The sequence below is a fragment of the Esox lucius genome, chromosome 11 (genome assembly GCF_011004845.1).
Source record: "Esox lucius isolate fEsoLuc1 chromosome 11, fEsoLuc1.pri, whole genome shotgun sequence".
NCBI classification, from domain to species: Eukaryota; Metazoa; Chordata; class Actinopteri; order Esociformes; family Esocidae; genus Esox; species Esox lucius.
Window position 1 is genome coordinate 231,296 of NC_047579.1, and position 72,089 is coordinate 303,384.

The 72,089-nt window shown below is 41.2% G+C and overlaps 1 protein-coding gene and 1 pseudogene across 2 annotated transcripts; one reads left to right on the plus strand and one right to left on the minus strand.

The window, feature by feature from the left end:
- The window catches only part of LOC114832484, an 8,292-nt pseudogene extending 7,696 nt beyond the window's left edge, over nt 1-596 (plus strand).
- A 14,684-nt stretch (nt 597-15,280) lies between these two features.
- LOC105008984 (tryptase) lies at nt 15,281-56,751 on the minus strand. 2 transcript variants are annotated; one of them, XM_034295016.1, is made up of 7 exons: nt 56,638-56,751; nt 55,851-55,928; nt 47,152-47,172; nt 46,895-47,057; nt 30,304-30,572; nt 21,969-22,117; nt 15,281-15,872 (listed from the first exon to the last, which is right to left on the minus strand). In XM_034295016.1, the coding sequence occupies exons 1-7, from the start codon at nt 56,711-56,713 to the stop codon at nt 15,564-15,566; spliced, it is 1,065 nt and encodes a 354-aa protein (XP_034150907.1). In that variant the 5' UTR covers nt 56,714-56,751; the 3' UTR covers nt 15,281-15,563. The 2 variants fall into 2 exon arrangements, with proteins under 2 accessions (XP_034150907.1, XP_034150908.1); XM_034295017.1 differs by lacking the exon at nt 55,851-55,928 and having other exon boundaries at nt 56,638-56,749.
- Between the last annotated feature and the right edge of the window lie 15,338 nt (nt 56,752-72,089).

The window sequence follows — 72,089 nt, forward strand, 5'->3', positions numbered from 1 at the left end:
AATTGGATATGGCCAACCCCGGATCCCACTCAGATTGGGTGGTGATTTTACAAAAACTGACGTATCTCGTAGGTGTATTAGATAAGAACTTTATGGATACAGTTAGGCTCACATATATTTCGGATTCAAGACCTTTACAAAAGACTGATCAGTCACCTGTTTATTTACAGTTTGCAGAGTGATTATTTATAGAATAATAAAAAAAACAAATTTTAACATTTGCTTTAACTTTTTACTGACCCCTAGTCTTTAACCTGGTGAAATAAACATATGTTAATATATCCGTACAGGGAGACTCCGGGGGGCCAATGGTGTGTAAACAGGGCCAGGTCTGGATTCAGGCTGGTGTTGTGAGTTTTGGAGCAGACTGTGGCCAAGCAAACGCACCAGGAGTGTACATCAGAGTGTCCCAATACCAGCACTGGATCAACAGTCAGATCAACACTTACAAGCCAGGATTCATCATCTTCTCCTCCATTGGGACTGACTCTGATCTCAATGTCACCTGTGGTGCACGGTCCAGTGGAACAACACTCTCACTCTTCCTCACTCTCTCCCTCATCTCTCTCTCTCTCTTCCTGTAGAAAATTAGCATGCCCCGCCAACCCGAGGATCTGTAGTTCAGAAACATCCAAATTCTTCCCAAACTCCTGGTTGGACATATTATGAATGAAAAGGATGGTGAATTTTGGAATCAACCATTCAAGATTTAAAAAAGAAATTTGCCAAGTTTACTGAACCCTAATCTACTCTTTTTAGTAAGGATTTATAGTAGAAATTATTACACATAACATGCACAGAAATTAAAGAAAATTCCAAAATGCAACACTGACTGATATTATCTCTGATCTCTGAAACAATGTAAAATGTGTATATATACACATTTGTATAATCTAGAGCCAAGCATTCTGATTTTAAATTGCATGGATAGGCTTCTCTTGACCTACTTTAGATTATGGAAGAGAACTAGACAACAAGGGTAATGGAAGTCCTTGGTGCTTTATTGCACAGACTTAAATGGTCTTCAGCACAGGGGCTCCCAAGATTAAGGGGCTTCTGAAATGACTATATTAGGGATGTCAAAGTTAACGTATCAATACATGCAATCAATTTAAAAGGATGAATGCGGTTTTATTGCCATTAACACATTTTTCTTTTTTGAGCCTTCCGAACCATCTATAGTCTGTGCATGAATTAAGCTAGAACATGGGAGCTGCAATTATGTTTTTTTTTGCATCAGCCTGCCAGCAGCTTTACAAGCACTTGACTTGTTTTGGAGCTGTCCAGATGTACCTTTTTCAATATATTTATGGAGAGTATACATTCATTTCGTGAATCATGTTTACTCTGGAGTTTATAAATCCTGGCTAACAATGCGTTAGTGGGACACACATCCATTAGTACAATATGATGCACTGTTCCATGTTGTTGGAAATTGGAATATCTCTCTTTACATCCCACACCTAATTCTCCCTCTAAAAAACATTGAACAGGAAGAACAGTGGTGCCTCCGTTAACTCTGACCCTGTTTTACAATTGATCCTGAGACCCTGTATGTATACAGATCCAACTGCCAGCACCAAACACATTCTAATAGCGGATTTAAGAAACACATTTCAGTGTCTAAATTACTGTTAACAGGCCCCCAACTGAACCACTTTATAACCACATTTCAGCCTAATTATCTAAGGACAATACATGGGCAAGCTTAGGTGTAATTCAATGTTGGATCGAATACCAGCACACCCTACAGCTCTTCAGATAAGCTGAGAAAATGCAAATAGACATGACATTCCCAATGGAAGTCTCATTACGATTTTTATTATTTTACATACTATATGTAAATCACATACTTGTGATTAATATTTTACTTATATGAATTACTATGTTTTATACAGTAACCTACAATGGCTATAAAAAGTCTACACATCCCTGTTAAAATGCCTGGTTTTTAGATGTAAAAGAATGAGACAAAGATAAGTCATGTCAGAACCTTTTCCACCTTTAATGTGACCTACAGTGGGGAGAACAACTATTTGATACACTGCCGATTTTGCAGGTTTTCCAACTTACAAAGCATGTATAAGTCTTTAATATTTATCATAGGTACTCTTCAACTGTGAGTGACAGAATCTAAAACAAAAATTATGATTTTAAGTAATTAATTGGCATTTTATTGCATGACATAAGTATTTGATACATCAGAAAAGCAGAACTTAATATTTGCTACAGAAACCTTTGCAATTACAGAGATCATACGTTTCCTGTAGTTCTTGACCAGGTTTGTACACACTGCAGCAGGGATTTTGGCCCACTCCTCCATACAGAGCTTCTCCAGATCCTTCAGGTATCGAGGCTGTCGCTGGGCAATACGGACTTTCAGCTCCCTCCAAAGATTTTCTCTTGGGTTCAGGTCTGGAGACTGGCTAGGCCACTCCAGGATCTTGAGATGCTTCTTACGGAGCCACTCCTTAGTTGCCCTGGCTGTGTGTTTCGGGTCGTTGTCATGCTGGAAGACCCAGCCACGACCCATCTTCAATGCTCTTACTGAGGGAAGGAGGTTGTTGGCCAAGATCTTGCGATACATGGCCCCATCTATCCTCCCCTCAATATGGTGCAGTCGTCCTGAAGAAAAGCATCCCCAAAAAATGTATCCCCAAAGAATGATGTTTCCACCTTCATGCTTCACGGTTTGGATGGTGTTCTTGGGGTTGTACTCATCCTTCTTCCTCCAAACACGGCGAGTGGAGTTTAGACCAAAAAGCCCTATTCTTGTCTCATCAGACCACATGACCTTCTCCCATTCCTCCCCTGGATCATCCAGATGGTCATTGGCAAACTTCAGACGGGCCTGGACATGCGCTAGCTTGAGCAGGGGGACCTATTGTGCGCTGCAGGACTTTAATCCATGACGGCGTAGTGTGTTACAAAGGGTTTTCTTTGAGACTGAGATCTTGAACTTTCTAATTGCGCCAACAGTTGTTGCCTTCTCACCAAGCTGCTTGCCTATTATTCTGTAGCCCATCCCAGCCTTGTGCAGGACTACAATTTTATCCCTGATGTCCTTACACAGCTTTCTGGTCATTGTGGAGAGGTTGGAGTCTGTTTGATTGAGTGTGTGGACAGGTGTCTTTTATACAGTTAACAAGTTCAAACAGGTGCAGTTAATACAGGTAATGAGTGGAGAACAGGAGGGCTTCTTAAAGAAAAACGAACAGGTCTGTGAAAGACGAATTCTTACTGGTTGGTAGGTGATCAAATACTTAAGTCATGCAATAAAACGCAAATTCATTATTTAAAAATCATACAATGTGATTTTCTGGATTTTTGTTTTAGATTCCTTCTCTCACAGTTGAAGTGTACCTATGATAAAACAGACCTCTACATGCTTTGTAAGTCGGAAAACCTGCAGTGTATCAAATACTTGTTCTCCCCATTGTATAACGTGAACAATTCTATTGAAAAACAAACTGAAATCTTTGAGGGGGAAAAATAATTAACCAATCACAATCAAACTCATGTTAAATAGGAGTCATTACACACCTGCAATAATTTAGTGACTGATTAACCACAAATAAAGTTCAGCTGCTCTAGTAAGATTTTCCTGACATTTTAACAGGGGTGTGTAGACTTATGTCCACTGTAAGTTGAAGTTTTTGAATGCCGTGCCTTGTTCAAGAGATGGTTGAAATATAGGATCATAGACCAGCAAATTTGTGTTTAGATTTACATGGGCTACATATAGAGGTTATTGTGCCAGTTATTGTGGTTAGTTCGTGGTTGACTGACTGAGAAAAGGACAACTTTTATCCAAATTCTAAGCACTGTCCACAGTTTTGATATTATATGGCAGGTGTGTCCAAACTATTCCATGGAGTGCTGTGTGTCTGCAGGTTTTTGCTCTCTCCTTGTACTTGATTGACATATTAGGTTACTAATTGGTTATTTTCTACCCTCACCTGGTTGTGTAGGTGTGAACTGGGAACCAATTTATAGGAAAAACCAAAAACCCACAGACACACAGTTTGGACACCCCTGTTATATGGTAAACCTCCAAAATAACAAAACTTGTGTCAGTATCCAATTATTTCCGGATCTAACTCTATATGTAACAACTGAAAAATGCAGTGCAGTGGCAAACAGTGGAAATGAAGGGAAATTAAAGGTGCCAGGTGGGATGTGCAACTGAAATGCAGGAATAATAGTTCCCAAGGTAGACACGTAGCTGTAACAAAGGAAAACTTCCTTATCAGTCTTTGCAAGGCAGTGTCAGAGTCCAGTAGTTCAAAGGTTGGGTATAGTGATGGGTCACAGAGTTCAGCAGGGTTGCAGTAGATGGAAAGAAATTGTTCCTGAGCCTGCTGGTGCGGGAACAAAGACACATGTATCGCCTGCCTGATGTAAGGAGGGCCAACAGTTTGTGATATGGAGGTGAAGGGTCCCTGATGAGGCCGTGCGCCCTTTGCAGACACCGCTTGAGCTGGAGGTCTACGATGGCTGGGAGCTGGGTACCAGTAATGTGCTGGCCAGTTTTTGCCACACATTGCAGGGCCTTCCGGTCGGCTGCGGAGCAACCGCTAAACCATACCATAGCGCAGTTAGTCAGAAACATAACCTGTCATAAATACATCACAGCAGGCCTGATTATAGAAACTATTTAGATGTATGTGTTAGCATTAAATACAACTGTCATATGTGGTTGGTTTTGACATTGGCCATCATGAGTCCATTATAATTGTGTCAAGAATATTTTCCTTGACCTCAACTAGTGGTACAATTTGGACTTTATGTTTGTCAAATGCTGTCATAAAGATGTAATTAAATAGCTTAACAAAAGCAAAAGATTTCCTTTATTGAAATAATTTTTGCACAACAAATATTTACTACAGAAAGAAACCAACATTTTCAACAATCCTACTTTTGTAACACTTTCGATAAGGGTATATAAAGAACTATTAATGAATGCAGTAGTTAACATGAAAGAATGATGAACAAAGAAATGGTTCCTGATGATACTTTATTAATGATTTACAAATGCATTACCTAACAGAGTGTAGTGTCATTTTTTCATGTTGACACAACATTAACTCATGTCATTTTTTGCAAGAACACAGTTTGTACTGGAATTTGTTAATGTTCATACAGGGGTCATTCTCTAATTTAGGGTACATTTCAAGTCAGCATAAAAGCACAAGAGCACTGTCCTTTTTCAGTGGAACATAAAGTGTCTCAATATAGTATATTAATTCAGTGTTACATATCTGTTATCTGCAGAGCTTAAACATGAACTGTTTTTAATTTTTTTTTAAATTAAAAACATGTTTTAACTTCAGAGTTTGTCAACTATGTTACGGACAAACAGGGTGTTATAAAAACCATTCAATTCAGTCTTGCACTTGAAGTGAAATGCAATTTAGAAGGCTCTTGAGTCTATTTCTGCCACACATACAATTGTTATTTAAAATGATTTTCATAATCAACCTTTTTTTAAAGATGAACATACAATGCATTTATAGTTGTCCTTATGGACAAGGATGTTTTCATCATAAATCTCCATTAAAGTAATTTTTGATCATTCAAAAAGCTATTTTAACTTTTAAAATCTAAGTGTAACCTAGGTGACAATGAAAAACACACAGTTGACACTAGGTCACCTTCTGCTAGTATAGCAAACTCCTGCCCTTTGCCATCAGGACACACGTTGTACATGCAGTCCTTTGATTTTGTATTGCAGCTTATGGATGTCATCATATCCTCCATGTCTACACCCTTAATTAATTTAAGCATGTGAAGCTTTTCGGCAAGAAATGAAAGATTCTCATGGACCTTGCAAAGACAGGTTTCTCTGTCTGCGATTTTTGGATGAACTACCCAGAATGGACGTAGACGGCAAAACAAGGAGTAGGAAAGGCTGGAATGAGGATGGTCAATGAGAAATTTCCTGTGGAGGTTTCTCAAGGTGTCATTTAAAAACCTCTTCTGTTTTTTCTTCTTCCCTCTCGTGATTGTTTGAGCTTTGCCTGCCGTCAAACGGCTGTTTTCATCCCTTCGTGAATATTTTCGTGCAATCAATATCTGCCACAGTCTTCACCTTTCCTTGTGACCTGAGCCTGTGCCTCTCTCTGCTTCTCCAAATATGCTGGCCATTTTTCAGGATCTGCATAACGCCGAGCCCTGTATCTCCGCTGTCTCTCAGATGAGGAGACCTATTTAAATGTATACTTTTTTAAAGTAAAATAACACACACACACACACACACACACACACACACACACTCCATATAAATAACATAGAAACAATTAATGATAATCATATGCCATAGAGCACTGATGTAACTTAGTTGAAAGATAGTTGAGCACTGGTGTTACTTAGTGGAAAGATAGTTGACCGTTACTTAGTTGACAATTTCCATGTTTCTTCCCCATAACAGAAATGGTGGACCTAGCCTAGCTAACAACATGTCATTTCCGTGACGTCGCCCGGTATGGCGCAGCCGGGGCCCCACCCTGGAGCCAGGCCCGGGGTTGGGGCTCGCACGCGAGCGCCTGGTGGCCGGGCCTTTCCCCATGGGGCCCGGCCGGGCATAGCCCGAAGGAGCGACGTGGGGCCGCCTTCCCGTGGGCTCACCACCCACAGGAGGGACCATAAGGGGTCGGTGCGTAGAGGATCGGGCGGCAGTCGAAGGCAGGGGCCTAGGCAACCCGATCCCTGGACACGGAAACTAGCTCTAGGGACGTGGAACGTCACCTCGCTGGCAGGGAAGGAGCCTGAGATAGTGCGTGAGGTTGAGAGGTTCCGACTGGAGGTAGTCGGGATCACCTCTACGCACGGCTTGGGCTCTGGAACCACACTCCTTGAGAGAGGATGGACTCTTCACCACTCTGGAGTTGCCCATGGTGAGAGGCGGCGGGCTGGTGTGGGTTTGCTTATAGCTCCCCAGCTCTGCCGCCATGTGTTGGAGTTTACCCCGGTGAACAAGAGGGTCGTTTCCCTGCGCCTTCGGGTCGGGGATAGGTCTCTCACTGTTGTTTGTGCCTATGGGCCGAACGGCAGTGCAGAGTACCCAACCTTCTTGGAGTCTCTGGGAGGGGTGCTGGAAAGTGCACCAACTGGGGACTCTATCGTTCTACTGGGGGACTTCAACGCCCACGTGGGCAACGACAGTGACACCTGGAGGGGTGTGATTGGGAGGAACGGCCCCCCTGATCTGAACCCGAGTGGTGTTCAGTTATTGGACTTCTGTGCTAGTCACAGTTTGTCCATAACGAACACTATGTTCAAGCATAAGGGTGTCCATCAGTGCACATGGCACCAGGACACCCTAGGCCGCAGGTCGATGATCGACTTTGTTGTCGTTTCATCTGACCTGCGGCCACATGTCTTGGACACTCGGGTGAAGAGAGGGGCGGAGCTGTCAACTGATCACCACCTGGTGGTGAGTTGGATCCGATGGCGGGGGAGGAAGCTGGACAGACTCGGCAGGCCCAAGCGTACGGTAAGGGTCTGCTGGGAACGTCTGGCCAAGTCTCCTGTCAGAGAGATCTTTAACTCCCACCTCCGACAGAGCTTCGACTGGATCCCGAGGGAGGCTGGAGATATTGAGTCCGAGTGGACCATGTTCTCCACCGCCATTGTCGAAGCGGCCGTTCGGAGCTGTGGACGTAAGGTCTCCGGTGCCTGTCGAGGCGGCAATCCCCGAACCCGGTGGTGGACACCGGAAGTAAGGGATGCTGTCAAGCTGAAGAAGGAGTCCTATCAGGCCTGGTTGGCTTGTGGGACTCCTGAGGCAGCTGACGGGTACCGACAGGCCAAGCGGACTGCAGCCCGGGTGGTTGTGGAGGCAAAAACTCGGGCCTGGGAGGAGTTCGGTGAGGCCATGGAGAAGGACTATCGGCTGGCCTCGAAGAGATTCTGGCAAACCGTCCGGCGCCTCAGGAGAGGGAAACAGTGCCCTACTAACGCTGTTTACAGTAGAGGTGGGCAGCTGTTGACCTCAACTGGGGATGTCGTCGGGCGGTGGAAGGAGTACTTCGAGGATCTCCTCAATCCCGCCGTCACATCTTCCATTGAGGAAGCAGAGGATGAGGGCTCAGAGGTGGACTCGTCCATCACCCGGGCTGAAGTCACTGAGGTGGTCAAGAAACTCCTCGGTGGCAAGGCACCGGGGGTGGATGAGATCCGCCCTGAGTACCTCAAGTCTCTGGATGTTGTGGGGCTGTCTTGGTTGACACGCCTGTGCAACATCGCGTGGCGGTCGGGGACAGTGCCTTTGGGATGGCAGACCGGGGTGGTGGTCCCTCTTTTTAAGAAGGGGGACCGGAAGGTGTGTTCCAACTATAGGGGGATCACACTTTTCAGCCTCCCCGGGAAAGTCTATGCCAGGGTTCTGGAGAGGAGAATACGGCCGATAGTAGAACCTCGGATTCAGGAGGAACAGTCTGGTTTTCGTCCGGGCCGTGGAACACTGGACCAGCTCTATACCCTCTACGGGGTGTTGGAGGGTTCATGGGAGTTTGCCCAACCAATCCACATGTGTTTTGTGGATTTGGAGAAGGCATTCGACTGTGTCCCTCGCGGCATCCTGTGGAGAGTGCTTCGGGAATATGGGGTCCTGGGTCCTTTGCTAAGGGCTGTCAGGTCCCTATACGACCGAAGCAGGAGCTTGGTCTGCATTGCCGGCAGTAAGTCAGACTTGTACCCAGTGCATGTTGGACTCCGGCAGGGCTGCCCTTTGTCGCCAGTTCTGTTTGTAATTTTTATGGACATAATTTCTAGGCGCAGCCAGGGGCCGGAGGGTGTCATGTTTGGGGACCACACGATTTCGTCTCTGCTCTTTGCGGATGATGTTGTCGTGTTGGCCCCTTCAAGCCAGGACCTTCAGCATGCACTGGGACGGTTTGCAGCAGAGTGTGAAGCGGTGGGGATGAAAATCAGTACCTCCAAATCCGAGGCCATGGTCCTCAGTCGGAAAAGGGTGGCTTGCCCACTTCAGGTTGGTGGAGAGTGCCTGCCTCAAGTGGAGGAGTTTAAGTATCTAGGGGTCTTGTTCACGAGTGAGGGAAGGATGGAACGGGAGCTTGACAGACGGATCGGTGCAGCTTCTGCAGTAATGCGGTCAATGTATCGGTCTGTCGTGGTGAAGAAAGAGCTGAGCCGCAAGGCTAAGCTCTCGATTTACCGGTCAATCTACGTTCCTACTCTCACCTATGGTCATGAGCTTTGGGTCATGACCGAAAGGACAAGATCCCGGATACAGGCGGCCGAAATGAGCTTTCTCCGCAGGGTGGCTGGGCGATCCCTTAGAGATAGGGTGAGAAGCTCGGTCACCCGGGAGGAGCTCAGAGTAGAGCCGCTGCTCCTCCACATCGAGAGGGGTCAGCTGAGGTGGCTTGGGCATCTGTTTCGGATGCCTCCGGAAAGCCTTCCTGGGAAGGTGTTCCGGTCCCGTCCCACCGGGAGGAGACCCCGGGGAAGACCTAGGACACGCTGGAGGGACTATGTCTCCCAGCTTGCCTGGGAACGCCTCAGTGTCCCCCCGGAAGAGCTGGAGGAAGTGTATGGGGAGAGGGAAGACTAGGCATCTCTGCTTAGACTGCTGCCCCCGTGACCCAGCCCCGGATGAAGCGGAAGAAGATGTATGTATGTATGTATGTATGTATGTGTACCATAAGATGAAATGTATTTTGGTTATGTATATCTGTAAAATTTGTTTCAACACCTAAATGTGATATAATCGATACGACTAATTACATTTTATCTTTTTACTTTCACAGGATCTGAAAAATTATTTTTAATATGGGCTTCAAAATACATTTTGTAATGTATTTTCTATAGAAAATAATGGTATTGCCAACTTTACCTCAGTACGTTAGACTATATTTGTGACTAAGATTAAATGTATTTTGGTAATGTACACATCTATAAAACGTGTTTCAAAATCTAAATGGGATATAATCAATACGTCTGTAATTACATTTCATCTTTTTACTTTCACAGGACATGAAAAATGCATTTTAATATGGGCTTCAAAATACATTTTGTAATGTATTTTCAATAATACATTACTATTGTAATGAGAGCATTTTTGACAGTAAAATACATTTGGACAAAACTGAAATGTATATACTGACAGATATTGGGCATGAAAAGTAGTTGAATTAAGCTTGACACAATGTATGAGAGTACTAACTACCTCTACACGAAGGACACTAGGTAGGATGCCCCATTACTGAGGGTTCCCAAACACCCTGGCTATACCACCTGCTAGGAACTGTGTATGTGACTGTCATACGACTCTCTGAGTAGACCCTTGGGTCATAGGTACAGTGGGGAGAACAAGTATTTGATAAACTGCCGATTTTGCAGGTTTTCCTACTTACAAAGCATGTAGAGGTCTGTAATTTATATCATAGGTACCCTTCAACTGTGAGAGACGGAAACTAAAAAAAAAATCCAGAAAATCACATTGTATGATGTTTAAATAATTCATTTGCATTTTATTGCATGACATAAGTATTTGATCACCTACCAACCAGTGAGAATTCTGGCTCTCACAGACCTGTTAGTTTTTCTTTAAGAAGCCCCCCTATTCTCCACTCATTACCTGTATTAACTGCACCTGTTTGAACTTGTTACCTGTATAAAAGACAAATGTCCACACACTTTGGAGGAAGAAGAAGAAGGATGAGTAGGTCATGTGGTCTGATGAGACAAGAATAGGGCTTTTTGGTCTATACTCCACTCGCCGTGTTTGGAGGAAGAAGAAGCATGAGTACAACCCCAAGAACCAGAGGTGGGGGACTCCAGTCACAATTTTCAGGACTTGTGACTTGCTTGATTAAAGTATGAAAATGACTTGACTTGACTTTGAATTGAGAACAAGTTACTTGAGACTTGACTTGAAGTGGAAGACTCGACAATGACTTGAACTTATAATAAACAAACTGCAATATAATTATTTTATATGTTGTGACATCAGCACCACTAATGCCTTTAACGCTGCACAATTCAAACCGCGCCAAACATGGCAGACAGTAACGTTAGTCGAGCTCCACAAATAGTATCGTTTGGATACAAGGACTTTGAACTGGACCATGTGAATAAAAAAAGATTTGCCAGATGCAAAATATGCAACAACGTCAAATTTCATTCGTTATTTTAAGAACCACAAGGAAAGGTACGAAAGTAATCTCTTTATATTCAGTTTCACTAAGATCTATTACGATTAAGTTACTAATGTAATGAATTAATATTTTGTTTGTCATAATTTGGCCTTGGTTGCATATTATGTTTTATTTTTTTGTTGTTAGAAATGTGATCATTATCATTACTGAATACGTCTGGTAAATAGATGTAAGGGAATTTCACTATAACAGTATGTGGCATAGCCTGAATTTTAATGTTGATGGGCATCTTAAAATGAGCGGGCATGTATATTATTACACGTAGGCTATAATGTCTGTATTAATTGTGGGCATTTTCAAGTGTTTGTGGACTGCGTGTGGAAACTAAAAAGCATTGTGCTTACACCATAACAGTTAACTTTACTGCATGAAATTATAACATGGAGGCGCCGATGTGATTACTAGCACCTAAACATTTCGAAGAGTTATTTTTTACTCATACAGACAAGAATAATTACAGCGTAATTACATATTAGGCAGCTTTTAGTCACAATAATTAGTTTATAAGGTTGTTATTATTTGCCCTTATTACATGGATTGGCTGAATTCCAGTGCAGAATGCGTGTTATTTCTTGATAACCGACCGTTGCCATGAAAAACAGTGCGATGCTATGGACGCAGCAGGATTCTAACCAGAGACGGAACAGACTATTTTCTTTAGAGGAAGCAATACAATCGTTTTAAAATCAATAAATTCCTTTTGAAATCAATATTTTGTGTCAAATTATAGATTTATTTTGTAAATAGCCATGTAATAAGCGGGATACGGTATAGCGAGGCGGTTGTTAGAGTGAATACAACCCCTTCAGGCTGATTCAAGATCCCTTCGCTTCGTCCCCCCAAAATATTGTACCGCGGAGAAGAAAAATATTTGATTTTTAAATCGAGCTTCGCACCGAGCGCACGTCAGAAACAGAGGACAGTGTGTGTGTGTGTTCATCTCTTTAGTACTGTGACTTGACTTGAAACTTATTAGGACTCGACTTGACTTGCTTAGGGTGAACCCTTGACTTGACTTGACTTGCTTGATTTATCTGAACTTAAGACTTGATTCGAGACTTGATGGTTAAGACTTGAGACTTGCTTGGTCTTGACCATGTGTGACTTGTCCCCATCTCTACCTAGAACACCATCCCAACCGTGAAGCATGGAGGTGGAAACATCATTCTTTGGGGATGCATTTTTTGGGGATGCTTTTCTTCAGGATGACTGCACCGTATTGAGGAGAGGATAGATGGGGCCATGTATCGTGAGATCTTGGCCAACAACCTCCTTCCCTTAGTAAGAGTATTGAAGATGGGTCGTGGCTGGGTCTTCCAGCATGACAATGACCCGAAACACAGCCAGAAAAACTAAGGAGTTGCTCCCTGAGAAGCATCTCAAGGTCCTGGTGAGGCCTAGCCAGACCCTTCAAATTTCAGCCCGTTACATACAGGGTAGTTTCCAAATAACTACGTAGTAACAAGAATTTAAGTACATGGTAAGAATGGGTAGTTATGTAGAAACAATGTAGGTGTTACGTGTACTTGAATGAAGAACGATACTACTCCAAAACTACTTAGTAAACAGACAGGTGATGAAAACAGCAATTTTGTAAGTAATTGTCATTCTTATTCGTGCTTATGAATTCCATAAGCACTGTATTCAGAATACAGTTCAGGTATCAAAATGTATTTCAACTTTTACTCAGAAATGTATTTTAAAATGTAGAAATACATTTAACTTTATTCAAAATACATAACTTCTATCACTGATTTCCTTACACAGCTCTCTGGTCTTGGCCATTGTGGAGAGGTCGGAGTCTGTTTGATTGAGTTTGTGGTGTTAGGGAAATTTCTGTAACCTGATAAAATATATTCTGAGTAAAGGACTGAGTCCCAATGTTTAAATGCATAGAGGAGTGTGGGAGAGGGGATCTGGGTTTTGTCCTAGGGGGCATTCTTGTTTGGCCACGAGTAGTTTTAGGGTTAATCATCTACCTATCAGTAGGTTGCTCAGATGCTTTAATTCCCCCTTAAGGGTTGTGAAAGTTAACCACATGAGGGAAGACACCATGTCCCTTGTGTCAAGCCCAGGACATGTGATAGAACACAGGGTGTGTGTTTGGTTGACATGGGACAGAGGGGCAGCATCTTACCACACCCCTTTTCCCCTCCTTATATACTGATGCATTTCCTATACTGATTTAGAGATTATTCATTGTTACTTTGTAACCTGTGTATTCTCTCCTTGCAAGAATAAAACTGTTTATTGTGCATTTGAGTTTTCCTCTGTCTTACCTACCATTTTCGTAAATAGTTTGGACTTTAGAAATTGCCATCACAGTGGACAGGTGTCTTTTATACAGGTAACGAGTTCAAACAGGTGCTGTTAATACAGGTAATGAGTGGATAACAGGAGGGCTTCTTAAAGAAAAACTAACAGGTCTGTGAGAGCCGGAATTCTTACTGGTTGGTAGGTGATCAAATACTTATGTTATGCAATAAAATGCAAATTAATTATTAAAAAAATCGTACAATGTGATTTTCTGGATTTTCTGATTCCGTCTCTCACAGCTGAAGTCTAACTATGATTAAAAATTACAGACCTCTACATGCTTTGTAAGTAGGAAAACCTGCAAAATCGGCAGTGTATCAAATACTTGTTCTCCCCACTGTATAGTGAACAGAATACCATCCCCACTGTGAAGCATTGTGGTGGCTAACTGATGTTATTTGGTGTGTGTGAGCTTTAAAGGCACGGGGAATCTTGTGAAAATGTATGGCAAGACGAATGCAGCATGTTATCAGAAAATACTGGCAGGCAATTTGCATTCTCCGGCATGAATGCTGCGCCTGGGATGCTCTTGGACTTTTCAGCATAACAATGACGCTTGCACAAGGCCATGTTGACCCTCCAGTGGTTACAGCAGAAAAAGGTGAAGGTTCTGGAGTGGCCATCACAGTCTCGTGAATGTGAATCCCATAAGAAATAAAAGACATGTGCTTTTCCTGGTCACTCATGTTTTCTTTGCATACAGCGCTGGAAAAAATTAAGGGAGCACTCTAAAAAAGTTGAAAAGTAAAGTTTTGAGTGAGGAACAGAAGCGTTCTATTTGCAGTGGTCTCTTAATTTTAACTCTTCTGAAGACATCATACATACAATCTTTAGATGTTCTACACACTTTGTTACTGAAATAACCTTAATGCTGTTACATTTTTTTCCCTTTTTTCTAATTTGGCTTGATGGCTTGTAAGGTAAACCCTTGAGACATCTATGCTAGAAAGGGAGATGTTAAAAAAAAGTTACAGTTAAAACCTGTAAGACAATTAGCACATAAAATGTATGTAGCATGTACCACATACAATTTCACATAGATAGTCGTTACTTCACAAAGTTCTATCAATTTCATTGGTGGGGGGAGAGTAATATAATCAGATGGTGTTGCACTGCTCACCCTGAGTAAGAGAGTTGCGTGCATAGAGGGAGATTCCAATAAACATTTCAAGAACTGACAAACTAAACTTTTAAACAAAAAATAATATATATATTGTTCCATTTACTAATCAAATATTATGACTAAACAGAACAGTATTTACTGTAACTAGCAGTGGTCATCAGAATAGTTAAAACATGATGCAAAAAAGCATCCTGATCGACACCTTTTGACAATGGATGAAAATACTTAAAACATCTAGAATTAAAAACAACTCCATCCAACTGAATTATATAGAGTACTGTTCCGGGGGTGAAACCTCTGCCGGTGCCCCTCCCCTTGGGTGTTCCTGTTCTAGCGGTCGGGAGTCCCGCCTTGGGGGGGTACTCCAGGTATGCACTCTAGGCATCTTTATGTTTAGTTTTGTTGGTCCCCAATCAGAGGCAGCTACTCGGCATTGCCTCTAATTGGGTCTCCTATTTAAGTTGTCATTTTCTAGCCCATGGTGTGGATTATTGTTTGTGCTTAGTGCCTGGCTGTTCTCGTTGCAGCCACTCTTTTTTGTTGTTGTGTCAAGACAATTAAAAGGAATGTTTTCTCACAATCTCTCTGTGCCTCAGGTCCATGACAAGAACATACTGTAACTAGGATGGGCAAGTAATTAATAACTACTCACATTCTGTGGGAGTTGTAATACATTTATTGTATAATTTAAAAAAATTAGGCTCTTTTGCACAAATGTTCTTAATATGACCATTATTAAAATAAATATCAAAATTTCTCATTTGCATATACTATATTATAAATTATTAAAATCTGTGGTGATTTTTACACCCTAAATGCTGTGGGAGGATTCCGTAATTGTGGATTATTGTTATTATTCCAGGAATGGTGCCATTTAGATTTTAGGAAAATGTGCAATCCTAGGACAGATACTCAGGTTAGTTGGGCATGCTTGTTGCTACCTATGAAGAGAGATGAAGAGAGAGATAAAGAGGAAATATGGAGAAAAAGAAGGAGGAGAAGTGGAATGTGGTCCCCCGGGACAGTGCAGCACAGGTGACATTTAGGTCAGAGTCAGTCCCACTGGAGGAGAATGTGACGAAGCCAGGAGGGTTAGTACTAATCTGGCTGTTGATCCAGTCCTGGTATTGGGATACTCTGGCGTACACTCCTGGAAAATCTGCTTGGGCACAGCCTTGTCCGAAACTTACAACTCCAGCCTGAATCCACACCTGGCCTTGTTTGCTCACCATTGGCCCCCCGGAGTCTCCCTGTAAAGGGATAAAAGTAACATGTTTCACAAAATTAAATCAAAAGTTAATGGTCAACAACAATGTAATTACCAACAGAGTTTGTTCTGTGATTATCTGTACTTTATCTTTAAAATACACTGAACAAATACATGCACTGAAAAGTGTTCAGACCCATGACCAATTCTGTTGTTTTATTAATTTACACATTGAAATGTCCTGAAGATATTTCATTTTAAAACAATGAAACACAAAATCAATAATTGTGAGGTGACATTGGTTATCTTGGGAAATGTTTAAAGACCAATATATTGCTTAGGTATCTAACCCCCACATGAATATTTGGTACAGCCACTTTTCACTGCAATATCAGGTTTATTTTATGGAGCATGCACTGGCTTTGCACACAGTGGCCCATTCATCTTGAATTATATGCTCCAGGTTGTGCCACAGATTCTCAATGTTCCTTTGGCTTTGTGCTTTGGATCATTGTCGGACAAAATGCAGTAATTACAACAAACTTTGTAGGTCAGTTAGGAAATGTCTTGGTTTTGTCACAAAAACTGGTATAATTTAGCAGAATCTGGTTACATTGTGATCTGGGGGCATGTAGTTATGTGATTCACCAGACAGAACTTTCAATTCGGAGATAGGTGACTGAGATTCATATTATTATATTCCTTTTAATGAGATATAGCTAAATACCTATTAAATACTTGCTAGGATTTCTTTATTAAACTAAGCCAGATAGATACTCAAACTAATTAGCTGATTGTAAAATTGGGTTAGTTGACTAGCTAACTTGTGCTACTAATGTTAGCTAGCAAACCGTGTCAGCACCATAAATGAACTACTAGCTTTAGTTAAATCTTCTGCAATCATTATTTCAAATAATTTGAATGACTACAGCAATGACTTACTATCTAACACCAGCTATCTGATGTTAGCTAACTTACAAATGATGTAAAAGTCCCCAAATTATTTTCAAGAATACTGGAGATAACTGTGTAATCTAACTCAACACTTACATACACTACAGTTCCAAAGTTTGAGGACTATTGTGGACATTTACTGAGTTGATATATTGATTAATTATACCATTGTATAGGAGAGTAAAAAAACATTTGCTACCTACTGTGTTGATAGTAAAATACTGAGTCCATGTATTTAGACAGTAGGAAAATGCAAGATGCACTAATACAGAGCTAAACTAATCAAAGGAACAAGACTAGGCTGATTGATAGCAAATAAACTTGTGCTGCTCAAAGGTCAGTAATTTTGTAAGATGTGGTCACACCTTGCCAATACAAAAGGAGGTCTTTCTGAGCTGTGCCTCAGAGACATTTCACAATTCATGGGCAGATGTAATGGTGAGGTTGTTCAGGCATGCAGTCTGGCTTCTTGTCTGGTGAATATATCTGATAGCGTCAGTACCCTGTGTAACCAGAGGCTACAAAGGGTATTAACATTTGGCAAAAGAGTCACTCTAATAGTGGCAGAATAAATTCAACCATACAACTAGTCACATTGTTTCAAGACCACAAACAATAAATGCTGTCAGAGAGAATAAAGTTGAGAATAAAGTTTCCAGCATGCAATACAAAATAATGCACCACAACATGAAATGTCATGAACCCAGTACTTCCAATTGCAACATCACTACCACATAACCAGTGATCTAAAGTTGAAATAATATTTTATATATTGCATTCAAAATTATATGAACAAGAAAACAACAAAAAGCAAGATGTAGATGAAAACAAAAACTCCTCTCACCACTACGATTATCATTTAAAACTAAGTCTATTCTCCTGTCTGGAAAAAATGAAGAGACAACTGCACCTTTTCCGGTGTTGTAGTCTGCAACACATTATCAAATGGATTCCAGGTCCATCCTTGGTACCAATAACTATTTTCATGTACGTCCTGGAATTATGGTTTCTTTTGTCTTAATACTGCTTTCTCTCATGCATCATTTAGTGAGCATGTATAATAAGCTTGATGCTTATTAATTAGGGATTAAAAGAGCTGAGCCCAGAGCTCAGTCAGATGGCTACATACAAATGGTTACACAAAAATGATATATATCTTTGCTTAGTTATAACAGAACATCGGTATACGTTATGGCACACATTTTTTTGTCACAGAATTTGTTCTAATTAGGTTTTTGAATATTGTTAGTTTGATGAAATGTCTAACATGTCTAGCAAAATATGTCTTACCATTTTGATTCGGCTTAGCAAAGTAAGAATTAATTTGTTGGGATGAATAGTAACTATATGATTAGTGACTGTTAAGTTTTTGTTTGACCCTTCAATAGATGTAATCAGATTAACCCCAGGCACTAGGGAATAAATGGGTAAAAAGCTGCAGGGAGTACTACTATATATGGGTACTACTTGTGGCTATATTTTAATTGAAACAGAAAATAATTGTGTATCAAGTTCTGTTGTTGAAATTTAAGATTTCTCTCTTAAATTGTAAGAGAGAAATACAGACCCTAGAACCTGGATTGTTTTGGTGCAAATGAAAGTTACAACAGGTGCACTGGAGGCAACAGCTAGACAACCCCCAAAAAGGGAATGGTTTTGCAGGTGGTGGGTCCACAGACAATTGCTCCATCCTTATCCTTCCTGACAGATTCTTCTCTAGTTTTGCTAGTGTCCTTGTCACGACTGGTAGCATGAAGTGGTACATTCAGGTTGCACAGGTAGTCCAGATCCTCCAGGCTGGCACATCCATACGTGCCGTCACAAGAATGTTTGCTGTGTCTCCCAGTACAGTCTCAAGAGCATGAAGGAGATACCAGGAGAAGGGCCGTTACACAAGGAGAGCTGGACAGGGCCGTAGAAGGGCATCAACCCAGCAGCAGGACCCGTATCTGTTCCTTTGTGCGAGGAGGAACAGGAGGAGCACTGCCAGAGCCCTACAAAATGACCTCCAGCGGGCTACTGGTGTGCATGTTTCTGCACAAAGTGTCAGAAACCGTCTCAGGGAAGCTTATCTGCATGCTCGTCGTCCTCATTGGGGTGTCGACCTGACTGCAGTTCGTTGTCGACTTGAGTGGGCAAATGCTCACAATCGATGGCGTCTGACACTTTGGAGAAGTGTTCTCTTCACGGATGAATCCTGGTTTTCACTGTAAAGGGCACCCACCATGGTGTGGATCGAGTGGCCCATGGTGGAGGTGGGGTTATGGTATGTACAACCCCAAGAACATCATCCCAACCGTGAAGCATGGAGGTGGAAACATCATTCTTTGGGGATGCTTTTCTGCAAAGGGGACAGGACAACTGCACCGTATTGAGGGAAGGATGGATGGGGCCATGAATCGCGAGATCTTGGCCAACAACCTCCTTCCCTCAGTAAGAGCATTGAAGATGGGTCGTGGCTGGGTCATCCAGCATGACAAAGACCCGAAACACAAAGCCAGGGCAACTAAGGAGTGGCTCCGTAAGAAGCATCTCAAGGTCCTGGAGTGGCCTAGCCAGTCTCCAGACCTGAACCCAAGAGAAAATCTTTGGAGGGAAATGAAAGTCCGTATTGCCCAGCGACAGCCTCGAAACCTGAAGGATCTGGAGAATGTCTATATGGAGGAGTGGGCCAAAATCCCTGCTGCAGTGCGTGCAAACCTGGTCAAGAACTACAGGAAACGTATGGTCTCTGTGACTGCAAACAAAGGTTTCTGTAGCAAATATTAAGTTCTGCTTTTCTGATGTATCAAATACTTATGTCATGCAATAAAATGCAAATTAATTACTTAAAAATCATACAATGTGATTTTCTGGATTTTTGTTTTAGATTCCATAACTCACAGTTGAATAGTACCTATGATAAAAATGACAGACTTCTACATGCTTTGTAATTGGGAAAACCTGCAAAATCGGTAGTGTATCAAATACTCATTCTCCCCACTGTAAATTTGTGACCGAATTCAGAAACGGGCCACATCACTACTTCTCAGGAGAGAAAGAATACAATCATGTTCTAGGACATACTGAATTCTGATTGGTCTGTTAAGTCACTGGCTTCTGTCATACCACAACTACTTGGTCAGTAAATCATTGTGACCCTGGGATTTTCAAACATGGACAACAGTGAACACGTTGATAGAGCTGTCAACCACATCACTGCCCTGCACTCTCAAACTATCTGCATTTACATTCCTGCTACTCTTTATTATGAATCATACTTCTAAACAACTTCACTTTCACTGGACTGGAAATACCTGATTTATCAAGTCCATTTGAAAAAACTTTGATTTTATTTGGTTTTATGTAGTAGGAAGTGTCTGGGGAGAGGGAAGTCTGGGCATCCCTGCTTAGACTGCTGCCCCCGCGACCCGGCCCCGGATAAGCGGAAGATGATGGTATGGTATGGTAGTATGTGTTTATTAGAGGCCAACCAGACCAGTTTAGTACAAAGCCAGAATGTCCCCTTTTGAATACTTAAATAGCTGGGAGGGGGTTAAGGCCTAATAGGTTATGAACTATGCTAAATGGGCACAAACAATGAACAGCTCTCTGGCAAGTGTGAAAATATTTCAAGTCTTTTTTCTCAGAAGTAGTTAGAGCAGATAGTTTAAATCAGTATATCTTTCCCATTACTTTATCAAAGAGTATTGTATTGTGTACCATTACAAAGCTCTGAATCTGAATTTTGCGATAGGACCCTGTTTCTGAATTCTGTCACATTTGTAACTGTCAGGGACATTTTTTAAACTGATGTATTCTTACTGATTAAAGGACTGGGTCCCCATATTTAGATAAGCAGAGGAATATGGGAAAGGGGGATCTGGTATTTGTCTAAGGGGGCATCCTTGACTGGTATCAGCAGATTATAGGGTTAATCGTAAATCTGTAATTCGTCCAGATGCTTTAAGACCTCCTCAAGGGTTGAGAAGGTTACCCAGGTGGGGGAGGACAACATTTGCCTTGTGTGAAGCCTAGGATATGTGAAAGAACAAAGGGAATGTGTTGTATGGACATAAGACAGATGGGCAACATCTTACCACACCCCTTTTTCCCCTTTAAGTACTGACGATTGTCCTGTATTACTTTGTAACCTGTGTTCTCTCTCCTTGCAAGAATAAACTGTTTATTATGCAACTGAGTTTTCCTCTGTCTTACCTACCATTTTTGTAAATTGTTTTGACTTTAGAATTTGCCATCACAGTAACACATTTATGAAGATTAAAAAGTATGATTATTACCTGTGCAGTTTTGTCAAATAGCAAAAGTTTTGAAAATACATGCAGTTGGGTTGCTGACTGAAGAAAAACCTGTCAGAGCTGTTGCCAGAGTATATAATGTAAATGTCTCTATTTCATAACTGCTAGGGTCTTGACCTGAATGCAGTTTGGCTTCATACCTGGCTCAAGTGGGCAAATGCTTGTTTTCGATAGCCACTGACATGCTGGAGAAGTATACTGAAGAAACAGAAACATTTAAATTCTTCTTCATTACTTTGTATTGCCATTTATATAGTTGTACTCATGTGTGTCTTGTCATATGCTGTCATTGGAATGTTGATTTACAGATGTTTATGTAGGATCTGAATACAGGACCAAAAACGATCCAACCGCCACAAATGTAGGTTTGAGGATTTAAACCTGAATAGGGTGTGGAAACGGGCTCTCTTGCGTTCTCCTCATCTCTGCATTCATCTAAGCTCTTGTAAAATCTAAAATCTCTGGAGAACTGCTATCTTTGACAGTTGCAAGGCAATTGCATAGTCTCTTTACCTATAAAATGTATCGGTTACATTAATTTGTTGATTCTTTGGAAATATTTATAAAATTGTGTCCAAATCCAGATCCTCTAATACTCTTCATTGATGAATAATTTTTCTATTGTACCAAGCAGATGGAAGACAGCATTATGGCATGACGCAAGGAAGCAGTTTGTTGATTTCAATGTTGTGAACAGGGCGGTGGGGTTATGTTATGGACAGTCATAAGCTATAGGTGAGAACCTGAGGCCCATTGTTGTGCCATTGTTCCGCCGCCATCACCACATTTTTCAGTACGATAATGCACAGCCCAATGTCACACATATCTGTAGATAAACCCTGGAAACTGAAAATGGCCCAGTACAAAGAATAGCAATAATTTATAACCTGGCAGGCATCCATTCCTCCAGCTAGTAGGCCAGCACAGAGCATGTTGTTGGTGATTGTATCCACTCCCGCATAGAGACAGGTACACTGCCTGTTCCCCACTACTGGGACTTCCACCTCCTGTAGGTTCCCAGGGGAGGGTAGAGGCACTGAGGAGAGACCATTAAAGACACACTTTTACCAATTGCATTGATGCAATGTACAAATACATGAAATAAGGCCAAATTCTGTTTACCAAACAAATGCATGAATTCCAGAAACATTTTGAAAATACATTTAAAAATGTATTAAAAATCAGTTATTTTTCAAAGGTTATACATTTTTACATGTAGTGTATCCGATAATGCATCAAAAATAAATATGTTATATTGTTATTTTTTCTGTATGGGTGAGATGCTTGACTAAGGGTTCCGGTGGGTGAAGTTAAGAGAAAGCTAGGTAGGTCACTACCTCATGAAGCCGGTTGTGAGAATGCCAAGTGTGCAAAGCTGTCACCAAGGCAAAAGGTGGCTACTTTGATCTAAAATATAAATGTTTAGTTACTACATGATTCCATGTTATTTCATAGTTTTGATGTCTTTACTATAGTTTTACATTGTGAAAAAAATGTGTAGGCATTATAGAATCTGAGCATTAACAATTACACTATGTACATTTAATTGGAAGTGAATGTGCTTAGATAATGAGAACAAAAGAAACATCTCTGTTTAGATTATCTCTCTGTAGGTTGCGCTTGGATAACCACAGGAATGTTTACAGTGACCATCTGGCATGGGGGGTTAACTTCTAGAAACATGATCTGTGCTAGGTAGAAACACCCTCAATGTATAGGCTAGCTGGCAACTAACATTACAGTGAGAAGATAATGGAACAGTCCCTGAATGACATCTGTGCTGCAATTTTCCAATAAACATGAGCGAACTTCTCCCTCGATTTGATACGGGTTCTACATTATTTGACCACTATACGTAACCGCCGATTTCTAACAGCGTCCACAGAATTGACTGGTACTGTACTGTGCGTGCCAAATTACACCCATTATTGGTCAGTAGTGGTCATGTTTGACATACTGTTTCAGGCTATGTATTCATCACTACTGTTGTTTGCTCCTTGGGGTTTAAGGCCGGGTGTCTCTGTAAAGCACTTTGTGACAACTGCTGTTGTAAAAAGCGCTTTATAAATACATTTTGATTGATTGATTGATTGATAAAATACATTGTACAATAGATATTAAATATAATAAAGGTTTGTGATTTGGCACTACAGCAGTAGTGTTTAAAGTGATTTTCAGAAATTATTTCTTAAATTTTTGATTTTCAGAAATTAAAATCCATCATGGCAGTGTTAATGGACCCAATATCAATCATGTTCCTTGTGAGGACATGGACCTACAGTGGATATAAAAAGTCTGCACACCCCTGTTAAAATGCCAGGTTCTTGTGATGTAAAAGAATGAGACAAAGATAAATCATGTCAGAACTTTTTCCAATGATATCTTTGAGGGGGAATAATAAAAAGCTCACAATAACCTAGTTGCATAAGTGTGCACACCCTTAAACTAATACTTTGTTGAAGCACATTTTGATTTTATTACAGCAATCAAGTCTTTTTGGGTAGGAGTCATTTAGCATGGCACATCTTGATGTGGCAATATTTGCCCACTCTTCTTTGCAAAAGCGCTCCAAATCTGTCAGATTGCGAGGACATCTCCTGTGCAAAAACAACCCTGCAAATCACCCAAAGAACACCATACCCACAGTGAAGCGTGGTGGTGGCAGCATCATGCTCAGATCACCCCACAGATGTTCAATTGTATTCATGCCTGGGCTCTAGCTGGTCCTTTCCAAAATGTTAATCTTCTCCTGGTGAAGCCATGATTTTGTGGATTTGGATGTGTGCTTTGGGTAATTTTTGTGCTGAAAGGTGAACTTCATCTTAATCTTTCTAATGGACGCCTGAATGTTTTGTGCCAAAATTGCCTGGTATTTTGGACTGTTCATAATTCCCTCCACCCTGACAAAGGTCCCGGTTCCAGCTGAAGAAAAACAGCCCCAAAGCATGATGCTGCCACCACCACGCTTCACTGTGGGTATGGTGTTCTTTGGGTGATGTGCAGGGATGTTTTTGCGCCAAACATACCTTTTGGAGCAGTTTTCTGACCAGTTTTCTTCTCATCTTTTCAGCAATTTTGGAGGGACGTCCAGTTCTTGGTATTGTCTCTGTTGTGCCATATTTTCCACTTGATAATGACCTTCTTCACTGTGTTCCATGGTATATCTAATATTTTTAAAATAATTGTGTACCCTTCTCCTGATTGATATCTTTCAACAATGACATCCCTCTGATGCTTTGGAAGCTCTCTGTGGACCATTGCTTTTGCTCTGAGATGCAACTAAGAAAATGTCAGGAAATTCCTACTAGAACAGCTGAACTATTTGTGATTAATGAGAGTCATTTTAAATGATGGCAGGTGTGTAATGACTTCTATTTAACAAGAGTTTGAATGTGATTGGTTAATTCAGAACACAGCCACATCCCCAGTTATAAGAGGATGTGCACATTTATGCAACCAGGTTATTGTAAGGTTTTATTTTTCATTTTTCCACCTTGAAGATTTCAGTTTGTTTTTCAATTTAATTGTTCACATTATAGGTCACATTAAGAGTGGAAAAAGTTCTGACATGATTTATCTTTGTCTCATTCTTTTACCTCACAAAAACCTGGCATTTTAACAGGGGTGTGTAGACTTTTTATATCCACTGTATGTACCAGTATACAGGATTGCAGGTCACATGACGTATGTATGTGAGCCTGCAAATTTGGCAACTATAAAGGATCGTTAGAGGGCCACCATGAAATGGAATCAATAATGAATTTGTCCTTTTTGGGCTATGTAATCTCAGTAGAATTTGCAATAAGGACTAAAAACACCTAAGGGACAATAATGACCCAGAACAAATACAATATGGTTTCACCAGATTTTTTGAACCTCTAATAAAAAGCTGTCATTGTCTTGGTTGCAGAAATTTGCACATCTGTCAAATTATACTTTGTGGATCTACCTTTTGCTTCGATTACAGCAGTAAGTAGGACTCCATCAACCTTGCATGCCTGGATTTTGCAATGTTATTCTACTATCTTTACAGAAGAGATAAAGCTCAGTCAAATTCAAGGAGAATTCATATGCACACATCACCTTTCATCAGTTCACAGATTTTCTTAAAGTTTGAAGTCGTGGTTCTGACCGAGCTATTGCAGGAAATGTGTCTCCCTTTATGCAAGCCATTCTTCTTGATTTATTTGTGTGCTTTGGTTCTCTATGTTCAACAGTGTGATTCTTCATGAACTTAAGCATTGGAAAGAGATTTTCCAGTGATTAAGTTTTGTGTTTTGGGGTAGCTGTGGGGGAGACTTGAGAATGACAGGTGGCTAGTGATTTAGGACCCTGTGTTGGAGAGATTATGATAAAGATCACAACTGGTGATTTTGCTTGTTGAACCTAGAAACAACATTTTCAGAATTTATATTTACTAGATTTGTTTTTGTTCAAACTAGATCTGTTAAAGACCACCAAGAAACTGGCCGTGTTTGAGCTGTGGAAAAGAGGCTAAGGTTAACAAGTTCTACCTTGATTTCATCAATTATGGTTTTGGGATACTGAATATGGCTTGAATGTTCTTTTATTGTAAGAAACATGTACAATAGTAAAATGTATTACCAATCAATGTTATTCACAAATGAAAGAAAAATAATCATTGTTGTGTCATGAAATGTAGCACATTAGCAGGTTAACATTACTTGCTCTAAGATACAATCAATTAGGTGCAGATGTCAACAGCATCTAGCTACCTGTAGCCAGTTACCTTTATTCAAGCAAGGTTAGCTTTGGTAGTGTAAAGTTCATTTTCAGTCTCGCTGTCATTGGCTCAATTCTTATGACTATTCCAAGTAGTAAGCTAATAGTATTACTGGCTTGTACACTATTAAAATGGCCAGTGGCGAAAGCCAAACACTACATGGATGCTATTTGTGGTCTTTTCAGAAAAAACTTTCATCAATTTAATACAACATTTTTATGATGTCTAGCTGCTGTTGAAATTGGACATTTACATACATTTAGGTTGAAGTCATTAAATCACATTTTTGAACTATTACACAGATTTCATGTTAACAAACTATAATTTTGGCAAGTCGATTAGTGCTTTGTGCATGACACAATTCATTTTTCCAACAATTGTTTACAGACAGATTATTTCATTTATAATTCACTATATCACAATTCCAGTGGGTCAGAAGATGACCGACACTAAGTTGTTGACTGCTGTTAAACAGCTTGGAAAATTCCAGAAAATTATGTCATGGCTGCTTCTGATATACTAATTGACATAATTTGAGTCAATTGGAGGCACTGGCGTAGCGTAGTGATGCCATGCCAGAGTGCAAGCTGTCCTTACAAATGGTATAAGAAGCGGTATATATGCATGTAAAGCCGATTCTGCCTTAGATTAACCACACAGCGTTGGTCCTATTGTGATAACCACATAAAAACACACACTATAAAATAAAAAGTAAAACTAATATTTATTATAGAGGCCAAGCACGAGCCCTCAACCCACTGCGGGCCCTGGTGTAGCTGCACCCCCTGCACCCGACAGCTACGCCAGTGATTGGAGGTGTACTCAGTGTGTCTTTGCTTGACATAATGGAAAAATCAAAGAAATCAGCCAAAACATTGTAGACCTTCACAAGTGTGTGAGGTCATCCTTGGGATCAATTTCAAAACGCCTGAATGTACCACGTTCATCTGTACAAACAATAGTTTAGATGTCTCCTAGAGATGAACGTACTTTGGTGTGAAACGTGCAAATCAATCCCAAAACAACAGCAAAGGCCCTTGTGAAGATGCTGGAGGAAACAGGTACAAAAGCATCTACAGTGGGGAGAACAAGTATTTGATACACTGCCGATTTTGCAGGTATTCCAACTTACAAAGTGTGTAGAGGTCTGTAATTTATATCATAGGTACACATCAACAGTGAGAGACGGAATCTAAGAAAAATCCAGAAAATCACATTGTATGATTTTTAAATAATTAATTTGCATTTTATTGCATGACATAAGTATTTGATCACCTACCAACCAGTAAAAATTCCGGCTCTCACAGACATGTTAGTTTTTCTTTAAGAAGCCCTCCTGTTCTCCACTCATTACCTGTATTAACTGCACCTGTCTGAACTCGTTACCTGTATAAAAGACACCTGTCCACACATTCAATCAAACAGACTCCAACCTCTCCACAATGGCCAAGACCCGAGCGCTGTGTAAGGACATCAGTGATAAAATTGTAGACCTGCACAAGGCTGGGATGGGCTACAGGACAATAGGCAAGCAGCTTGGTGAGAAGGCAACAACTGTTGGCGCAATTATTAGAAAATGGCAGAAGATCAAGATGACGTCAATCTCCCTCGGTCTGGGGCTCCATGCAAGCTCTCACCTCGTGGGGCATAAATGATCATGAGGAAGGTGAGGGATCAGCCCAGAACTACATGGCAGGACCTGGTCAATGACCTGAAGAGAGCTGGGACCACAGTCTCAAAGAAAACCATTAGTAACACACTACACCCTCATGGATAAAAATCCTGCAGCGCACGCAAGTTCCCCCTGCTCAAGCCAGCGCATGTCCAGGCCTGTCTGAAGTTTGCCAATGACCATCTGGTTGAACCAGAGGAGGAATGGGATAAGGTCATGTGGTCTGATGAGCCAAAAATAGAGCTTTTTGGTCTAAACTTCATTCGCCTTGTTTGGAGGAAGAAGAAGGATGAGTACAACCCAAAGAACACCATCCCAACCGTGAAGCATGGAGATGGAAACATCATTCTTTGGGGATGCTTTTCTGCAAAGAAGACAGGACGACTGCACCGTATTGAGGGGAGGATGGATGGGGCCATGTATCGCGAGATCTTGGCCAACAACCTCCTTCCCTCAGTAAGAGCATTGAAGATGGGTCGTGGCTGGGTCTTCCTGCATGACAAAGACCCGAAACACACAGCCAGGGCCACTAAGGAGTGGCTCTGTAAGAAGCATCTCAAGGTCCTGGAGTGGCCTAGCCAGTCTCCAAACCTGAACCCAAGAGAAAATCTTTGGAGGGAGCTGAAAGTCCGTATTGCCCAGCGACAGCCCCGAAACCTGAAGGATCTGTAGAAGGTCTGTATGGAGGAGTGGGCCAAAATCCCTGCTGCAGTGTGTGCAAACCTGGTCAAGAACTACAGGAAATGTATGATGTCTGTAATTGCAAACAAAGGTTTCTGTGCCAAATATTAAGTTCTGCTTTTCTGATGTATCAAATACTTATGTCATGCAATAAAATGCAAATTAATTACTTAAAAATCATACAATGTGATTTTCTGGATTTTTGTTTTAGATTCCGTCACTCACAGTTGAATAGTACCTATGATAAAAATGACAGGCTTTACAGGCTTTGGGAAAACCTGCAAAATCAGCAGTGTATCAAATACTTGTTCTCTTCACTGTACATCCACTGTAAAACAAGTCTTATATCAACAGAGCCTGAAAGGCCGCTCAACACAGAAGAAGCCACTGCTCCAATACTACCATAAAAAAGCCAGACTACGGTTTGCAATTGCACATGGAGAATAGGCTTGCAAGCCGGAAAAAAAACATCCCAACCGTGAAGCACGGGGGTGGCAGCATCATGTTGTGGGGGTGCTTTGCTGCAGGAGGGACTGGTGCACTTCACAAAATAGATGGCATAATGAGGACTGAAAATTGTGGATATATTGAAGCAACATCTCAACACATCAGGCAGGTTGTTAAAGCTTGGTTCGCAAATGGGTTTTACAAATGGACAATGACCCCAAGCATGCTTCCAAAGTTGTGGAAAAAACAAATTCAAGGTATTGAAATAGTTATCACAAAGCCCTGACCTCAATCATATTTGTGGAAAGAACTGAAAAAGCATGTGTGAGTAAAGAGGCCTACAAACCTAATTGAGTTACACCTGTTCTGTCTGTTCTGTCAGGAGGAATGGTCCAAAATTCCCCAAAATTATTGAGAGAATCTTGTGGAAGGCTTCCTGAAACGTTTGACACGTTAAATAATGTAAAGGCACCGTTACCAAATACTACGGAGCCCCAGAGTTAACAAGGAGGGAAATAAAATTGTAAAGCATGTGTGCATTTTCAAACTTGCATGTGCGCTTTATTAAGTTGCACATGCGCTTTACTATGTTGATCGGGTGTTTTAAGTAAGTCGTATGCACGCTTTAAGTCAGTCACACGCGTGCTGTAGTAGTCATCCATTGTAATACTTTCAGTACTTTCAATGAGTAAAACAGTTCACAATTGTAAAATAATAGCTAGATGACTACACATTCTTAACTTGTAATATGTAATGCACAAGTAGGATATTGTAGGTGCTAACTGAGCACTGAAATGCCTTTAGGCGCACAGAACTACAGTTAGTTTGGCAAGTGGGGGCATGCACTTTAGTAAAGCGCACATGCGAGTTATGAAACACATAAGCGTTTTACAGTATTTTCACCCCCCAGTCACCTCAGGGGCTCAGTAAAATACTAATTGAATGTATGTAAACTTCTGACCCACTGGGAATGTGATGAAAGAAATAAAAACTGAAATAAATCATTCTCTTTACTATTTTGCTGACATTTCACATTCTTAAAATAAAGTGGTAGTCTTAACTGACCTAAAACCGGGACTTTTTACTAGGATTAAATCCCAGGAATTGTGAACAATTGAGTTTACATTTATTTGGCTAAGGTGTATGTAAACTTCAACTTCAACTCTAAATATTCAAAGTTGGCGTGATGCTAATGCCGGTTATTGTGCAACAAAATAATATAATGTTGAGACGCAATTTTATGATGAGGTTGTATGTCCCAAACTGTATATACTAAACAGTATGTACTTCACCATCACCCCTGAAGGACTTACTTGCAGTTCGTAGTATGCGACTTGAGATTCAGCCTATACGTTCACAGCTTATTTATGTGTAAACAATTAAAGCAACAGGAAACACCTGATCAGTTTGAAACACCTGTCAGCAAAATGTGCCAATACATATGCTGACAAATTTGGGGGATGGAACTCTGACAGCAGTGTTATTCTTATTTGGTAAAACCTAATTGTTGAAACAGACAGAAATAAGAAGTTACATTCTGTACTCATATTAAGCTATATATTGTATTTTCATATGCCATGAATGTACAGCAAAAGTAGCAGTTGGACTTATTTGTCCTAATACGGAAGGCACTAAGTTTATCTGTTAAATAAAAAGCATTGTTACAATGAGATCTTACCATTACTGTTGATATTTCCCCATCCGGTGACCCAGCTAACAGTTCCATTGAAGAAGGTACTGTCTGCAGCCGCCAAGCAGACTGGCTGGATGTAGTCAGTGAAGGCTACAGATGATGAGAGCTGCAGGAGACATATGTCGTTGTCATGTGTTGCAATGTTGTAGCTTGGGTGGACGATGATTTGAGCGATCGATTGGGACACCTCGTTGGGGTTAATGCTTTGCTGATACTGCCGCCCCAGGTAGACAAGCAAACCAGATGTGTTGGTGCTGAGAATGAAGTGAAGTTACTGTTATCAATTGAAAATACCTTTTCATTTTGACACAATTTAAGCTATTAAGTTAATAAAATGGCAAAAATTAGGAATGATTTTTCATTTTAGCATTTACATTAGATTTTTGAGAAACATGTTTTGGCATTTTTCTTTCAAATTGTCAAGACATTTTCCATATTCTACAATAAATAATATAATGATGTATACATTTATATATTTAATAATATACTGCATTTAGTTAATTACATTTTTAATTATATATTAATATAAATATGTAATTATTTATATATTTGAAACATATATAATGATATAAGTAATTACAGTTGAAATTATTAATTCTTTGCCTTTTCATCTTGCAAGGAAAATGCAAATGGTGGTGGGACTTTTAGTTAGATTTCACTGATTGGGCTGCAGTATTATATGCTGAGAACACTGTAATTGACACCAGCGGGCCATACAGAAAAGCTTTGTGGCTAGTTGTCAACAATAATTGTAATCTTGAGTTAAGGGATGGGCTGGAAGCAGGTGAAGATGATCAGAGTGTTGAAAATGTAGAAGAAAGCTGACAAACAGCCCTGTAAAATCTTATGAACCCAGTCAATGAACTGGTAATCGGAAAGTTTATTTCTCAATAAATATTTCTAATCTTGTCACTGACTAGATGTCCTATTCATTTTGCTATATTTCCTATAGAAACTCATTTCATGTTAGTTTTCATGGAAAATAAGGACATTTATAAGTGACCCCAAACTTGTACCCCAAACTTGTACCATTCTACAGTTTAAAATGCTTATGTGAAATGACCTACCAATAATATAAAGCTCTGGAAAAAATAAAGACACCACTACACATTTTTCTTAAATCAGCATCTCCATATGTATGGCAGCCATTCCATTCCAGTGTCTGTTAAGTCCCAACACAGGCACACCCCATTTTACTTAATGAGGTACTGATTAGGTGATTACCACTGCTGTGGTCATCACTATCCTCTTGCAATAGGACCAGTTGGATAACAAAAACTATGCAAGTAGTACATCAAAGGTCATTTGAAAAAAAATAAGACAATTCAGCATGACAAAAGCTTTGAGTGAGGAAAAGGGTTCAATTCTGGCTTTACTGGCAGAGGGATACAGTCAGCGTCAGGTTGCTTCCATCCTGAACATTTCAAAGACAGCGGTTCAACAAGGTCAAGCAACAGACACTGGGGACAACAAAGCTACAGACTGGCAGAGGGCAAAAACGACCGTCAACTCATTTGAATGTCACTCAACAACCATGCAATGACATCAAGAGACCTACAAAAAGAATGGCAAAAAGTCGCTGGGGTGAAGTGCACGGCGAGGACGGTGTGAAACGGGCTCCTAGGGGCAGGGCTAAAGTTAGAGGGCTAGAAAAAAGCCCTCAATGAGAAGCCAGGCTGAAGTTTGCAAAAGACCATAAGGATTGGACCATAGAGGAATGGAGTAAGGTCAAATTTTCACCTAGTTGTCTTATGGTTTGACGGAGATCTGGAGAGGCCTACAAGCCACAGTGTCTCGCACCCACCGTGAAATTTGGTGAAGGATCTGTGATGATCTGGGGATGCAAGGCTGGAATCGGGCAGATTTTACTTTGTGACCGACGCATGAAAGTACAAGGTTTTCCTGAAAGAACACCTGCTCTGACAATGTTCCCCAACTCTGAGAATTGGTTTTTCCAGCAGGACAATGCTCCATGCCACACAGCCAGGTCAATCAAGATGTGGATGGAGGACCACCAGATCAAGACCCTGTCAATCCCAGCCCAATCTCCAGACATGAACCCCATTGAAATCCTCTGGAATTTGATCAATAGTAAAATAGAGCCATCAAACAAAAAAAAAGCTACTTATATTTTTGTGCCAGGAGTAGCATAAAGTCACCCAACAGCAATGTGACAGACTAGTGGAGAGCATGCCAAGACACATGAAAGCTGTGATTAAAAATCAGGGTTATTCCACCAAATATAGATTTCTGAACTCTTCCTAAATTAAAACATTAGTGTTTTGTTGTTGAAAAATGAATATGTATTTGTTTTCTTTGCATTATTTTAGGTCTGAAAACAATGTCAATTTTTTGTTTTTTATTTTGACCAATTGTTATTCAACTGTTCATTTTACTCAGACACATACCTATATAAAGTAAAACCAGAGAAACTGATAATTTTGCAGGGGTCTCTTAATTTTTCCCAGAGCTGTATTTCTAGCCTGACGGATTTATCTGCAATTTTACACACTCTACAGTCTGGGATCTGGCAATATATGTAATTGTAGTTTAAATTATGCAACTACTAATTCTATTTATGGATGATGAATTGTATGAATGTCATACGAACAAAGCACAGCCCTTTTATGATATGATAACGTAGTTGTAGTTGATAATGTTGAATATAGGCGGCTGGACACAGGTGCAGGGAAAACTGAGGACTTTTTCCCGAAAAATCACTACAACGTAACTACACTCACCTAAAGGATTATTAGGAACACCTGTTCAATTTCTCATTAATGCAATTATCTAATCAACCAATCACATGGCAATTGCTCCAATGCATTTAGGGGTGTAGTCCTGGTCAAGACAATCTCCTGAACTCCAAACTGAATGTCAGAATGGGAAAGAAAGGTGATTTAAGCAATTTTGAACATGGCATGGTTGTTGGTGCCAGACGGGCCGGTCTGAGTATTTCACTATCTGCTCAGTTACTGGGATTTTCACGCGCAACCATTTCTAGGGTTTACAAAGAATGGTGTGAAAAGGGAAAAACATCCAGTATGTGGCAGTCCTGTGGGCGAAAATGCCTTGTTGATGCTAGAGGTCAGAGGTGAATGGGCCGACTGATTCTAGCTGATAGATGAGCAACTTTGACTGAAATAACCACTCGTTACAACCGAGGTATGCAGCAAAGCATTTGTGAAGCCACAACACGCACAACCTTGAGGCGGATGGGCTACAACAGCAGAAGACCCCACCGGGTACCACTCATCTCCACTACAAATAGGAAAAAGAGGCTACAATTTGCCAATTTGCAAAATTTGACAGTTGAAGACTGGAAGGATGTTGCCTAATCTGATGAGTCTCGATTTCTGTTGAGACATTCCGATGGTAGAGTCAGAATTTGGCGTAAACAGAATGAGAACATGGATCCATCATGCCTTGTTACCACTGTGCAGGCTGGTGGTAGTGGTGTAATGGTGTGGGGGATGTTTTCATAGGCCCCTTAGTGCCAATTGGGCATCGTTTAAATGCCACGGCCTACCTGAGCATTGTTTCTGACCATGTCCATCCCTTTATGGCCACCATGTACCCATCCTCTGATGGCTACTTCCAGCAGGATAATGCACCATGTCACAAAGCTTGAATCATTTCAAATTGGTTTCTTGAACATGACAATGAGTTCACTGTACTGAAATGGCCCCCGCAGTCACCAGATCTCAACCCAATTGAGCATCTTTGGGATGTGGTGGAACAGGAGCTTCGTGCCCTGGATGTGCATCCCACAAATCTCCATCAACTGCAAGATGCTATCCTATCAATATGGGTCAACATTTCTAAAGAATGCTTGTTGAATCAATGCCACGTAGAATTAAGGCAGTTCTGAAGGCGAAAGGGGGTCAAACACAGTATTAGTATGGTGTTCCTAATAATCCTTTAGGTGAGTGTATATTAAAACAAGATATGAAAAGTACACCAGCCATAATATTATGACCACTGGCAGGTGAAGTGAATAAAACCAATAGTCTCATTATCATGGCACCTTGTCAGTGGGTGGGATATATTATGCAGCAAGTGAACATTCTGTCCTCAAAGTTGATGTGTTAGAGCAGAGGTGTCAAACCGGTTCCACGGAGGGCAGAGTGTCTGCAGGTTTTCACTCTCACCTTGTACTTGATTGGTTAATTAAGTCACTGATTGGTTAGTTTCTACCCTCACCTGGTTGTGTAGGTATGAACTAGGAACCAATTTATAGGAAAAACCAAAAACCTGCAGACACTCGGCCCTCTGTGGAACCGGTTTGACACCTGTGTGTTAGATTAAGGAAAAATGGGCAAGCGTAAGGGTACAAGCGACTTTGACAAGGGCCAAATTGTAATGGCTAGACAACTGGGTCAGAACATCTCCAAAACTGCAGCCCTTGAGGGGTGTTCCCTGTCATGGGCGTACACGGCTCACTGATGCACGTGGGGAGCGAAGGCTGACCCGTGTAGTCCGAGCAAACAGATGAGCTACTGAAGCCCAACTGTCACGTCCTGGCTGTGCCCCTAGCCATCTCTGCGCTGGGCTTGGGGCATAGCCAGGACAGGACAGGAGGTGGCATCTAACCACCTCCAATCCTTTTGGTCTCCCCAATTGGAGGCAGGTGTCGGTCGTTGCCTCCAATTGGGGACCCTATTTAAGTTCCCTGTTTGAGCCAGGGTGTGTGGTTTATTTTGGTTTTGTACTGCTGAAGATTACCCACGGCACTGGTTGCTGCCTTTGTTTTGTTTGAGTTTTTGCTTTTCCTTAAAAGATGGATTATCTACCTTACCTATACTCTGCGCCTGTGTCCTTCTCCTACCCCGACCGTGACACCAACTTGCTGAAAAAGTTAATGCTGGTACCGATAGAAAGGTGTCAGAAAACACAGTGCGTCGCAGTTTGTTGAGTATGGGTCTGTGTCGCCGCAGACCAGTCAGGGTGCCCAGGCAGACACCTGTCCACTGTAGAAAGTGCCTACAATGGGCACATGAGCATCAGAACTGGACCACAAAGCAATGTAAGAAGGTGGCCTGGTCTGATGAATCACGTTTCCTTTTACATCACGTATATGGCCAGGTGCATCGCTTACCTGTAGAACACATGGTCCCAGGATGCACAATAGGAAGGAGGCAATGTGATGCTTTGGGCAATGTTCTGCTGGGAAACCTTGGGTCCAGCCATGTGGATGTTACTGTGACACATACCTAAGCATTGTTGCAGACCATGTGCACCTTTTCATGGCAACGGTATTCCCTGATGGCATTGGCCTCTTTCAGCAGGATAATGCATCCTGCCATAAAGCAAAAATGCTTGAAGAATGGTTTAAGGAACACACCAACGAGTTCAAGGTGTTGACATGGCCTCCAAATTCCCCAGAGCTCAATCTAATCAAGCATCTGTGGGATGGGCTGGACAAACAAGTCTGATCCATGGAGGCCCCACCTTGCAACTTACAGGACTTAAAGGATCTGCTAACGTCTAGGTGCCACATACCACAGCACACCTTCAGAGGTCTAGTGGAGTCCGTGCCTCGCTGGGTCAGGGCTTTTAAAAAAAACAAATTTCTGGCTTTACTTTTGCAGACGTCATAGTAAGATGACAAATGTCTTTTACAATATTCATGTATTTTTTGAGAATGTACTTCCTAACATTTGTATCAGTGCACATATTAAAGCGTTAGGCAAGAGACAAGAGAACTCAGTGACTTTTAAAATGGAGGGATTACAGAGGAACATCCTTAACGAAGACTGTTAGTTTGTTGAAAGTATGTTGATAGTATTACTATCGGAGATGGAGTCAAGTACACCACACTGGAGACCCAGACCAAGATCACATTTATGTGGTCTCAAGATCACAAGATCAAGACTCCAACTATGGCTAGATCGCTAACGTTACATATGATTACCTTGCAAAAGAAAACGGTTGTTCCTCACGTTTCAGTCACACTGGTTTTGCAAGACTTGCTTTCCATCGGAGCATCATTCTCAAAGTTCTCAAATGCTATGATAGCAGGCTCCTTGTATTCCCTTGCCATAGTGTGCAAACACTAAGCAGACAGAAAACTAAATGAGATGCACACATCATTTGCTGGACTGAACAAGAAGCAAGATACATCTTATTTTACACTGCTGTGCTTAGCTAGCTAGCTAACATGTTACCTAACAGGCTAGTTAGCTAATTAACTTGATGGTTAACGTTAACTTTATTCAGTCAGGCTTGATCTAGATACCCATAATATTGCTATCAGTGGCTGTACTTGTCAAAATTGGAAACAGCATTTTCTTGTCAATGTTCTGGCCATGATGACACTGTTTCCATCAGCCTGTTAACATTAGCCAAATTAGCTAGCAGGCTAACCAAGACTTTAATTTGGTAATATATAGCTCTGGAAAAAATTAAGAGACAACTGTACCTTTTTCTTTCCTTTCCTGAAAAGTCAAAAAGGAAGGTTTTGAGTGAGGAACAGAAGAGTTACAATTAGGAGACCACTGCAAATTGAACGCTTCTGTTCCTCACTCAAAACTTTCCTTTTCAACTTTTTTGGAAAGGAAAGAAAAATGTGCGGTAGTCTCTTAATTTCTTTCGGAGCTGAATATAAATAACTGAACGATTCACAACCACTTAAGATAATGAGGTGCCCATTATCTAGCTAGCTATGATTTACCTGCAGACGTCAAGGATTGCAACTGTTGATATCTCTGGCACCAAGCACAGTACCTCACACATGCAGTTCAACAACGCATTCTAGAAAAATTGTGAATACGGAACCAACTAGAGATGCGCAAGGGACTAGCTAGATAGCTAGCCTATATGAAAAAACAGTCTCATTATATATCTATGGAGGAGACCCAGACCACAAACCTAGAGACCCAGACCAACCGTGACCCTGGAGACCCAGACCTAAACTCTGGAGACGAAGACCACAAGATTGAGACTCCATCTTAGCTATCTATATAGTCTAAAGATGGAAATTGGGACTCTCAAAATAAAGTGTAACCAATGACTGAGCAAGATATTCTGTTTTTGGTTACACTATTTTGAGTCCCCATTTACATCTGTAGATGTTCCATAGATAGTAAAATTATCAACAAACTTTCAACAAACTACCAGTTGATAATCAACTGCTTGCTAAGGTTAAGGTTAGGGTTAGAATAAGGTTTAGGATAAGGGTTAAGGTTAGGGATAGAATATAGGTTATTGTTAGTATATACATTTAGGCCCAGAAATATATTATTATAATATAATATTTGGACACTGACACAATTTTGAAATGAAAGAACCGAGATGCTATTGAAGTGCAAACTTCAAAAATATCATATGAAAACATATAGAAATTGCAAACAAACAAGACAATATATTCCTATACACTTCAGAATTAATCCAGCTGATTCAGTCTTCTTTCACTGGAAGCCATGCATGACCATGCCATCACACTGCCTCCACCATGTTTTAAAGATGATGTGGTAGAAGTTCCAGAAGTGGGCTGGATTTTTTAGATGTATTTTGGCAAAGTATAATCTGGCCTTTCTATTCTTGAGGCTTATGAATGGTTTGCACCCTGTGGTGAACCCTCTGCATTTGAAGTCTTCTCTTCATGGTAGATTTGGATAATGATATGCCTACCTCCTGGAGAGTGTTCTTCACTTGGCTGGTTGTTGTAAAAGGGTTTTTACCATGGAAAGGATCCTACGATGATCCACCACTATTGTCTTCCATGGACGTCCAGGCCTTTTTGTATTGCAAAGCTAAACCCTTCCTCCAATCTGGATGTGAATGCCCTCAGATTAAAGCTGGGAGACTGCACTTTAAGCCATATTCATTATTTAACTGTAACTTGAATATATTTTGGTAAACAGCCAAAATAACAAAATTTGGGTCAGTGTCCAATTATTTCCGGACCTAGGGTAGTTAAAATATTACAGACAGTCAGTAGACTAGTGCATCTACAGGCACACTTTTGGGACTCTCAAAATAAAGTTATTTATTTTTTGTGGGCACTGCATATTTTCTGTGAAATTGTTTGAACTATCAGTTCAAAAACTGTAACAATAGTAGGAAATGGATAAGTACCATGAACGCAAAAGTAGGCATTTTTTGCTGTAGACCTCTGTGCTGAATTTTCTCCAAAGTGGTGTTTCAATGTGGGGTTCAAATGCATGTCAGGAGCATGTTTATGCTGCCATGTGCTTAGCAACTGCATTTCTGCTCAGTGAACCTGATAAGGAATGTGCGTGTTTTAAGCACTGTGTACGCACCCCTGTCACCGACGAGTACAATGTAATGCATGTAATACCCTACCTGTATAGGCTTTATCTGTGTTTGCAAAACCGGTTCATAGAGTTTTACGTTTGTGGGAGATTTATCATCCTTGTCACTGTTTTGCCTAGCACTGTTTACTGTCAAGCTTAGATTTCACAGATTTGTTTTGGTGGCTATATTGACTACACCTCTAATTCTGAGGACTAAACAGCAGTAATCTTAACACACACTTCTGGAGTGAACAAGTTGGTGACTTACTGCCATGTCTATCTTTTTCTATTCTTGGAGAACAAGCTCTTTCAGAGCCTGGATGATGCTCGACCTGTCTTTTCAGAACTCCCCATAGGCATTCTATTGGGTTGAGGTCAGGTGACATACTTGGCCACTGAATCACTTTCACCCTGTTCTTCCTCAGAAATGCAGCAGTGGCCTTGGATGTATGTTTTGGCTCATTATCATGTTGAAAGAGTGCACAGTGACCTGGGTTGCGGAGAGATGGTAGCATCTTCTCTTTCAGTATTTTGCAGTACATCTGTGAATTCATGATGCCCTCATTGAAGTGCAATTCCCCGACACCTGCAGCACTCATACAACCCCACAGAAGGACAATGCTACTGCCATGCTTTACTGTGGGTACAATGCATTTTTTATTGTACTCTTCCCCCTTGTGACGCCATACAGTTTGGATGCCATCAGTTCCAAAAAGATTGGTCTCTGTCTCATCTGACCAAAGTATGGAGTCCCAATATTCTTCACTTTTGTTAACATGGGCCCTGGCAAACGATAAACAGGCTTTTTTGTGCATGGGCTTTAGCAGTGACTTCCTTTGTGGATGACACTCTTGCATGCCACTCCTGCGCAGCAAACATCGTATCGTTTCACGTGAAACAGTCACCCCAGTTTGTCTTTCTACAGCTTTAGCTAACTGTGATGAACTTGCATGACGAATTTCAAATGCAAAATGTACCCTCATTTGTCTTTTGCTTGTGTTGCTTCCGTATATTAACATTTCTGAAAGGTTCAGTGTAGGCTACATGAACTCAAAGAAAACTTGTCATTGGCCTTCCCCTCACACACCTTCAAGGAAGTACACACCCACGAACGTCCCGGCATTCTACGTTTTACTTGCAACCATGGCAGTGGGGACAGAGACTGTTTTTTTAACAGCCAGAGACTGTTTTTTTAACATTAACTGATGGTATGTATGGGTTATTATTGGATATTGAAATGGAAAATGCTGCATAGGGCACCTTTAAAGCCACACTAGGTAGGATTTTCATAAAAACTCAGAAAGCAGTTCTGCACCAATGCCCGATAGAGAATCAAGTTCCGAATAATAATATGAAAAATAGAATTACCTGTTCCAAAAAAACGAACTCAGAGTTTGACATAATTCTAAGGCTTCCTGGTTGCTAGCTATAGAGAGCTAGTCTTTCACTTCTTTGTAGTCTTTGTAGAGTATGCTGCAATAGACAAGGAATTGGCATTTTTTCATCCTGGTCTAGCTTACATTATAGTTTCTTACAGTATGCAAACTTCACTCCCTATGGTGTACTTGTGATATGTACAGTTGTGGCCTTATGTTTGCATACCCTGGCAGAAATCGTGAAATTCTGGCATAGATTTTGAAAATATGACTGATAGTGCAAAAAACAGTCTTTTATTTTAGGATAGTGATCATATGAAGCCATTTATTATCACATAGTTTTTTGGCTCCTTTTTAAATCATAAAGACAACAGAAATCCCCCAAATGGCCCTGATCAAAAGTTTACATACCTTTGAATGTTTGGCCTTGTTACAGACACAAGGTGACACACACACAGGTGAAAATGGCAATTAAAGGTCAATTTCCCACACCTGTGCTTTTTTAAATTGCAATAAGTGTGTGTATAAATAATCAATGAGTTTGTTAGCTCTAACGTGGATGCAATGAGCAGGCTAGATACTGAGCTGTGTGGAGCAGAAAAGAACTGCCAAAAGACCTGCGTAACAAGGTAATGGAAATTTATAAAGCTGGAAAAGGATATAAAAAGATATCCAAAGCCTTGCAAATGCCAGTCAGTAATCACTTATTAAGAAGTGGAAAATGTCACAACCATAAGCGCTATGTTTGGATAGGAGTCAACAAGGCCTGTAGTCAGAATACCATCTCCACTGTGAAGCATAGTGGTGGCACACTGATGTTTTGGAGTTGTGTGAGCTCTAAAGGCATGGGGAATCTTGTGAAAATTGATAGCAAGATGAATGCTGCATGTTATCAGAAAATACTGGCATACAATTTGCATTCTTCTGAACGAAAGCTACACATGGGGCGCTCTTGGATTTTCTAGCACGACAATGACCCTAAGCACAAGGCCAAGTTTGACCCTGCAGAAAAAGGTCAAGGTTCTGGACTGGCCATCACAGTCTCCTGAACCCCCTGGGTTAGGATTAAGCTTAATGTTTTCAGGTTTCACTACATTTATATTTGGTCTATGTAATGTAAATGGATCACTGTGTATTTGGCATCAAATTATCCTAAAGAACCTCAGCTAATATAAGCATGCATGTTAATGTATTTATTAGGTAGTATTTGAGTGAAATATGCACAATAAAGTATATCATTTTAGAAGCAAAATCAGATTTTTATATATAATATATATATACACAATTTTATTTTGACCACAACCTTTTGTGCAAGTAGTCCAATATGTTTATTACACCCATTATTATTTTTCTATTTATCATTAAAATCAGACCACAAACCACCTTGTGGAACAGTTCTATTACAAATATACTTTTCAAACCCTTTTTCCTACACAAATATGCATTGTATAAGAATCAATATGTATCACAATAAAAACAGAACAATGAAATAATTCACCTTTTGTGCAAGCAGTCCAGCTTCTTCGCATATCAACAGTTGAACAGGTATGGTAACATCGTTAGCTAACTTGTCTAAATCGTGTTTCTTAGTGTATCAACAAGTTCGAATTTTATAATATGTGCTTATTCCTTGTAACTTTTATTAACTAATACGTAACGTTAGCTAAATCTTTTTTTTTTTTTGTGTAACGTTATCCACATCATGTGGATAACATTACACTTGGCAGTAAATTTAGCTAGACTAGCTAAACCTGCACTTGTTACAATTCCGTTACTGAGGTGTCTTTGTGTATCCACATTGTTCTTAGCTAGCCTGTCTGTTTTATGCTGCTGGTTTTTTAAACCTCTTTTCTAAACATTGCTTTCAGGTGATGACGTTTTCTGTAGTTTGGTTCCCGGAGGAGGATGACTGTGTGGCAGTAGTTCCATGCCTGTGGCTCAAAGGGGGACTTTGCTACTGGCCACCACACAGCATCACCAGCAGGAAGTCCTTCAGCCACAACAAGTTTGCCAGAACTTGTTCACCACCTGAAGACAACTTGGAGGTTGTCCCTTAAGCTCATCAAGCATGCAGGTGAATTTGAAAACATAATTTGAAACTTGGAATGAAAATATGTTTTGCAGGGTAAATGCTTACAAAACCTTAACTTTTCCTTGACACGTGAGATCGGACGTGTGTATCGCCAGAGTAGCGAAAATCGTTCCAACGTGGGCCCCTACCACCCCAAGGACACACATCTACACCACAACACCCTGTGGATTGCAGCCCTGGAGATGCGTGAATTACATGTTGATATCGTCATTGCTGCAATATTTACTTGGTTTTATCATATTTACCTGTACACCAACTTTTAAGTTTACTTTTAGGATGGAGCTAGCACAGTACTCCAAGGCACCAGAGAGGTACTCCACGCCACCATGTAGAGGATTGCTACTTAGGTAAGTGTGGGTTCATTCACTTAACCCAGATGCTAAACTTATTATTATTGTTGTTATTATTATATATTGTTATTAAAGCATGTGGCTTCCAATTTTATTTGTCAATATTAATTTATTTTTAAGGGCAAGAAGACAGGTAGGGGGACGTTTTAGCTCTGCACATGAAGGTAAGAATAAACATTCTGGCGGACACTGCGATTTGAGTTCTGATTGTACAATAACCAGATATTTAGGACTCAATAATTAACGGTCTGTCTTTAACTTTCAGAACATTTGGAGAAGATCAAGCGGCTGACTGAAGAGAAGGTGGAGCTGAGGGCACAGCTGGCTCTACAATCAGGTAAAAACAAGACTATAGTTACGCTAGCATCTTGTCTTCATCAAACTGCATTTGTCTGAACGTGTGCCCTTTACTAAAATGCAATACTGTACAGCCTTTCTGAAATTACATATATATGGCAGTTTTATTTATTTCACTATTAAGCTATTGACATTTCATTGTGCTTTTTAGCTTCTGATAAACGTCTGACTGAAGAGAATGTCAAGCCGAGGACACAGCTGGCTCTACAATCGCGTAAAAACAAGACTATAGTTGTGCCAGCATGTTGTCTTCATGAAACATTTCATTTGTCTTTAATGTCATGCAATTCTCAAAATCATGTCAGACCATTTTAGTACAATATCTGATTACTGTATTACAGGATACGTAAGGAAGAATCCTTCCAACCGGGATGCTTAAACGATACCAGACGGAGGCAGGTGGCGTGGCTCCAGTTGTGGTGTGTGCCGCTTTAATTGAACAGGGAACAGTAGAAACGTGGTCAGACGTACAGGCTGGGGTCATACACAGAAGGCACCGATACAAACTGAGGTACAAGAGGGCTAGGCAGGTCTCCAGGTCACAGGCAGGCAGAAGGTCAAAGTACTGTAATCCAACAGACAGGCAAAAGTACAGATGGGGACTAGACTTGGAATCAGAGTCAAAAGGTAGATCGGGCAGAAGCAGGTCGGTATACAAAATCCAAAACTATAGCAATCCGAAAGAGGGCTTAATAATGGGAGAAGACGTCACGGCGGTACAAGGGACCTGCCGTAAATATGAATGACATCTCCAGCACAACCAATATTGCTGCTAAGCAATATTACTCTTTATTTCTTTTTTCCTCTTTATTTTTATATTTTTTCACTGCTGCTATGTACGGTGTTATATATGATCGCAATTATCCTCTTAATATATTTATAGCTTTGTGTGAATGTTCTTAATTCTGACTGTAGTTGTAGTGTTATGCCACCATTCAAATACTGTAATCTGTTGCTGGACACGTTTTCTTGCACTATTTGATATTTTTATCAATTAATTTGCACATGTTTATCTTGTATGCTTGCTGTATAATGATAGGGTTAGGTTGAATTGGATGATGACAACAACCAGGAAATGTGTGACGTAAACACAAAGCATATGTGCGTTTTCAGCGGAATCTCAGGAAAACAGCTAAGAAAACTGAATCTCTCTATCACAAACCTTTTTGAAAATATGTAATACAATTTCATTGTCATGCGCCTAATCCGTCCTCAGAGGGTTTAATATCATCGAGCCACTCTGGGGAGATCTCAAACGTGGGGTTCCATCAAGACGATCAAAGACTTTGCATGACCTGGAGGCATTTTGCCAAGAAGAATGGGCAGCTATACCATCTGAAAGAATTCAGGGCCTCATAGAAAACTATTACAAAAGACTGCACACTGTCATCGATGCTAAAGGGGGCAATACAAAGTATTAAGAAGGGTATGCAGACTTTTGAACAGGGGTCAGTAAATTTTTTTTCATTGTTGCCATGTTTTGTTTTATGATTATGCCATTCTTCTCCAGGTCTCTGTCTAACCATTAGATGACCAGGTGTTGGGCAAAGCTGAAAGTTTGACTCGTCAGAGAAGATGACCTTACTCCATTCCTCTACGGTCCAATCCTTATGGTCTTTTGTAAACTTCAGCCTGGCTCTTCTTTGCTTCTCATTGATGAAGTGCTTTTCTAGCTTTGCACGTCTTCAGCCCAGCCCCTAGGAGCCTGTTTTGAACCATACTCGCCGTGCACTTCACCCCAGCTGCTGTTTGCCATTTTTTTTGTAGGTCACTTGATGTCATCCTACGGTTATTGAGTGTCATTCGAATGAGTTGATGGTCATCTCGGTCAGTGGACAGTTTTCGCCCTCTGCCAGTCTGTAGCTTTGTTGTCCACAATGTCTGTTGCTTGACTTTATTCTTATGAACCGCCATCTTTGAAATGTTCAGGATGGAAGCAACCTGACCAGTAGTGTTTTTATATGTAAAAAATTGGCACATACAATTTCTAAATATAGGATACATACCAGGAGAGCTACAAAACTCCCTCTTGCTACTGTTTATTTAACACATCAACAAACAGCGTGGCTCCCCAAAACACTTCTAACCACAGAGCGGCTTGCTTCTACCAGGTGTTGTAGTACACATACTGGAGAGAGAGAGAGAGAGAGAGAGAGAGACCTTCTTGTGTAATTGCTCTCCTTCTCTATCACACACATGTAAAATTACCACTGTCACATTTACAAACCTAAATTAGGAATGCAACCAAGCTCAGTACAAATGTGCCTACAGGGCCATACGCGAACAGCAATGAGCTCAACACCACAACGAAGCGGAAATACAACTTTTTAGGGATACAGATCCATTCTATGACAACAGCCTTAATAGATAAGCATGGACACACTGACACTCGTCACCATCTATATCAATCGATCCAGCACAAAAATATGACCAATGAAATGACCAGCACCACAAAGGCAGGATGATGAAATATGCTTTCACTCACCAATGTTGAGGGCTTACTTGAAGTGAAAGGTGGCACGGCGGTTCTTCCTCTGGGCAAACCTTTCAATGAATTTGGGAATGAATCAGCTGGCTTTCGATGGACAACATGGCCAATGCGTTGATTTGTGGCTGTCCCATGGTATTGCGAGTGAAGGTTTTTACCCTCTTCAAGGTGGAAAAGTTCCTCTCTGACTTGGATGTCATCATAGGTGTTGTTATGATAATTTTCAGGAGAGTGACGGTCTCAGCAAAAGCCTCCTCTAGGGTTGTTCTCATGGATGGATCTTAACAGAGATATGGCCGTCTTATAAGTGTGAAGCTCAGTGTGGCGGGACAGATTGGTCAGCTCGGACTTCCTTCCTCACCGGCGCTGTGTTGGTTACTCATCGGCCTGGCTCGTCTGTTCCATCATGAACAGTGGCAGCCCATTCATCAGTTTGCTTCTGCATATTCTGACCATTCTCCTTGAAACGGGTAATCCCAGATGCATCGATGCTCCGTTTTTGCAGAGTATTGTATAAAACACCAACTTCTGGCATAAAGAAGAAGAAAAAAATCCAGCAGCTGCAGAAAGGCTCGGTCCCAGAGCTTTTTTGACAGGACGTATGACTCACTTATGGTGGCCTCATCCCATCCTGGTTGTGTGCGTATGTCCTCCATACACAGCAGAAGCGCAGCGCGGTTTTCCCAAACTGCATTGACAGTTTTACCTTTAAAGTTCCATCGTACAGCATGTCGCCTTGGAATGCGTCTCTGTGTTTCCTTAGCAACAGGTTTTGGGACGCCAGAGAAAAAGGTGGCAAAAGCAGTTCAATCTGCAAAAAACACCTTCAGGATGCTCATCCTTGCTGAACAAATTTGTTGCAAGGTCAGGTTCAGCTTGTGAGCATAGCAGTGAACAAACTGGGCATGAAGGTATGTTTCTTTCATTAGTGTCTGTACCCCTCGGATGTTTCCACTAATTACTGCCGCCCCCTCATAAGTCTGAACAATCAGCTTTTCTCCCCACTTCAGTGGTTCCAGCACACCCTTAATGCTATTAGAGAGGCCAAGTCCAGTTTTATCTTTGACTTCCACAAACTCCAAAAACCTCTCTGTCAGGCAACAAATATCGCAACACAACCACCATTTGTGATTTACAGGAGACATCAATTGTCTCATCTGCCTGTATGGCAACAAATGATGTCTCGTCCTCTTGCTTGGCTATCTTCTCCCTTTACACTTTATACATACAGTCTAACAGTTCATTTTGTACAGTGCTGGATGTCCCTTTGATGATGGGCTCAGCATCATAGTGCCTTCTGAAGTCCCGAATCGCCCTCACACAAAATGAAATAAAAATGTTGTTGCAGTTCTGTTGACAACAGGTGGGGCTGTGCACTGTTTTTGCCATCCAGCTGGTCCTATTGCAATATAATTGTGATAACCACAGCAGTGGTTTTACACCTTTCCTCGTAAAATTAGATTTGGTTTAGGTAATCACCTCAATAAGTCAAATGAGGTGTGCCTGTGTTGAAATTTAACACTGGAATGGCTCCCATACAGGAGTGGTCTGTATCTTAACAATCCTACATAGTGCAGCTTTAAACAGTAATCAAATACATCTGTAAATACACGTAACAATCACACATGATTGAGAAATTTGTAATGTCTTTTTACCTGGGGAAGCAGTGAGCAGCAGTCAGCACCCAACCGTTGTTGATAAGGGAGCCTCCACAAAAATGTCCCTGGTCATTTTGAAGACTGACCTGCCACGGCCAGCTCCCTGGAGCAGCATCCTGACCTCCAACGATCTTAGTGTTGAGAGGAGCAGTACCGCACACTGGAGAATACACACTTTTAGAATTCAATGTTCTTTCTACTTTAAAGAGCAATGAGGAATATTGCTGATATGAAAACATTTAGGAACAACTTACCACTTGACTGAGCATGGCCACCTGGGGGAGAGAAACTGGTTTACTCTTATTGAAGGTGTTTTCAGTAACAGATGCTGATGTATTTAAAGATGCTAAGCTATAGGAAGGATCAAACAAATATCTAAATGTGTATAGTCTCTAAATAATTAACTGGTTGGAATTAGAAATTGACTAAAAATACTGTTTGTCTCTCTACCATTTGAAAAAGATGGCTCTGTGTTCATTTGCATAAATATTAATGAAAATCGAATCGCCATAATCGTCTGGTTTCAATGGTATATTTTATGTAGCCACCTTAGTGAAGCGTTCCCTGTATAGTTTGGGTTGCTATGGGAACCACAGCCTGCAGGAAGAAAACTTTTCACCATGCTAATGTGTAGAAAAGACTATAGGGATTACAAGAAACCGTAATACCTTGTTTGTATTATAAATATGATATAAAAATTGTCAACATAATATGGGGATGTTCTTGGGAAGTAGTTGGTAATTTTTCTGAGTTCATGAAATATAGAAATCCAAACTTCACTGGCGATCTCGTGCTGCCACCTGGTGTCCGTTCTGTGTCATTACAGGCAAAAAGAAGTGATTCATTTTCTTTATTTATTTTATGGTGTTTTATTTTTAGGTAGAAGAAACAAATTGTTTTGGGGTGCCTATATTTTTTGCCTTCTATTATTTAATTTTTTCATTAGTTTCAACCCAATACAGTGTAATTTGATAGTAAAGGCATGAAATAATGAGGGAATACCCTTGACATAAAACTTTAGAATGCTTTCAAAAAAAAATCCTTACGCTGAATGGCAGAAATGTTTTCCAAAGTATTTTTTTTGCCTTTCCTAAAAAAGAATATTATAGCTAAGGGGCTTGTGATTACCAGGATACATCCTAATAGGTTGTATCTGCTACAGAAATGAATCTGGGACCCAAAATGTCCAAGTAGTGAAATCCGGCCGAAATTCCCTCGGACTACTCAGAGTTAAGATGGCAGAAAAAGGACAACAGTTGAAAGGAGACAATCGAAATGGACGAAGATTCATACTGTTTGACCACCTGGCCTACCGACAGTAGTCTCAAGATGGAGTCTCTCTTATGGGATCCTGGAATCATGGACGATACTAGAAACTGATGTGAGCTTTCATAATCATTGATTTAGAGTTCTTAAATGTTTATTTCCTAAAATGTATCGTACCGAACCATTAGATGAAGCTGGAACTTATCAAGGAAACCTGATCACCTTCCTCTGTAATAGCCAAGCTTATTTAATTGAATATTACATGTAGTTTGACGAAGCACTTGAATGTTTGAGAAGCACTTCAAAATAGCCTGTTTTGTTCTGTCGTGCTTGCATTTTTTTTTTTAAGTTATTCAAGAAATAACCTGTTTTGTTGTGCTTTGTCATGTGTACTTATGTAATTTTGAGTCAAACATATTTATTGCGTTGATGATAATGTTTAAAACCTTAAGGCCTCAAGAGGGGTCTCACGACAATGTAGGTAGGCCTTAACCAAGGCCCACCACATAGTACCCGAATGTTGCGTGCTGAGCTGTTCGCTAGCACAAGTGGGTACGTCTGAAACCTAGTGATGAATTAGAATTTGGTACAATGATTTTCTAATCTGGTAAAATAGTCTAATGGTTGTCTTACAAAAGGTTAATGTATTGTGTTTTCCCTCTCCTTATATATTGTATAAGTGGTAGAATGAAGAATCCACATGGTGATAAACTTGAACGTTAAGGAGACGCTGTGTCCCATGAGGACTGAATTTGAATCCAATATAGTCATAGCCTTAAAAAAAGGGTAATACAGCTAAAGTGAGTTTACTTCGCACAATAAAAATGTTATGTATTTTAAATGCTTAGTTTAGTTTGGTTACATAATATAGTTTCTCTTATTTGTATTTACCAACGATAACTGGCATAATACTTGTTTTTAAAACCAACGGCTGATACTTGTTCATGGAGTTGAAATTCTAAAATGGTAAATTGGCTAATGAACAAATAGGATTTTGATGTAACAGTGTTGAGGCCTACATTGAGTTGCCTTTGGATTACTTATTGTACCTTGATTTTAGTGACGTCATACATCTGTTTTCTGTCTACATCACCATTCTTAAGAGTTTCATAATTTCCACCCTAAAGTTGAGTTGTGTGGATAATGATAAACACATTTTTACAAACTGCAAAGATATTACATGGGTTGGACAAATCTAAATCTTCAGTTAACGAAAGATGTCGGCTAAATTGATAGGATAGTCTGAGGACCATAAACAAACATTTGGTCTTTTTAATGGCTCACCATAAATGGGTGCAGCTCAGAGCTTCAGGAAGGGGGGCAGATCCACTGGGATGGCCTCTAGCAACTTTTCCCATTACATCAGAGTAGCCTATTACTAAGGGTTACATTTGAGTGTTCAGACTGATCTCATCTGTGGTACTTTCACCAACACAAGAATATTCAGTTTTGGGATAAACAAACATGAAGTGAAAGCTAAATATATTTTCCTCCCATTTGCTTTATTGTTGAAATGTATGATTTTGAAACCAACTGAAGTGAGGGTAGAGACCTAAAGTCATCCCCCATTGTTGATGATAGAACAAATAAAATGCCTAACATTTGTGATTTTAAAAATTAAAAAAATGTCCTAACATTTAGGAGGTTAATCAAGACACTGTGTTTTTCATGAGGTAGTTTGTCCTTTGCCTGTAAAAATTATACATTTGTATGCTGTAGCTATGCTAATTCAATTGCCCTGGTGGTTGCCACAGGTAAACCACTGCACATGGGCTTGGGTTTTTTCACTCCTACAATTTAGTTGCGCAGCTTATCCCTTGGGGGCCAAACAATTTAGTTAGGCATGTGCCAAGAAACTACAGGATATTATAAATGCATGATAGCCAATTTCACAGACTTGTGTGATGGTACTGTGGTAAAGTACAATTTAAGAGCTGTTGAGCTATGTTAGACAATTTAATTAATAGGTTATATGGTTTATAATTCCTTCGCACAAGCGACCGTGTTGCACATTTGATGTCTTTGTGTTATTGGATGTTCGTGTTTTTTAACATGTTCACTTAGTTTTGATGATCTAACCAGATCTAACCATTTCTGATTTGGCTAAGCAAAGTCAAGTCTGACAATCTTATTCCACTGCTAGCTGCTATCGGGCATTTATATACCACAAGGAGTCAAACAACAACCAAGCCAGTTCTGGATGGAAAAGGAACTTTGACTTTTATGGAAACTTGTCTGAATAGGGTGTACACTTCACTCTGAAGATGGAACTTCTGAGATCCACAAGTTTCAGGACTGATCTATTGTCTTCATTGTTGGGAGTTGACAGAATCATACCCAGTGGATGAAAGTCCGATGGACTGTTGAACCACACTAATCTTTGTTTTGCAGTTATACTTTCAACAGATCAGGACACCACAAACCCTTTTCTGATGATACATCACGTCACTGACTGGACACAGACAACTGAGTGTGAGTACCAGCAACATGTTCAAGAAGGACTTCTACAACCACATTGGTTGAATCTGTTTCAAATCTTCCTGACCACTCACATGGCAGAACGATGCCAGGGTCAGATCACTTGGCTTCACACTCCATTTCTAGATGAATCATCGACAGCAAGATGATAGGAGAATCCACCGGAGTCCTGAAGGACTCCACATGGTCCCAACACAGTGGAAGACACTTGTGGTGTTAATCTTGAATTAGTGAAGTGTTGGAAACTCACTATTCAATTATACACCTACACTGAGGACAACCAGGCAATTTGGACAACCAAGCAATTTGCTGGGTCCACATCACACCTACTGCAATAACGCTGATGCAAGACAAAGAAAACTGAAGACAAGAACTGAAGGACACTTGATTGAAAACTCTTATTTACTTATCTGAGATTTTCCTAAATAAACTGATATGGAAGCGGTGGGGATGAAAATCAGTACCTCCAAATCCGAGGCCATGGTCCTCAGTCGGAAAAGGGTGGCTTGCCCACTTCAGGTTGGTGGAGAGTGCCTGCCTCAAGTGGAGGAGTTTAAGTATCTAGGGATCTTGTTCACGAGTGAGGGAAGGATGGAACGGGAGATTGACATACGGATCGGTGCAGCTTCTGCAGTAATGCGGTCGATGTATCGGTCTGTCGTGGTGAAGAAAGTGCTGAGCCGTAAGGTGAAGCTCTCGATTTACCGGTCAATCTACGTTCCTACTCTCACCTATGGTCATGAGCTTTGGGTCATGACCGAAAGGACAAGATCCCGGATACAGGCGGCCGAAATGAGCTTTCTCCGCAGGGTGGCTGGGCGATCCCTTAGAGATAGGGTGAGAAGCTCGGTCACCCGGGAGGAGCTCAGAGTAGAGCCGCTGCTCCTCCACATCGAGAGGGGTCAGCTGAGGTGGCTTGGGCATCTGTTTCGGATACCTCCGGAACGCCTTCCTGGGAAGGTGTTCCGGTCCCGTCCCACCGGGAGGAGACCCCGGGGAAGACCTAGGACACGCTGGAGGGACTATGTCTCCCGGCTGGCCTGGGAACGCCTTGGTGTCCCCCCGGAAGAGCTGGAGGAAGTGTCTGGGGAGAGGGAGGTCTGGGCATCTCTGCTTAGACTGCTGCCCCCGCGACCCGGCCCCGGATAAGCGGTAGATGATGCCATGCCATGCAAACTGATATGGTGATTTCATATGTATGAAGGTTTGTTTCTGGCGAGACAGGTGGGAAACTCTATATGATGACAATCCCAATATTGGACTTTGCCGTTTTTTGTGATGATGCTTAATGATCTACATTATGATGGCTATCAGGGTATGTTTGGACTGTAAATTGTTCCCTATTATAGGTGATCCCTGTCAAAGGTAGATGTTTTCCCTATTTTAAAGGTAGAATCCTTCACAGGTACAACAGGGTATATGATGATATTGTATGATATTGTCGCATGGATCATGATGCGGGCAAGGGGGGGTTTTGATTGTTCAATGGACTTTGGGGGAAATGTTTTTATCATGGTGTCATGTTTTTCGTCTGATTTTCTGCTGAACATCGTTAACACTGATAGTAGCCTATTGATGTCAAAATGTTTCTCGACCCTTATAATCTGAGGTGGGGGCGGGATTGATGACTGTCACACATTGAGTTATGTGTCGGAGTGTGGTGTGTCAATTGTTCTTTATTTTCATTTGAGAAACAATAACACCTGATTGGTCAGATACTCCTTTTGTTGTTTCATCTTAATCATTTGTAACATACACTCACCTAAAGGATTATTAGGAACACCTGTTCAATTTCTCATTAATGCAATTATGTAATCAACCAATCAAATGGCAGTTGCTTCAATGCATTTAGGGGTGTGGTCCTGGTCAAGACAATCTCCTGAACTCCAAACTGAATGTCAGAATGCGAAGGAAAGGTGATTTAAGCAATTTTGAGCGTGGCATGGTTGTTGGTGCCACACGGGCTCGTCTGAGTATTTCACAATCTGCTCAGTTACTGGGATTTTCACGCACAATCATTTCTAGGGATTACAAAGAATGGTGTGAAAAGGGAAAAACATCCAGTATGCGGCAGTCCTGTGGGCGAAAATGCCTTGTTGATGCTAAGTTCAGAGGAGAATGGGCTGACTGATTCAAGCTGATAGAACAACAACTTTGACTGAAATAACCACTCGTTACAACCGAGGTATGCAGCAAAGCATTTGTGAAGCCACAACATGCACAACCTTGAGGCGGATGGGCTACAACAGCAGAAGACCCCACCGGGTACCACTCATCTCCACTACAAATAGGAAAAAGGGGCTACAATTTGCACAAGCTCACCAAGCTCACAGTTGAAGACTGGAAGAATGTTGCCTGGTCTGATGAGTCTCGATTTCTGTTGAGACATTCAGATGGTTGAGTCAGAATGTGGCATAAACAGAATGAGAACATGGATCCATCATGCCTTGTTACCACTGTGCAGGCTGGTGGTGTAATGGTGTGGGGGATGTTTTCTTGGCACACTTTAGGCCCCTTAGTACCAATTGGACATCGTTTAAATGCCACGGCCTACCTGAGCATTGTTTCTGACCATGTCCATCCCTTTATGACCACCATGTACCCATCCACTGATGGCTACTTCCAGCAGGATAATGCACCATGTCACAAAGCTTGAATCATTTCAAATTGGTTTCTTGAACATGACAATGAGTTCACTGTACTGAAATGGCCCCCACAGTCACAAGATCTCAACCCAATAGAGCATCTTTGGGATGTGGTGGAACGGGAGCTTCGTGCCCTGGATGTGCATCCCACAAATCTCCATCAACCGCAAGATGCTATCCTATCAATATGGGCCACCATTTCTAAAGAATGCTTTCAGCACCTTGTTGAATCAATGCCATGTAGAATTAAGGCAGTTCTGAAGGCGAAAGGGGGTCAAACACAGTATTTGTATGGTGTTCCTAATAATCTTTTAGGTGAGTGTATATATCAGCTTGTAACCAACATTACAATGAGAAGAGATTGAGTGAGATGAGATTGAGGTTGTGTAAGGAAGACCAGGTCCGTAACCTCATGAACTAGACTTTCTAATGCTGCAATAAATAATATTTTCTCTCTCCCTTGACAAACAGGTGTGCGATAATTATTACAACCACTATACGAATCGGCTGATTTCTAACAGCAGCCTTCAAGTATCTTCAAGATTCTTCCCTCAACTGTCTGAGGAAAGGGTCAAAGCTGGAGTCTTTGTCGGACCACATGTAAAGAAGATCCCGGAGTGCAATGTATTCCCCAAGAAGCTCACTAGTAAGGAGAAAGCAGCTTGGAACAGTTTTATCACAGTGATTCAGGACTTCCTGGGCAATCACAAGGCCAAAAACTATGTGAAGCTGGTTAACTTGTGAAGAACTACGGCACTTGAACACTATTTCAAATGCAATTTAGCATAGTAGCTTGGAGAGAATAAAATATCTGCCACATAGGCGTGTAATTTTTTTACTACAGCCTATTGTTTTTGACCAAGAACACACTTCCAATGACTGGTCAGCAGAGGCCCTCCACCAGGAGGCTGCCACCTCACTGGAGAGTGATGTGTTTGTTTTGTTTTTCCCTTCTCCTACCCATCTTACGTTAATAAAACACCTTCCATGGCCCTAAATTATTGTCCGGTGTCCACTCCCTCTGTCTTTCCTGTGTTCATCATTCTAACCATTTCAACCCAAACATCTTTATTGTTATATTTCCATGTGATTTTGGACAACAATTGTCTAATTATTGATAATTTATAAAGATTTTAAAATGTTCAATCATGCCATCTGTGAAATCACAAGGCATAATGTGTGTAATGTCAGTATTACACAAAGAGCTGTTGGAACAAGGAAACATTCTCCCAACATGGAAAAAGATTTGTTAACTGATTGCTTTTTTTAGAAACTTTTCAATTTTCATATACTGTACATTTGGAATACAACATCATATTTTCTCTGTATAGTTGCTTTGAGTAAAACAAACATACACACATTGAGACTGTCCTATTTGTTTCATTCAAATGCTTAAAATGTTTGACATTCTGTCCCAAGTGCCTACAGTATAACATGAGATTCTAACCCTAAACATTTACAGACAAAATACCAAATAAAAAAATCATGTATGATAAAGTATAACATGACAATACAGGGGTTTTACTACTTGTTTGCAGTGGAGTATTTAAAAACGGTTATGTTGTGGTACAACCGTGCCAACCCCCAACATAAAAAGCTAGTAGCTTCTGGAATCTTCCAGCTGTGCCAGCCCCACCCCTACACACGTGCCTCCTCTTCGGACCTTGTTAGGTAAGGTATTTAAGGGCTTCCAGGGAGAAGCTTTTTGTGTATGCCAAAAGCAATAAAACAACAAAAGGTGGCCAAGCAAGGCTGCATGACGGAGGCGGAAAAACGCAGTGAGGAAACTGAAGTTGGAGTAGCTGCCAAAACCTTTGACTGCAAGCACCCATTTCTCCCATACCCCCACCGGAATGTGCCCCCAGAGTTGATGCTGGCTCCCCAAAAAGGGGTTTGCCTTTTCTTTTTTATTCTCTCTCACCTATAACCACTGTTCCCTGTCTCGCCCCATTACACTATGAATTATGTTATTGTGAATAAGTTCTGCTTGTGCTCCAATGTTTCGTTACAACCTTGTTAGCTTGTAGGTTTGGCTAACATCTCTAGCTAACTATTAACTGCTATTAGTTGGTTTGCTAAATCTAGAACCCTCTGAAAGTGTTAAGTTGTAACCAATTCCAGTTCTTTAGAGCAAAAACAAATGTTTGATCTTTCAAAACCGAATTGGAAGATCTACAAAGAACCTTTTCAGCCAAGGTGTTTTACAGACCAATTACTGGTGTCACTTGGAACCAACACAAAATGATTGTACAAAGGACTGTTTCTGGTTGTTCATGGCATTACATTCAAGAATGTTTTTTTATTTTTGTGATGAACCAAAATTCTACTGAGATCCCATATTCTTTCTAGGTAGACCTTATTTTTAATGGTTTTAGTGAGATTTGGGTAGTCTGTGGGTGGTCTGTCACTCTATCAGCAGGTCAGAGACATTCGCTTATGTGGTACGGCAAAAATGTTCCCTCTAAATTGTGATGTTAACATAGAACACAAAAAATAATGGTCAGGACTGTATGACTCCATATGAGGTGAATTTGTATAGATAATTAAGTTAGGAAATGCTTTACCCTCTAATGCCGCCAGGAGAGAGTTTGATGTTCTCAAATCTCTCCTTGGGGACCCACCGACACAATTTTGTTGTAGCTCTGAATGAAACGGATAAGCGCCTGATGATTAGTTAGCAAGTTGATTTAAGTGTGGCAATCAATTAAGTATGCATTTTTACACATATAGTACTGACTAGCTTGCTATATATGCTTTTTGGAAGAAAGCATGAGAAATTATTAGACTTCTGCCTTTGTACGTCCTGTCCATACAGCTAACAACATTCCAGTTGATGAGTTTCCTCAATCGAGGAACATAAAAAATGCATCCTAACTGAAAATGTATTGGTTCACCTAAGGGTCAGGAGACAAGACCTTGTTTGAATGTAGAACTTGAAATTACTTCCTCAGTGTTACAGTAACATTCATACTAAGCTAGACGCAGAAAAAAATTCTCACTAGCTGGGTTATCTAAAACAAATATGCCGTCATACCTTTCAAATACTTTACTGATACATTTCAACACTTGGGTTGTGGGTTCAATTCCCAAGGAGAAGTCATTATGAAGCAAATATGAAAATAAGCAGTTACTACTGTTATTTTACATTTTTCTAAATGTATTACCCAATTTAAAGAATAAGGAATTAAATACATAATGTTGGTTCAAACACTATATTATCTATCTAGAAATCCACTTAGAAATAGTTAACCCACAAAACTATTATTCAATTTCTCTAAACTTGTTGAAGTAGTGGATGGCTAGTTATCTTTTGAGAAACACTAGAGAATTTGAGTGAAAATGATTTCTTACCATAGCTCATGAAGGTCAATGCTACTACGAATGCAAATAACAGGTCCGTCATAACAATTACCATGGCTGTGTGCATGTGTCCTGTGTCATACTGTAGCTTAGGCTAAATGAGGAAGTTGGTGGGTAGGTAGATAATAGGTCATTTTGATGAATCAGGGTGTGACAGTTGGTTGAATCAGTCTGTGACAGTTGCCTTAATAGTGTGTGCATCTTCTACAACCTTTTGTTGTGTTGATGTCTTAACATTTTCTGCTTAAATATAAATTGATCTCTATTCAATTAAAAGTGAACATTACAGAGAATACATTTCCATGTTTCCTATCCACCTGTGAACAAGTAGAATTGCTGTGACAAATTTCATCAACATGCAAATCTTTGGACTTTGACCATGCCATTGATTGCAATAAACATAGTACGTCATGTCATAGTATTATAAAACTTCTACAGTGGAATTTAAACTAACGTTTCTATTTTCTTCAGCCAGCGTTGTAGATGGTCTAAATTTGTAGATGGTCATTAACAATATGAGTTATTAAAGTTGACCAATGAGCATCCTACAGAGGTTAGACATGGAGTAAAACAAATGAAAATATTTGGAAAAGGCTAAACAATTACAAGTGTCTGTATATCCCAGTGAGCACAGTTTGATGACTAATCAGTAAATAGAAGCTTCATCAAACATCCAGTCACTGCTAAGAAAAGGCTGTTACTCAAAAGCCACAGAGGCCAACAATCGTTGAAGAAGGTAGAACGCATTATTGCTGGGAGTGGTAAACGTGCCCTGATCAATCATATCAAGATCTGGGGGGTATTCCATCAAGGCAGACAAAAGAAAATCCAGGCTTATTTTGTTGAGAGTTCCGTTCCATTACTGTGGCTTATAGGAATCCTTGCTCAGTAAACAAGGTAACTTATACCGCTGTACTAGCCTGCTCCCTTGCAGGCTACTGTAACTATCAAGCTAAATTTAGCTATAATTTAGCTATGTTTCAAAGAATTTCCAACACGCAGAAACAGAATCCTAAAAGACTGTTCTGTGTCTTCAAGCTCACATTCATGTTCGGAAACATAAGTTCAGACTTCTCTCTGTGTGACCAAGCATGAATTAACGTGTTTAATTTCGTTCCAAAGAACATATTAATAAAAATAATGACGTTTAAGAAAATCATGTCTTACCACTTTCACTGTCTTCAAAAGCCAATAGTTTAATTGACATAGGCCTAGACTATAGAAGCAGTGCATCTAAAGACCTGCCAGTTAAAACCAACTATGGCATGTCCATAGCTCAACAACCCTGTGGATGAAGGTGCTCAGATTCTACACAGAGCTTTACACCACCAGCCCCAAGGTGTCTTCAGAGACAGAAGTTCTCCACTGGGCTTCCCTGTTGAGTATCAGGGGGAGAGGTACAGGTTCAGTGGGCCCAGCAAAGTTTACCTATACAGTCTGCTGTAACCACACAAAAGGAACCGCACTCACTGTAGCCACGCCTTGACCACTGTAGCCACGCCTTGACCACTGTAGCCACGCCTTGACCAGTGTCTGCATAGCTCTGCGTTTCTTTGCATGTGGGACATTCTTGTACAGTGTTGGTGATGCAGAAGGACTTGCAAAAGCAACTGCATGCTGGGAAATAACAGTATGCCTTTCTCTAAAGCTCTGCCTGAATATTTTCATCACTTTCCCTAGTCATCTTGAAACACAAAGAATGTTATGAACCATTTCTTGACAGGCCGGTGTAACAGAACATAAAAGTCAGATGTACACTCACCTAAAGGATTATTAGGAACACCATACTAATACTTTGTTTGACCCCCTTTCGCCTTCAGAACTGCCTTAATTCTACGTGGCATTGATTCAACAAGGTGCTGAAAGCATTCTTTAGAAATGTTGGCCCATATTAATAGGAGAGCATCTTGCAGTTGATGGAGATTTGTGGGATGCACATCCAGGGCACGAAGCTCCCATTCCACCACATCCCAAAGATGCTCTATTGGGTTGAGATCTGGTGACTGTGGGGGCCATTTCAGTACAGTGAACTTTGAAATGATTCAAGCTTTGTGACATGGTGCATTATCCTGCTGGAAGTAGCCATCAGAGGATGGGTACATGGTGGTCATAAAGGGATGGACATGGTCAGAAACAATGCTCAGGTAGGCCGTGGCATTTAAACGATGCCCAATTGGCACTAAGGGGCCTAAAGTGTGCCAAGAAAACATCCCCCACACCATTACACCACCACCACCAGCCTGCACAGTGGTAACAAGACATGATGGATCCATGTTCTCATTCTGTTTATGCCAAATTCTGACTCTTCCATCTGAATGTCTCAACAGAAATCGAGACTCATCAGACCAGGCAACATTCTTCCAGTCCAATTTTGGTGAGCTCGTGCAAATTGTAGCCTCTTTTTCCTATTTGTAGTGGAGATGAGTGGTACCCGGTGGGGTCTTCTGCTGTTGTAGCCCATCCGCCTCAAGGTTGTGCGTGTTGTGGCTTCACAAATGCTTTGCTGCATACCTCGGTTGTAACGAGTGGTTATTTCAGTCAAAATTGTTCTTCTATCAGCTTGAATCAGTCAGCCCATTCTCCTCTGACCTCTAGCATCAACAAGGCATTTTCGCCCACAGGACTGCCGCATACTGGATTTTTATCCCTTTTCACACCATTCTTTGTAAACCCTAGAAATGGTTGTGCGTGAAAATCCCAGTAACTGAGCAGATTGTGAAATACTCAGACCGGCCCGTCTGGCACTAACAAACATGCCACGCTCAAAATTGCTTAAATCACCATTCTTTCCCATTCTGACATTCAGTTTGGAGTTCAGGAGATTGTCTTGACCAGGACCACACCCCTAAATGCATTGAAGCAACTTCCATGTGATTGGATAATTGCATTAATGAGAAATTGAACAGGTGTTCCTAATAATCCTTTAGGTGAGTGTATATTCCAAGGTGTTGTCCTTCAGAGCTCAAATGCAGGTTACCATGACACAGCTTTAGTTGTCTCCATTCAAGCTGCTTTATCAGCCAGGTCAGGAGAATCTGTGTGCTCTCCTTTGTAAATGCCAAAATGACCAGTTTTATCTAAGGGCTCTATAGCTGCAGGCCAGGTCGGAAGTGATGGTTACTAGCACCAGAAAATTCCCTTTTCCCTCAGTGACTTCAATTCACGTGCCTTCTCTTTAAACATCGAAGCCCTTCTATAGCGTGCGTTGTCGACCCCAGGTTCCTCTCTCAGCTACCTGTACAGCAGATGAGATGTACCTGGTATGGACCCAATCAGTGTGGCATGATGTCGTGCAGTTGATCTTTCCTTGGCCCAGTAAACGTTGTCCAGAACCAGAGCTTTCCTTAGCTCCCATCCTCTCGGTTGGAGGTTGGCTTCTCCATCTCATGGCAGAATCATCAGGACTAGAATAAGTCCAGCTGTCAGGAACCAGGCATTACTGTAGACGTGTGGCACCCCAGGGCAGAGTCCGCTGTGAGATCCATCTCATCTCAGCCCACCTCACCGTTGTCCTTTAAGCCAAACTGGTCCAACCAGTCCTCTATCACTGAATCGCTTTCAACTGTCCTGTACCATTTCCTTGAGAAAACGTGTTTCAATTTCACAGTACACAATCAGAAATATTGTTTCACATAAATAATCAAATACCTTATTGCAAATCAAAACATGTCACACCATCTCGAAGGTCATCTAAGTCTCTTCTTATTATCCTAGCACATCAAAGACACTCTGTAATCCTGTCATAAATCATGATCCTCCTCCTTTATGCCCTATTTCCCCAGAGCTCACCCTGGAGTCGGGGATGGTCTACTAACCTAAGGATAACAGACCCTAGTCTTGAAGAATGGTCCCCTTATCAATTAGGGACAAACCTTTTTGTCTCATCATTCACCTCAAAGAAACATCTGTTAACCATTAACATTCCAATGATTGCCTACTAGGACAGAAATTCAGTACATAGGTATACATGTCTATAAAAATAATGAAGATGTGAATAAACATGGAATTGACACTTCCGGTTCCAAGTATCCAAGTATTCAATGTAGCCGAATTAGAATACCCAATTTTGATAATGTCACCCGTAAGTCTGTTTCTCTTCTAAATGGTCCAAACAAGCCAAAAACCCATTTCAAACAGCCCCCCCCCCACACCCCACACACTGGTTTTTGTGTCAGTGAGTTGAGCACTCCAGGGGGTCTGTAGCTCTCTTTACAATTTAGACTATGTAAAACTTCTCAACTTGGTTTTCTAGAATAGAACTTGATGCAGAATTACTTTCTCAGTATTAAGTAAAACATAGCCAAACTTAGTAAACATGTAAGGAATAATAAAATGTGCTCCCTGCACCTTTTTACCCACTTATTCCATAATGCATGAGATTAATATGATTACTTCTAGTCAAATTTCAAGCAAACTGAACAATAACAATCCCACAGTCACTTATTCATAACATCAAATTAGTTATTTCTTAGCTAAACCATTTCAGAATGGTAAGATGTATTCTACTTAACCATAATCATGTTAGATTTTGAACAAACCAAAAAGTTTGGACACTGTACAATTGTGAATAAAAACAGAATGCAATGATGTGGAAGTTTCAAATTTCAATCTTTTATTCAGTATACAACATTGATGACATATCAAATGTTTAAACTGAGAAAATGTATCATTTTAAGGGAAAAATAAGTTGATTTTAAATTTCATGGCATCAACACATCTCAAAAAAGTTGGGACAAGGCCATGTTTACCACTGTGTGGCATCCCCTCTTCTTTTTATAACAGACTGCAAATGTCTGGGGACTGAGGAGACAAGTTGGTCAAGTTTATGAATAGGAATGTTGTCCCATTGTTTTCTAATACAGGCTTCTAGTTGCTCAACTGTCTTAGGTCTTCTTTGTCGCACCTTCCTCTTTATGATGTGCCAAATGTTTTCTATGGGTGAAAGATCTGGACTGCAGGCTGGCCATTTCAGTACCCGGATCCTTCTTCTATGCAGCCATGACATTGTAATTGATGCAGTATGTGGTCTGGCATTGTCATGTTGGAAAATGCAAGGTCTTCCCTGAAAGAGACGATATATATATTGTTCTAGAACTTGGATATAACTGTCAGCATTGATGTTGCCTTTCCAGATGTGTATGCTGCCCATGCCACACGCACTCATGCAACCCCATACCATCAGAGATGCAGGCTTCTGAACTGAGTGCTGATAACAACTTGGGTTGTCCTTGTCCTCTTTAGTCCGGATGACATGGCATCCCAGTTTTCCAAAATTAACTTCAAATTTGGATTTGTCTGACCACAGAACACTTTTCCACTTTGCCACAGTCCGTTTTAAATTATCCTTGGCCCAGAGAAAACGCCCACGCTTCTGGATCTTGTTTAGATACGGCTTCTTTTTTGACATATAGAGTTTTAGCCAGCAACGGCGAATAGCACGGTGGATTGTGTTCACCGACGATGTTTTCTGGAAGTATTCCTGAGCCCATGTTGTGATTTCCATTACAGTATCATTCCTGTATGTGATGCAGTGCAGTCTGAGGGCCTGAAGATCATGGGCATCCAGTATGGTTTTCCGGCCTTGACCCTTACACACAGAGATTGTTCCAGATTCTCTGAATCTTTGGATGATATTATGCTAGATGATGATAACTTCAAACTCTTTGCAATTTTTCAGACACTAAGGGATGCTGATTTTAACAGATGCCAATTTTCTGCTATAACTATGGAAACAGAAACTCAATTCTTCATGTAACTCTTTAAGTACTTATTTAATTCGCTTTGAACTCTAAGTTCAACTCTTTTTCATCATAGATAATAATTTCATACACCCCCCCCTGCTTTCACGACAGAGTCAACAGAAAATGACTAAGCGTGAAAGCAGAACCATCACAGGACGGACACGAAAAAGAAAATCGATAGTAGGGATGAATCTAACATTCATTCAGTAAAAATTTTGCAAACTGAATAACCATGAACAAAGTTGTCTCACCCAGCGAAACTCCCAAATAAGCATATACAAATTTGCATTTCCATAGGCAATGGCCAAACTAATTTGAGACAACACATCCATCATGACACAATGAACCTCCTAAAGTCTAGGGAATTTCTCAACTTAGATGCATGTCTATGTTTTTCAAAATAATGGCAGTCAGCCAAGATCGCTACGTTCATACATATGTCATGCAATGTCATCAAGATTGTTCTCGCAATTAACAATGTTAGATGAATTTAGGTCTGAAAACACAAGTATCATCCCAGTTCTCCTTGTAATTACAAACAAAGTGAAACTACATTAATTAACCAAACCCAATTCAACATTTAAAATAGGATGTCTAATTTTACGTGCTTCCGCTATTCAGGGAATAAACAGGCTTTGGCTATTTTGCCCTCTGTTGCAGGCCATGACTATATTGGATGCAAATCCAGTCAACATGGGAAACAGTGTTTTCCTCAACGTTAAAAACTAACGCCATGTTCTGCATTCTACTCCATACAAGGAGAGAGAGACACTATATTTTAACCCCTCACAACGAAACCACAATTTTATTTTTCACCAAATTAGAGAAGCATCATTATACTAATTTCCAAGGACATTATCCTTGTATACAATCCTAAGTTATCAGGCGAACACCTCCACGTGTGCCAGCCACCAGCACAACACCAGAAGGCAAATTTTAATTTTGCGGATTAAGCCAAAAAAGGCAAAAGCCAAAAAAGTGGGCCCCGCAAAAGAATCACAACAACGATGCAATGAATGCGTTCACCCAAGTGTACACCCAACAAAGCAAAACCTTGCGATTACAAAACCTCCAAGTTAACAAAAATCTTGGTAAACGAGATCAAATATTCCACCAAGGAATACACAATGCAGCCAATTGGATCCCTCGTGCACAGGGAATACCGAAATGGACAAATGCATTTACTAGGTCGACCATAACAAGATATTGACAAATGCCCAGGACTCGGGCCACAATCTCATACAGAACAAGCACAATCGGCGCACGCGCTTATAAAACTTCAGTAGTTTAACTACTAATTTAAACCACAAGCCTAACAACAACTTTGGAATTTTAAAGGAGCAATCTCTACTCCTTCCTAAAATTGGTGGACATAGAGCTTGACAAAATCTACGAGGTCCTCCGAGTACAGCATTTAGTTATACCCCACCACATAGATGCGCAACAGATATAGCCCCTAAGCCATCAGTGCCCTTTCTACGTGGTTGGAAATCAACCCGAGGCCTGCTCACCGCTAGCCCACAGGACCAAATCCCCCCTACCTATAATACAGGTTGCACGAGGAAAAACAAATGAGACATCGTTCTCGCATTTAATATACAGCAATAAGGCCCAACCATAACTGCATATTCTAATGATTAGTTCCAACCTCGACTGCAGACTTTGACTATAAGGTCCAACCTTAAATGCATATTTTAACGATAAGGTCCAACCTCAACTGTAGATTTTGACTATAAGGTCCAACTTTAACTGCATATTTTAACGATAAGGTCCAACTTTAACTGCATATTTTAACGATAAGGTCCAACCTTAACTGCAGATTTTCCAGCAGTCCAACTGCTGCAGTCCAACTGCTTAAAATCCTGCACGAAACGCCCCACAATAGGCAAACTGCATGGGAATTGTTGTCAGGACATGGAACCAAAACTACAGTTGCTATAACTGAAATACCCTAAAAATAACTTCTAGTTAGCATACTTTCTCAAATCCATACTAAATCCTACGAAAAGGTATAAATCCTGTATAATCTAAATATGGCAGAGAAAAAAAAACAGGACTGTGTTAAGGATTGGTCTCACCGGTTGATGCTCTCTGGGCCGTCTCCTATGACCGTCAGCACCCCTCCCCCAGGCGGGGTTGGCGTTCCTGCGTGTTCCAATTGGATCACTCGCGGCGAGGCCAAAGAGGCAGCCGAAACTGTCTCTATTCTTGCAGGAACAATACATCTAAACAGCCGTTGTCTTGATTGCCCACTGGTATCTTCCCAAATACAATGTCCAGTCGAATGTCTAGTGGTAGCTTCATAAATTAAAATGTAGTGGTTAGCATAGTCTCTTCCTCAACCACAGGTCCGTAGTCTTCTTTGGTCTCAGTCGCTGCAAACACTGGAGATTACGGATCTGGTGTGTATTACTCTCTCCTTTAAGACCTCTTCGTGACCCACGTGATCGGCCTGACGGAACACCACAGGAGGGGGGGGGGGGTCAAAGGGACGATCCATCCATCCAAGGGACGATCCATCCAACCTGAGCAAGAGGAACTACAACACAGAGATCAAAAAACCCCACACAAACTTTCACAAAGCTTCCAGACTTTCTATATGCTGTAGCCTACGCCTTCCAAACAACCTCATATTATACCTTCTGCACCTTCCATACGACACCTTGTCCATCGGCCCGGCAGGCCACGCATCCATCACCGAATGAAAATGCCAATAACCCGGAAAACCTAAGAACACTAAAAGATACATTTGTTCACATGCCCAGACAACAGAAACATTTAACTTCGTCGCCAAATACATACCACAACGCTTACCCAATATCAAATGCAGCAAAAAACATGCACAGTGAAACAAACCTTATTTTATTAATACATCTCAATACATGTGAGCGCACCGCCCACGCAAGAACCACTTTATGTGCCCGAACACATATACCCACGCCCTAACACATAGATGGGCCCTAGCACTTTCATCTCAATTAACGTGCTCAAACTTTGTTAATATACCTGTCGGCCCGTAAGTGAGATGTTCAAGGCCTTAGCCTCGTCTGCAGATTTTAAATGTGCCCTAACACATATTACCAGAATGTGCCCTAACATATATACTTGCGCCCTAACGCAAAAAGGTGCTCTAACACTCTTGTTATTACGCCCTAACACAAAAAGGTGCCCTTACCACCTGAGTTAGAAATTTAAGCCCGGGTACCTGTACTGATGAGTTCCAAAAATAATTTAAGCAGGATGCCCTGACTCTAACCCTTTTCGCAGCCAGTCCACGAGCGGGGGAGGATTTGGGCTCCGGGACCCAGTCACCGGCCGTGCACGGATAACCCGCTAGGAAATGATTACGAGACCCCAGGATATGCAACCGAGGATGAGCTCCCAAAGTGTGATGGCAATTCCATCGATCAGAACTCTTAAAGAGGAAGTACAGAAACAAAATTGTCTTGGCACAATTTTAAAGAGTATTTGCAAATGGAGAGACGTGTCACATGCTTACAAACATAAACATCCGAGGAGTCTCTAACTTAATGCATTAACAGTTTGTATTTATAGTGGAGAAAGGGGTGTGGTAGGTTGCTGTCCTTGCTCAACAGAACACATTCCCTTTGTTCTATTATTACCTAGTCTTCACACAAGAGGCAAGCTGTCCTCCCCCCACATGGGTAACCTATTGAACTCTGTCAGGGAAATTTCTTTTACAATGTATTCTTACTTATTAAATGACTGAGCCCCCACTGTTTAGATGAGAAAAGGAAGGTTGGTTGTGCTGTGGGAAAGGAAGTATGAGGTGTTAAGGTAAATGTAAATCTTCAGCAGGACGGGGGTAGATGCAGATCAATGGGTGTTAGGACAGGATAGAGGAAGATACGCAACAGGGGGCAGGATGGATAAGGAACATATGTTGTTTTATGGCACGACCATGCAGATTCCTACCCCCACCCATTTCTCTATAAGTATTGAATGTACTTCCCAATGATGTAGAGACTATTCACTGTTACTTTGTAACCTGAGTACTCTCTCCTTGCAAGTATATTAAACCGTTTATTGTGCAATTGATTTCTCCTGTCTTACCTACCATTTTCATAGAACTGTTTGAACTTTAGAAATTGCCATCACATTTTGGGGGGCATGTTCGGGATCCTAATCCTGCTCGGTTCGAGTCTTTTTCCACAACAGGTTTACTGTGCACGGCCAGAGAGAAGTCTCTGGAACTCTATTATCCCCCGAAATAGGCTATACTTTGAGGGGTTGAGAAAGAGTACCTGACTGGAGCTGTGACTCATGCCTGATCAGTACAGGTTTCCTGCGGAAATTGAATTTGGAGGTAAGAACACAATACGGTTAGCGGTTAGACAGCGGTTTAAAAATCTGCAGTTAAAGTTGGACTTTATAGTTAAAAGTCTGCAGTTAAAAGGTTGGACCTTTTATAATATCTCACTTACGGGCTGACGAGCTTATCAACGCATGCTGGGCACGTTGATTGAGGTAAACTAGATTTACTGGGTGAATCGGGAACTTGGGGAAGTGTGGCAGTAAACCATTGAACGTCCCTCATAGTTACGTTGGGCCGGCAAAGGTAATGAAAGATAAGTATGGCGTTTGGACATGTGAACAATTGTATGTGGGAATTTTGGGGTTTTCCAAAGAATGGCAGCTTTAGCCAAAGACGGTTGCATGGGTTGAAAGAGAAGTTGGAGGAATATGAGCAGGGGAAAATTAAGAAAATACAGAAGGGGAGACGGAAAGTAGATTGGAAAGCTTATGGTGTGTGGAAAGAAGAGACTGATAAAAGATTTAGGCAGAGTAGTGTAGGGACTACTGATCAATGTGTTCTGGCTCCTTACTAGGGTGGATGTGGACCTGGATTGCCCTTCGTCTGGCCGACCTCCGTCATATGCTGCTGCCTGACTACGAAGGTCCGCAGCAGATCCTGAACCACGAGCAGAAAAGTTGCCGAAAATGTCCCTCTCCTGTTCGGAAGATTTATGCATCACTCGCGGCCAACGTTGGTGCGACATCCCCAATTGATTGGAGGACCAGGAGCGTCACGTCGTCTGGGAAGCCTGAAGGTCATTTCCCGATGGTAGAAGTTGCTAATCCATCTGCGGGAGGTGAAGACCATGCGCCCCCAACTATTTTCGTCTACCGCCCATGGTCACCTGTCGACCTGAAAGACGTGGCTGCTGTTGAGAATTTTACGTGTACCAGAATTTCTGAAGAAGGACGAGGCTCCGGTCCAAATGGAAATTTAGCACAAAGATTTATTAATATGAATTGATAAGTCAAAATACATGAAATACACTGCAGCGGTCAAATATTTGCTCAACCCTCGAGCTTCCACAAAATATTCGCCCCGAATCAAGATCAAACATTGGTTTTAATACTCCCGCCACAGGGGCGGTTACTTTTCACTCTCGTGAGTAAAACCCATCCTTATTGGTTCTTTGTTGGCATGGTGACATGTTTGACGAATCACTTTGTTTTCGCTTTACCATGCTCTTACTCTCGGTCATAGATCAACAGGTTATTTGCATACAGGTGTGAAATCTTAACCAGGTTACAGTAATTTACATTCTATTGTCCTAACCTAGACTTGATCATCAGGGGGCTGGAGACAGAATTCTCTTTGTGCTGTATAGGGGGCAGTTTCATTTGTATGTTAATTGTGGGGTTTTAATCCTGTCTCTTTATCTGAGCCAGGTGTAAAGTCTGAGTGAGTGTGGCTGAGTGTAATGTAAACTTTTTATGGTTATTGTATTCAATCATATTTCCCTAACCTGGCTGCAGCATACAATTTAATAAAACAAAAACATAAGAATACATGGTTATTAAATCAGCATTATTTAAACTACATTTATCTCAACACCGCCTCACTACCCAACCCGGAAATGGAAGAAGGAGAATAATTAAATCGTGTTTTTCTTCAAATGCTTGAACAATATAAACCAAATATAGTTGAAATCGATATGGTAATGATGAAATCACTACAGCTCAGATGGGGGAAAGGTGAAAGGAGACTGGCCCGTATAATTGGGATGCTGGTTCTCAATACAGGTTAACCATCATGGCGCTGTGTGGACGGATAGGTGCTTTTTTCCTGAAACGGATGAACTGGGAGAAAATTTCTGACTGCAAACAGAAGCCGGGGGAAAGAGTCACCGACTATCGTAATAGACTTGAGAAAGAATTTGAAATTCAGAGCGGGATGGGCAGAAAACCAGACGGGGCTAATGATTCTCCCTGGGAACAGCAGTGTAAGATAAGGCTGGTGGCTGGTCTGCTCCCAGATTTGCAGAAACTTTTAAAGGAGCACTGCGGGGCCTTGGACGATGGCCGCATGGAAATTGTTTGGCCGTATATCAAGCACGCCGAAAAAGTCTATGAGGGCCGAGAAGATAAGAAAAAAGACGAAAAGGGGAAGCACGAAACTACAGATGGCCCAACTAGGTTTCTACAGCGGCTATGACCAAAGAGGCCGAGGACGTGGTAGAACTAGAGGACGAGCGCTGTTTCGAGGCAGAGGACGAGGTTATGTTAACCGCTCAAATTCGGACAATGCCTGCCTCCGTTGTTGTTCCCTTGAACATTGGATTCGCGATTGTCCTGAAAAGGGCACAAGAGAAGATGAACAAACGAATAGGGACAATTTTAATTCCGATGGATTTACAGTGAACAACCCAAGAGCACATAGGACTGAAAATTACCAGGGAGAAGGGTATTGACGGTCAGACGGGGCAGACCGGGGCACATCTGCCGGTAAGATCAATCCATTACATGACCCCGCACATATTGATGTTATGCAGACACTTAATGTACAAGCTTTTAGAGAAAATATAGAGTACCAAGTTAAACCCACAATGTTTCTTACAATTAATGGTAAACAGATACAATATTTGGTTAATTCTGGAGCGGGATATTCTGTCCTTAAGGCCCAGGAATGGGACCTGCTTCCGAAATTAAGTGGTAGAACTATAATTACAGTAGGGGCTAGTGGGGGACAGACCACTGAGAGATTTACCACCCCTCTGTCGGTGGTAGACGACGGGGGCAAGCGTTATCCAAGACATTCATTTCTGTTTTCCAATTGTTGTCCAGTTAATTTGTTAGCTAGGGATTTGATGACACAGTAAGGGATCACACTAGAATGTTCAGACAAAGGCATGCAAATTAAACGTACTGTTTTGCAAGCAGTTCAAAATGGTGTTCAGCCTGTTGATTATTGTTATTCATGGGATTTAGAAAGAACAGGGCCTAGAGCTGTTTCACATGAGTTGGTAAATAAGGCTACGAATAGAGTAGAAACAGGTTTGGCTTTGTTTATGGATATGAGCGACTTGCGTTGCTCTGCGAAGGTTTCAGAAAGTCAGGATGTTGGTTTTGAGAAAGTGTTTGTTCGACAATGGTAAAAGTGATTTTTTTGGCAGGTGAATATGTATACTGGTCTTTGGAGGGTTTTTGTGCATGGTCTGTGCGGAATGTGAGAGAGGTGTCTCGCTTTTTTGATGTGGAGGGTTCAGACCCCCATGTCCCCCTTGCTAAACCTGTGTTTGGCACGTGGGCTAGCTTGGGTCCTTGGGTGAGGGGGTGCAATACAGTAGTGGACTGGGTCCCTTGTCACATGGTTGGAGTGGAATTTTCTGCAGCTGCCCAAGCCTATAGAGAGAGGTTTGGGTGCACCGTTTTGAGTAAACGGTACATCTTGTGCCGCATGACGACTGGGTCCATCGGGTCTGTGCAGTCCAGGTGGCTACCACAGATCCTAGGTTAGCGGAAGTTCCACCTTCCTTGTGGTCACAGCATAAATATGATGTTGGGTTGATTAACCATGCACAGCCTCTCGTAGTTACACCTAGAGGACCCCATAGACCATGCCAGGCTCAATATTCACTGAAGGCAGAGGCTATTGAGGGGATAGCTCCCGTGTTTAAAGCATTGTTAGAAAAAGGCATAATTGTTTCATGTCCAAACAGCCCTTGTCGCACTCCTATTTTCCCATTTAAGAAAGCCAAAGTTGTTGGACAACCTGTGGCTTGGCGATTTGTACAAGATCTTAAAAAGGTTAATGAAGCAGTATATGCGCACGCACCGATTGTACCTGATCCATATACAATTATGACCCAGGTTCCAAGCAATAGTAATTTTTTCTCAGTGGTCGACTTAGCTAACGCTTTTTTTAGCATTCCTGTGCTCAGGGATTCGCAAATTTGGTGCGCATTTGAATTTTCCGGCCAATTGTACACGTGGACGAGATTGCCTCAAGGTTATTGTGAATCTCCTGCAGTGTTTGCGGCCGCGTTAAAAGATAACTTGGAAGGGTTTCAATTTAAACATGGCAGCACCTTTGTCCAATATGTTGATGATCTTGTCTGTTCCCCAGATAAAGATATGTGTGAAAAAGACACTGCTGTTGTTACAGTACTTGGCCTCGCAAGGTCATAAAGCCATTTTGAATAAATTGCAGTTTGTCCAGAAGCAGGTTATTTTTCTGGGCCATAAACAAACACCAGAGGGTAAAAGTCTCAGTACAGACAGAATAGAAGCAATTGTTGGCATCCCAAAACTTCTTACTAAAACTCAACTTCTGTCCTTTTGGGCATGACTGGTTTCTGTAGACAATGGGTTCCTGAATATGCTCGTTTGGAACAGCCCTTGCAGGACATGGCCTACGGCCAGAAGCTCTCTTCACATGATAGAGTTGTGTGGACTCCTGAGGGGGATGCTTCCTTTACCTCTCTGAAACAGGCCCTAACTACCTCTCCTACTTTAGGGCTCCCCGATCCTAAAAATAAGTTTATTCAAGCAGTGTGTGAAAAGGATGGTTATATGTCCTCTGTTTAAATGCAGAAACATGGAGATAAGTTGAGGCCAATTGCATACTTTTCTTCTAAATTGGATGCAGTGGCACAAGGCCTTCCCTATTGTCTGAAGGCTGTGGCAGCGGCAGCTGATGCTGTTTTGCGATCACAACCTTTGGTGTGTTATCAGCCATTTTGTTAGAACACAAAACGAGTCATCTATCAGGGGCTAAGTTTCTGCATTACTATAACATTTTACTGTCATTTCCCCATCTCACTGTTGTAAGGAGTCCTGTTTTAAATCCACCCACGGAGGTAGATGGCGAGCCCCATGACTGCCTTTCTGCTATTAACCAACAGTGTACCCCTCGTGATGACTTGTATGATGAACCTCTTCCCAATAGTGACCTTGTTTTTTATGTTGATGGGTCTGCTAGTAAATCTCCTACTTCCACTGTTAATAATGTAGGTTATGCCATTGTCACTGATCATGATGTGGTTGAGGGTCACAGACTGCCACACCATCTTTCCGCTCAGGCTGCGGAGCTGTTTGCTCTCACTCGAGCTTGCTTCCTTGCCGAGGGTCTAAGTGTTACCATTTACACGGACAGTAGATATGCTTTTGGTGTTGTGCATGATTTCGGTACATTGTGGAAAATGCGGGGGTTTATTATGTCTTCTGGTACACAGATCCAACATGGCCAACTTATCCGTAACCTGTTAGAAGCTGTCCCGTTACCTAAGGAAGTGGCCATATGTAAATGTAAGGCCAATACTACAGGCAGAGATATTGTTTCCCTTGGTAATTGCAGAGCAGATGTGGCTGCCAAAGCTGCTGCTCAGGCCCCTCCTCATTCTGCTCTGCAAATGACCCATCTGACCCCTACAGTCTCCCTCTCTAACC

Excerpts from the sequence above, each read along its gene's own strand:
- LOC105008984 (XM_034295016.1), bottom strand. The coding sequence starts at position 56,713 with ATGCACACAGCCATGGTAATTGTTATGACGGACCTGTTATTTGCATTC. Across the intron at positions 55,929-56,637 it reads ATTGACCTTCATGAGCTATG|AGCTACAACAAAATTGTGTC; the intron begins GTAAGAAATCAT and ends CGTTTCATTCAG. Across the intron at positions 22,118-30,303 it reads GGGAAATATCAACAGTAATG|TGCCTCTACCCTCCCCTGGG; the intron begins GTAAGATCTCAT and ends GTCTCTCCTCAG.